Genomic DNA, 72,089 nt, shown 5'->3' on the forward strand with positions numbered 1-72,089 from the left:
TTTTCCGTTGGGGGTTCCTGGAGGAGCAGCGTGGCATTCGGGAGAGTTTCCAGGGAGCGTGTGTGGAGTGTGCTGGTGGAGTTCAGAAATACAGTTTGTTCCTGCTTCAGTCGCTTGTGATTTGTGCTCAGCCAGACTGCGGCAATAATTTACCCTTATAATAACTTAATGTATAACCCTATTAGCTTAGTGGCTCACACCAGTGGGGTTTCAATAAATAATCACTTCACTAATTGGTCATTTAATAATCACAACCATATTGGGTTGATTAGTTTTCTTACATGGTCTTTTATGCCTCCTGACACTTGTTGGCTATTACCTTTCCTAGGAATGCTTTGGCTCAATTTCTTGTCTTTTTACTTTACTGATCCATTCTATTCCACGAGTATCATTTTTGATGTGTTTACATCTTGAAATACTATCCTGACCATCCTCTTCAGATCTTTGCTTTGTGTTACTCTATTAAGCTTTCATAACACCCTTTTGATTTTACTGTTTATAACTCTAAGTCTACATCCTCCTTCAAGTCTCTCAATATATCTTTGGTTCTGTGAAGGATAAAGGTAAGTGTCTATTTATCCACCTGCAAAACTTTCAAAATATCAATATCCTTTGGCTCAAAGGAATTTGAGGCAAGAGTTCAGAATTAAATGATACACACACACACACACACACACACACACACACACGGGACTGAACTCGGGGGCACTCAACCACTGAGCCACATCTCTAGACCTTTTTTTGTATTTTATTTAGAGACAGGGTGTCCCTGAATTGCTTAGCGCTTCACTGTTGCTAAGGCTGGCTTTGAACTCACGATCTGTCTTGCCTCAGTTTCCCAAGCCACTGGGATTCCAGGCATATGCCACCACACCTGGCTAAGTGTAAAATATTTCTAACACTGCTTTTTTGTGTAAGCAGAGCTACTAAAGTTTACAAATAGCATTTATTTACAAAATGTGACCACAATGTAAGAGAAAAATCATAAATATCCCCTACACATAGGAGAATAAAATCTTGTGGAGGGATATTAAAATGAAATATGTTTTCATTTTCTGAGAAACACATTTTCAAATTCTTTCTCATTCCTCATTTTAAATGAAAGTAAATATACCATGTGCCTCCTCTAAGAGTTCTCCCTGGGATTGTCCTCAGAGTGTAAATGAGATGAAGGTAGAAAAAAATTCCCTTGTTTCTGTTACTCTTTTCCTACTATGTATTTAATTTAATTTATTTATGTTATTTTATACATTTATTCTTTAATTCTATATTTATTGGGTGTCAGACTTTGTGTGGTATGTCCTAGAGACTCTTTTTTTTTTTTTAAAGAGAGCGTGAGAGAGGAGAGAGAGAGAGAGAGAATTTTTTAATATTTATTTTTTAGTTATCGGCGGACACAACATCTTTGTTTGTACGTGGTGCTGAGAATCGAACCCGGGCCGCACGCATGCCAGGCGAGCGCGCTACCACTTGAGCCACATCCCCAGCCCCTAGAGATTCTTGTTAGCCAGTAAGCAAGAACTTTATGGATCATAGCTACATATTTAGTAAATAGATTTCATGTCTGATATTCAAGTATTTTATTTGATTAATAACTCTACAGAACCCTTCTGAAGATCACAAGGAAATTTACAAAAATTGTCGAATTTATGTTACTGAACATACAAATATTAAGTATTCTATGTGTATTCAAGCTCTAAAATCCTACAAACCACAGTCTACTGAAAACATATGAACATCAGTTATGCTGTGTAAATTAATATTAGGTATTAAAGAAAATTGTTAGCTTATTAGTTGTAATCACTTAATATATGCAATGTACCTAGCACAGTTTTGCCTGAGAGACTGCAACTAGGGTGATCTTTTTCTCATCATAATCTGGAAGTATATCATGGAGTTAAGAGTGTGGTCTGGAAAATCAGCAACATTCTGGTTATTGGAGCATCAATATATCTACATTGATAGCTTCATCATTTTGCCAGTATCATCACAGGTAAATGGAGATAATAACAGTTGTCTTAGTCAGCTTCAACATTGCTATGAGCAAAATACCTGACAATAACAACCAAGAGGGAGAAAAGTTTATACTGAGGACTCATGGTTTCAGAAGTCTCAGTCAATAGATACCTGACTTTATTGTTCTGTGCCCAAGGCAGCACATCAGGTAGGAACAGCCCATGGGAGGAAAGCTCAGCTAACAGCAGGGTGGGAAGGAGATAGGGAGTAGACGGACTGCAGGGAAAATATACCTTTCCAGGGCACAATATCAGTGACCTCCAGCTGCTCCTCCTGTGTCCAATTTCCACCTGGTCAGTCCATTCAAACTAGGATACACTGATCAGTTCACAGCTTTCATGGTCTAATCATTTACCTCTGATATTTCTATATTAACAGATGCTTTGGGGACATACCTTAAATCCAAACCATGACAGCAGTGTATATATCTTACAAGTATTATAGAGATTATTGCCCAATACCAACATTTGTAATCATTTGTTTTTTATTTTCATTAGAAGTATAGCCTATGAATACATATACATGCATACAGCTAGAAATACAAAGCCCCGAGTAAGAAAAATTTTACAAATATGAGAGAGTTGTCCTGACTTAGGTTTTCTCCACTATTTTGCACCTATGTATGGCTGCCTCAATGAAGAATTTCTGAGTGACAGTACTTTTTTTGTATCATTTATGTATTCTTGCTGAGATTATTCAATATGTCTTTTGATCCTTTCTTCAGTTAAATTAATATTGGACCTGAGGCACATTCATTTGTCACTTGAAATGGCTTTGCTGCTAAACAATTTCCTAATGGTATTTTTCATCTGAGCATTTCTCAAGGTATAGATTAAGGGATTTAACATAGGAGTAATCATAGTGTAGAATACAGCAACTGCTTTATCAATGGGTAAAGTAGCTGCAGGTCTCATGTACACAAATATGCAAGGAACAAAGAACAGGATTACCACTGTGATGTGTGAGACACAGGTGGACAGGGCTTTGCGCCTACCCTCCAAGCTGTGGGTCCTCAGGGAGTGCAGGATGACCACATAGGAGATGAGCAGCAGGAGGAAGTTTAACAGGCAGATGAACCCACTGTTGGCAGCAACAAAGAGCCCCAGAGTGTGGGTATCAGTGCAGGCCAGTTTGAGCAAAGGGTTCAGGTCACACATAAAGTGATCAATGACATTAGGGCCACAGAAGGGTAGTGGTAAGATGAAGAGGATCTGGATGGTTGCATGGAGAAAACCTCCCACCCATGACACTCCCACTAGTAGGCGACATACTTTCCGGTTCATGATGGTTGTATAATGCAAGGGCTTGCAGATGGCTACATAGCGGTCATAGGCCATCACAGTCAGCAGAATGACCTCTGCACCTCCAAAGAAATGTTCCCCAAAGATTTGCATTATGCACGCATAGAACAAGATGGTTTTCTTTTTTTGGAGTGAATCTACCATTGGCTTAATGGTATTGACAGAGGCATAGCAGGCATCGATAAAGGAGAGATAGACCAGAAAAAAGTACATGGGGGACCCCAACAATGAACTGGTGGTGATGGTGATTACAATGAGCATATTTCCTACCATACAGATGATATATATGAGCAAGAACATAACAAAAACAATTTTCTGCAACTTTGGATTCTCGGTAAGCCCCAGAAGAACAAACTCTGTCACATTATTCCTATTCTCCATGTATTTCAAGTGAAAGTGAATCGAATTACCTGAAAAAAACAAATACAACCTTGAATTAAACTTCTCCATTCTCATAAATAAATAATGTGTGGATTCTATTGAGTCGAGAAAACTGTTGTGGAGATTTTTGCATTTATATTGTTGAGTGAGGTGGAAAAAAAGTGTTCTGAGTAATGATGATTACTTTCCCTTCTAGTAAAGATTCTGCAAAGACTATATATGTGAGAAAATTTTGTGAACACACAAGGCAAGAGGCTGAGTATCTCTAATTTTCTGAAATGACTCAGAGCTTAGATTGAATTAATAGGTTTCACTCATAGTGTCATTTAAACCCCCAAAGCAAGGTAGGAACAGAATGTGACTGCCATCAAGGTATAACTGAAGAATGTTGCCCTTTTTTTCCTTATGAAATGGAGAAACATGAGAGCTAATTGAGAATAGGAATCAAGGATGGTGAGAAACTTAAGGAAGGGAATATTAGATGTTACTCTTGTAACCATCCTTTTGTGTCCTGGATGAAGCATAGTGGGTTAAATAAGGGGTGGAAGCCAGAGATCAGAACCCCATGTAGCAGAGTAATGATAACAATTGATAAAAGGAGATGAGGGTAACACTTATGGAAATGTAATCAGTGTACAAAAAAGCAGCTATAAAATAATTCATAAAACTTGTTGAATAAATCTAATAACTTTGCAATGCCTAATTATGAAACAATTGATATTTATTTCATGCATGGCATAGTACCAATGCTTTACCTGAATAATTCCTCTTCATACTTGAGGTAATATGTATGACTGGTGTTGTTGCATCCTTCTTACTGTTAAAGAAATCATCTGAGAAACTATAGTGTAAGGGCTTGCAGATGGCTCACAATAATCTTGATCATTTTTACTGATAGTAACTGAACTCTACATGGGTTCTAAGTGTTTTGCAGACATGTATTGATCTATTTCTCACAACAAAGTGAATGGCTAATGTTGTCATCTTTTTATCCATCTTTACTCTTATTTATATATGCACAGAGGAGTTTAGAATCTTCTTCCAGAAAAATTAACTAATAAGTAGCAGAGTCAAGAAGAGAATAAATAGATCATTAGATATTTTTTTAAAGATGAAGTTTTATGATGTTGCTCAGGCTGACGTTAAAATTGTGATTCTCCTGCATCAGTATCCAAGTAGGTGGAATTATAGGAATGCTTTGTTAGTCCAATTTTTATTCATTTTTTTGTCCTTCAGTTCTTTAACATATATTGTTCTCCTCTTTCTCTTAACCTATAAATTCCATACTATGTTATTTAAATTAAGTTGAACTACTTCAGAGAGAAAGTTTATGCAAAGCAATTTCATCAGCAGACACAAAGACATAATTTTTCATTTGAACTCTCAAATGTTAAAAAAATGAGTGTTTCTTCATTCTCAGAAGGGCTCCTTTACTTGGCCTGTCCCTCACACCCCATTCTGCCTTCTCTAACACCATTATAAAATATGGACCCCATAGTCAGCTGGAAAATGTTGTACACAACCCTCATGCAGTTAAGTGTACTGATTGAGTGTCAGTAAGACAAGATTTGAATCTTGTTTTTTCTGCTTGCAACTTCTTTTACCTGGATACATTTCCTGGCCCTGCACCCATCTGCATTATCATCTACAAAGTGAGAGTGAGAATGTCACCTCATAGGTTTTATGAGAATTGATTGTTACATGAGCACATTCATCACAGATCTGGGGACACTTATAGGTAGGGCTTTCATTTATTTTTATAACTGTGTTTGCACTCAGCAAAGCTAAATTGACAGTTTGAGTAAAAATATAAAGACATTTTCAAATCTCCTGTCAGCTCAGGAAGAGTCTTCTGCATAACTGCTTTTAAAGAACACATTTTTAACTCCAGCGGTTGACCCCAGAAAGACTTCTTGTTTGTACTAGGGCTCTACAGCTGATGATTTATGTCATTTAATATTTATATCTATGTCTCATGTGTGTGAAAGGTGTACTTAAATTTTGTTTTTATCTTCAGAGTCTTGGTTATTAAATGAGGTGTCTCATGGCAAACTAAATTTTCTTGTTGTTAGAGGTCTAGATTTTATATAAAGCTTCATCACTATGTGTCTCAAATTGTCTAATGTTAAATTTGCTCAATGATATTTGCCAACCATCTTTTGAAAAAGGGGGATGAGGATTAATTATCCTATAACAAATGACACTCAACAAATGACACTCTATGACTGCATTTGATAAATATTGAAAAGTAATGATCTCTGCATATGAAAAATTACAGAATTAATGAATATCCACACTATTGAAAATCTTACCTTAGTACTTTTAGATGATTTTAATTATGCTTTGAGTGTTCAGAATCAATTTCATCTTCAAAAGACCTCCTCTTAAAATAATAATTTTAATATGAAGTGACAACAAATTTCCAAGGAGAATATTCAGGTAACCCAACATCTAATCGAATGTCATTAAGGATGTTTCCTTTAAAGTCTAAATCATTCTTTTCAACTTAAAGCCTAAAATATTTTAATAGAAAATCTGTGATTTGGATTTAGAATGGATTCACTTGATATGTTTTGGAGAAATGAAATCATTGTTTCTCTTGTTCAGTAGGACAGAAGGCAGGAGGTTGGGAGAAAAAGAATTCAAATGAGTCATTCCTGATGAATCTTTCTCTGGATGAATCAATTACAACAAAAAATATTGCCATCTTACAAGACCAGGAAATTTTATGAGTTTTTCAGAAGAATGTAGGGACATAGCTTATAGCTGTGCTTTCTCTCCCAGGAATTAATTATATCTTTTGATGGAAATATATTACCTTGGAAGCAGGTATGCTGGAAAGATATATTTGAAAATTACCAGCCTCTGAATGGAGACTTGTATTCCCTAAAGTTTGAATGTAATTTCTTTTTTTTATCTGAATTTGGGTTGTTAGGAAAGATGAACTCCATGTAAATAGGATTGCAGCATTAATCCAGTGTGAGTACCAGTGATGTAGTTTCCCTGAAAATGTGTCACAGAGGGGCTTCTTTCTTATCGGTATTAAATCCTTTCTGAAAACCCACTGTGAATTGCTTGAGAGCTAAAGAAGTGAAGGCATATTAATGACAGATATTTTAAATGACAGCTATTTTTAACTGCATGTGCTGCTTTTCCTGATTTCCAGTGTTTGGGAAGTAGCCAGAAACCAAAGAAAGGTCTATATAATAATGTTCTCTGGGTCACAGCATGGAATGATCGGCAGCATTACAGATTTGGAGAGACATTTAAAACACAGTGAGAGAGTTCAAGTCATTCCATATTTTGTCAATTGGACAAAACTTCATTGTTACTTATTTGCCACTTAGTCATTTTAGGAAGTCTGTACATTATTTTTTTTTAAAAAACATTCATTTGAAGTAATTAACATACAAAATGCAGTACATATATAACATGTAATCTATGCCATGAAATTATTATTCACCTATCTGACCATCTTCAAATGTGTCCATCCAACTTCTTGTTTATTATTAGTATAATGATGAGGAGGAGGATGATGATGATGATGATGACATGCAGCACATAATCTGCCCTTTGAACAGTATTTTAAGCATCCTGGACAATATTGATCAGTATAAGCTCAATGGTGTATAAATCTCTAGAACTTATTAATATTGTGAAACCAAAACATCATACCCTTTGATTGACGTTTTCTTCCTCTTCATTCCCCAGCTCATGACAACCACAGTCCCATTCTATAACTCTGAGTTAGACTATTTTAGATTTATCCTGTAAGTGATGTCATGTTGTGTTTGCCCTTTTGTGCCTGGCTTATTTTTTTTAATATTAATGTTTTCTGGGTTATTCAAAATGAAACAAATGGCAGGATTTTCTTCTTTTTCCTGTTTATTAATGCTTCATATTTATATATAACATCAAGACTCATTTTGACATAATTATACAAGCATGGAGTATAACTTGTTCCATTTCAGTGCCCAGTTTTCCTGTATACTGAATATTGCGTGTATACATTTATTTATCTTTATACACCCATCTGTTGACAGCCACCTGAGCTTGTTCTATAGCTTGGCTGTTATGGGTTGTGGTCCTATAAACATTCATGTGCCTGTATCATTATAGTATGCTGACTGGACTTCTTTTGAATAAACATCAAGGAGTGAGATAGCTGGGTGAATTTGTGGTTCCATTCCTGGTGGTTTAAGGAAGCTCTATACTGCTTTCCAAAGTTTTTATACTAATTTGCAGTCCTACTGAAAATGAAGGAAAATACCTTTTCTCACTGTGGATCAAACACACCTAAAAATTACACAAGAAACCTTTCAAGTTCTAGAAGACAGGCTCTGCACTCAAACATATTGGCACAGATATCCACTTCCTTAACAAGACTTCTAAAGCTCAAGAAATAAAACCCAAAAATCAATAAATGAGATGGCATGGCATGAAATTAAAAATCTTCTGCACATCAAAGGAAACATTAGCATGAAGAGAGAGCCTACAGAGTGGGAGAAGATCTTTTTAAGCTCTTCCTCCAACAGAATCCAGAATACTTAAAAGCTTGACATCAAAAAAAAAAAAATAGCAATGAGCCCCCCCCCCAAAAAAAAAAACAACAACCAACAAACAACAACAAAATGCCAAATAATCCAATAAATAAATGGTGAAAAGAAAAACACATTACATAAAAGAAGAAATACAAATGGCCAACAAATATATTTAAAAAATGTTCAACATCCCTAGTAATCAGAGAGGCAAATTAAAACTGTGATGAGATTTCATTTCACTGAGGTTGAAGGGAAATCATCAAGAGTACAAATAATGATTTTCTTCTTTATAAAGGCTGATATTTTTGTTTTTGAAACTATTTTAGGAGGACTGGGGATGTGGCTCAAGTGGTAGCGTGCTCGCCTGGCCTGCGTGAGGCCAGAGTTTGATACTCACACCACATACAAACAAAGATTTGTGTCTGCCGAAAACTAAAAAAATAAATATTAAAATTCTCTCTCTCTCTCTCTCTCTCTTAAAAAAAAGGAACTATTTTAGGAAACTCCATACTCTTTTCTGTAAAGGCTGAAAAAATTTATATTAACAAAAACAGTGGGAAAGCATTTCCTTTTTCTCACATTCTTAACAACATTTATTATCTTTTTGTTTTTGTTTGTTTGATTTTTATAATTTCAATCCTATAAAATTAAGTTGATATCTTGTTGTGATTTGATTTTCATTTTTCTTGATGTTTATATTGACATCAAGCACCTTTTAGTTTATCTTATGTCCACTGGTATGTCTTCTTCCTAGAAATGTCTGTTCAAGGTACAGCACATTTTACCGGTATTAATTATTATTTTAAAAAATCTTTTTACTTGTCCTAATTAGTTACAAATGACAGTAGAATACATTAATGCACTTTGCTATATCATACATAAGTGGAGTATAATTTATCTTTTTTTCTGATTGTACATGGTAGAATCACACTGGTCATTCAGTCATATATGTATATAATGTCTGTTTCATTACACTATCCTTTTTACCCCCGTACCCCCTTCCCTTCCTTCTCTTCTCTAAAGTAACTCTATTCTTCCCTAGACCTCTCCCCCACTGTGAATTAGCAACTGCATATCAGAGAAAACATTCTGCCTTTGGTTGTTAGGGATTGGCTTATTTTCATTTAGCATGATATTCTCCAGCACCATCTATTTACTGGTAAATGCCATAATTTCATTCTTGCTTTAGGATGAAGATTAATTCTTTTTAAACTAAGGTTTAAAAATATAAAAAGCTATACATATTAATGAGGTGCCACTTGATACATGTACACATTGCATAATGTTTAAATCATGTTAATTATGTTTATCTCCTCAAACATTTATTATTTCTTTAGAAATGTACATTGTATTATGGTCACCCCCGTGTGCTACAGCACCCTGAGCTTCTTATTCATAACAGCAGCTCACTACCCAGAGATCAGTATTTCCCCATCATCTACCTCCTGCTCTCCCCAGCCACAGCTAATCACCACTCTATTTTTAATTTCTATGAGATCAGCCTTTTCAGTTTCCACTGTGGCTGAGGTCATGCAGTCCTGTCTTTATGTGCCAGGTTTACTTCCTTTAACATAAGGACCTTCACCCTATTGTTGCAAATGACAGAATTTCATTCCTATTTATGCTGAATTCTCTATATTTTAAAAACCATTCATCTATTGATAGACACTGATATATACCCAGGAGTAGCATAACTGGATCATATAGCATCTCTTTTTCAGTTTTATGAGGAAACTCCACACAGATTTTCATAGTGGGTAGTAGAGTTAAACCTGACTGGCAACTCTGCTCTTTTTGTACCTGGGATATCCACATTTACTTAGGTTTGGAAAACGTTTTTTTCTGATTCATTTGAGCAGCTTTTCCACAATTTGGCATTTTCAAGTCCCTCTTGAATCCCCAGAACTCATCTATTTTAACATTTAATTCTACCTTAAAATCCCTATAAGTCTTGGTTCATTTCTTTTTATTCTTATTTTCTTTTTATTACTCAGACTGTGTATTCTCAAAGAACAGTCTTCAATCGTATTAATTTTCTCTTCTTTTTGATCTATTTTTGCTATTGATGCCCTCTGATTAAATAAACAGTACATCTTGAGCTGGAGGAACTTTTTGATTTTTAATTTCTTTTCATCTCCATTGGAGTGTTGAATGATTTTTTTCTGTGTTTTTTTTGAAACTTATTGAGTTTTTCTCTCCATGAAGGGTTGCTTGGGTCAGGGAGAGAGAATTATGAATTAGGGCTAAAACATCACTTCTTTTTTTTTTAGGAGAAAGAATGTGCATTACTGGATTTTTTTGGATGAAACCAAATTACTTTTGATGGTCCTTTATTGAAAGGTACGGAGAAGGCTTTGCCAGATATTAGCTACACATGAGACACCAGGGGATGTTTTAATTTGCTCAAATAATGAAACCACATTTGGTACAGAAGCTGAAATTGGAGTTTCCATCTGATCAAGCTAATAGAATTTCACTATAATTTTTCCATAACCATCTGTCTTTGCACAGGACAAGTAGTTCAGTTGAAAGTGGTGAGAATCACACCTGGATAGTGAGATCTACCAGCTTCTGCTTAGCCTTTTCCACCACGATATTCTTTGTTCCATGGGTTCAGTAGTCACAGCAATGCCTGATTATTTCTTTTCTTCTAATGCACAGATAACCTGAAAAAGGCCTTGGGGTATCTTGAAGACAGATCAACATAAATTTGAGGCAGTGCTCCCGGCTTCTACCTCAAGCATATCCAGCTTCTTTTTAATTTCAGGATTTCTGGATCTGCAGAGTGGCTCAAGTCTGGATATTGATTGAGGAAGCGTGACTTTCTGACTTGATAATTCAGTTTTTTATTTCATTCACTTGAACTTTTCTGTTTCACTATATCAAAGTAAGAACTCATTAGGATTTCTATGTATTTCAATAATAGGAAGTCTGAAATCGACCAGCCAAGGTCATAGGTCTTTTCAGGTCAGCTGGCTTCTTCTTTAACTCTGCTGTTCACTTGTTACCATCCAGGGTTCATTGACTCTGCTCATCAAAGAATTGCAGGACAAAACACAAAGCAGCAGGTTTATCACAAAAGTGAAACAGACACATCGCTCCAAAGAGAAGCCAGGAATCTGTTGGGGTTGTCCTTTTTATGGTTTCTGGAATTTCCTCCTCTCCTTATCTCCTCCCCTGTCCACATTTTCTTCAGTATTAATGGTTGGAGTCTCCTCTGACCACACATCTGTGTTAGTTTTTCTACTGGATCCCTGGCTTAGGGAAAGGAATACAGACTTGTCTATCTGATTGGAATCTCTGCTGTGTCCAGGAGCACTTTCATCAAGCAGAGCCCCCTTCTCTCTGCTCCTTTTTCCTGGCCCTGTCCCCTACCCCCACCTCCTTACTTACCATCTTGCCATCTTGCCCTGGCTGCCTGAGCCCTTCTGTATCTCTCTCACACTTTGGTAACCACATCACTAAAACTTTGGATATCAAGAGCTGCCACTTGACCCCTGCTATCCCTGGATCCAGTTATTCACCTTTGAGTTAGAGTTTCCGGGCCAGGGACCACAGTTTCCACTGGGGGGTTCTAACAGGAAAGAGCAATCACAGAAGTCTTCAAGGATGTCAGGACTCCTCTCACACACTTACTACTCATAGTTATGATGAAAGTTATGTCTTCTGGACTCTCCTAGGGTGGGCAAGTAGGTCTTAAATGACAAATCACACTGTATTCTGATTTCTCTATGCCTTTGAATTCCTTTTAGCCATTAACTCCTAAAACATTCTAATTTACTCACTGAGAGCCTCATTTGGTCCTTGTTGTTGCAGTTGAATAACCAGAGTCCTTTCAACTCCCGAGCTGCAGTGCTAAAGAAAGCATCTGATTAATGAAGTCTGTATCAGTAAATTTGATCTGATCCAAATTTATATTTATTTCATCATTCTTGCATATTCTTTGCATATATTCGCGCATATATTCCTACATTTCTGTCTGCATAAAGTAGAAAAATCATGAAGTCTTTGGAGCATATTTCACCTTTTCATGGGTCACACATTGTGGCTCTTTTAGGTCCCTGTTGGGACTTGAGCCTAGGACTCCTAGCCTAGGTCTAGGAGTCAAGAAGGGGAAGGGGGGTTAGGAGTCAGTCCCAAACAGAGTCAGCATTGTCTTGCAGGGAAACTTCCTCAGGGGAGACCATTGTGGTTCCTTCAGGCAAAGTTGGAGCATTACTTAGACAGGCTGGGAGACCCCCTGCTGTAGTTGCAGGCACCTCTGCTGGAGATGGATCTCACCCATAACTCCTCTTTCTAATCTTCCTCATCAATTGATTCTCTATAACTTCTAAATATATGGGGAACTATTTCTCTATTTCAGTTTGTGATAATGATCCTGTTGTGGGTATTTCTACAAATTTGTCATTTGGAAGCAGGGACTGAATAAGTCTGATGAGAGAAGGAGAAAAGTGTGTGGTCTCCAGTGAAGTCAGGCTTTAGCCTGGGACCTGGGCAGCTCTGGAATGTTCCTTGTGTGATTTAAAGCTTGGTCCCATCCCTGATGACCATCCAATAAGGAAGACAAGGTTTGGAGAAAAAAAAGGATAAAAGAAGTTTCATTGCTTTTCTAGCAAAAGAGAAACACAGGGGACTCCTGTCCCTCAGCATCTGCAATTCTCTCCATCAGGGGCAAAAGAGAGATTTTAAAGAGGTGTTCAAAAGGAATCCCATTTTCCCCTGAGATTGGAGGAGGGATTATGGAGAAGAGATTAGAGAGGGAAAGAAGGAAAAGAGAAAAAACATGTCTGTTTTAGAGCAGCAAGGTCTATATTCAAAGCATGAAATGGACCATTGTCATAATTATAGTACATAATTTGTTCTGCAGGGGGCAAAGGGATACAACCTTTTGACACTCTTGTGATAGTCTTACATTTTTCCACTTGAGAGTCATAAAAGAGTGGAAATAATCCCTGGATAGAATTTTCTATTTTCTTTGGGGTATTTGTCCAAAGATGGTTAGGGCTGTGAACTCTTAGCAGCCCAGTCACAACACCTGGGTCTTGTGCACAGTGGCCTGGTGGAGGGATTCAAGCATGATTCCAGTGTCCACCACTCTGTCTGTTCACCAGCAGGACCAGAGTTCAATCTCAGGCTTTTGCCCTCAGATCATTATACTAGGCTTCTGCTTCCCTCCTGCCCTTCATATTTCTTTATTCTTTATCATACTGGAAACCAAGTTATTATAAACTAAAATATAATTGTATCACTTGCCATCTTAAAAATACTTCCTATGTTTTGCCCATGGTTTTTGCCATTAAGCTTTAATAAGATTTTGAGATCTTTTTTGATCTCGCTTGTTTCTGTCTTCCCATTCTCAGGATTGCAATTTACCTTTACACTACCTTAGTGTAAAGCTTGTTGAATAACAATATAAATTAATAACCACAGTCATGCTGAGTGATTTAGGTTTCCTGCATGTTTTGTTTTTAACTTACCTGTCATAGGAATGCTTTGATCCAACATCTTGCCTCTTCACTCTTCTTGCCCAATTTTATCTCATGAGGGCCATTTTTATGTCTTTCTTTCTGGGAATCCTTTTCTGTCAGCACCCTCTCTCCAGGTCTTTGTTTATTGACCATCCAACATGTCCTCTTAGTGTCCTGTCCATCTTAACATGTTTGTATAACACTCACCAGTGTTTTCCCACTCCCCTCTGGTGTCTGGTGTCTGTCAAATAAACACCATGAAAGAAGAACCTAGGTGTGTTTTGTTCACCTCAGAAGTCACCCAAAATATTAATATTTTTGGAATCAAATATTTGGGTTTATTAAAGAGTGAAAGAAACATTGATCAACAACAAAAATTATCCTGAAATTTCTTTTGTATAGACAGATGTATACCTTTTTCAAAATAGTTTTTACTAATGAATGTGACCACCACGTAACAGAAAAATCATAAACAGCCCCTATGCAGAGGATAATGAAATCTTGCTGAGAGAATATCATGATATAACATTTGCTCATATGCTCAGAAACTCAGTTCTCAATTCTTTCTCATCCCTCAGTAACTGTGGTTTCCCTCAGAGGTCAGCCTGAATCACATGACAGTGAGAAACAATCTGTAGTCTTCAGGACTCATTTTTTACTCTATACTTTATTTTAATTATTTATGTTACTTTAACATTCATTCTTCATTCACTATTTATCAGGGACAAATGTTGTACTACAATGGAGAAACTATTGTTTGCTAGCAAGGCAAGTACTTAATGTAGTCTCCTGTGCATTATTCAACTAGGAGTTCCTGCCTGACCTTCAGGCATTCTTTCATTTGACTCACCCCTCTTTATCATGGGTTATCAGAGTACAGAAACCTGAGTATATACAGCCTTTCTGAAGCCTACAAGTGATTGGCATCACTTGCCAATCAAAGGTTAATATTGTTTCAGTTTTGTAGCCCTGAAGTCCTTAGTTACCACAATATTCCTCAAAACATATTACCATCAATTGTGATATGTATATTTACAAGAAATTTTTATAAAAACCATTGGATATTTAGGTATGGAAATTCAACTCTGCAGTGTGTTCAATACTGTCTTTTCCCCATAAATGATAGTTAGTACAATAATATGGTCTATTTATTATAATTACTTGTTTTTGTAACATAGAAATTAACAGAATAATCTGGTAAGTCAGTTTTGATTACAGGATCATTGCTAGATGTGTTCTAATAACTTCTTTTTGTCATTTTCCTGATAAATAAAATGAATGAAGATAGCAAAATCAAGCCCTAATTTGGTAAAGGTTTGAAAAGATTCAGAGTTGTCCTAAAGTAGTTTTCCCTTTCGCTAAATCAATTTTTTTTTTCTTCCTTGAAAGCAGAAGGTGTTTTGCTTGCTTGTTTTTTATTTTAATTATTAGTGTTTTACATTTATGGATAATATTGGTATTCATGATGCAAATTCACACACAAAAATCATAATTTCTTAAATCTCATGAGATTTATCAAAAGAATTTTGAATGATTTTTTTTTTTAATTGCTTAAGTACTACTTGCTAAGATCATTCAAATGGTCCTTTCCTTGATTACATCAATGTTGGTCTTCAGGCACATTTCCTAGTAAATAATTTCCTAATGGTGTTTTTCATCTGGGCATTTCTCAAGGTGTAGATCAAAGGATTTAACATAGGAGCTATCATAGCATAGAAAACTGCAACTGCCTTATCGATAGGTAAAGTAACTGCAGGTCTTAGGTATACAAATAAGGTGGGAAAAAAGAATAAAAGGATCACTGTGATGTGGGAGACACAGGTGGACAGGGCTTTGCGCCTACCCTCTAGGCTCTGTGTCCTCAGGGAGCATAGAATGACCACATAGGAGACCAGCAAGAGGAGGAAGATTAGCAGGCAGATAAACCCACTGTTGGCAACAACAATGAACCCCAGAATGCGAGTATCAGTGCAGGCCAGGTTTAGCAAAGGGCTCAGATCACACATAAAGTGATCAATGACATTAGGACCACAGAAGGGTAGTTGGAAGATGAAGAGGATCTGGATGGTTGCATGGAGAAAACCTCCCATCCAGGACACGCCCACCAGCAGGGCACACAGTCTCCAGTTCATGATGGTTGCATAGTGCAAGGGCTTGCAGATGGCCACATAGCGGTCATAGGCCATCACCGTAAGCAGAATGACCTCTGCACCTGAGAAGAAATGTTCTCCAAAGACCTGGGCCATGCATCCATTGAACAGGATGGTCTTCTTTTCATGCAGTGAATCCACGATGAATTTAGGCATACTGACAGAGGCATAGCAGGCATCAATAAAGGAGAGATAGGCCAGAAAAAAGTACATGGGGGAGCCCAACAGTGGGCTGGAAATGATGGTAATCACGGTGAACAAATTTGCTAACACAGAGATGATGTAGATGAGCAAAAACACAGCAAATATAATTTTCTGCATCTTTGGGTTTTGTGTAAGTCCCAGTAGAACAAATTCTGTCACATTTCTCTTCTCCATGTACTTCCTGTGCAAATTTATTATAGTACCTGGGGTGAGTGGGTAAAACTTTGAAATTATTAAACTTCTGTATTGTAATAAAATTAAAAGCCTAGATTCTATTGTGCATTGAAATTTGATGAGTGTTTTTCCTTATTTATAAATATTTTTTTTCTTTTTTCTTTTACTTTTAAGGAAAACATTCTGTGTTTTTACAGATGACTCAAATGCCTCCTGAATGTTGATTCTTTCAGAATCTACTGCATGAGAAACTTACAGACACACAAGCAGGAGCCCACCTGAGTACACTGTGAATTTTCAGATGATGAGACTAAACATAAGTAACAGATTGCCCATATTGTTGCAATTAAGCCCATAAGGGAGGCAGAAGATGGATGCAACAGCCATCATTGTATAGTTAACAATCTTTATTCTTAGGAAAAGGAAAACTGTAATACATAACTGAGAAAATTAGTGCAAGTGTGATAAGGAACTTGAGGAAGGGTGAATCTGGGGCATTACTCTTCTAATTGCCACTGTGTGTCCTGGAAGACACTGATCAAGGTTCAGTGAATAGAGGAAGCCAGATCTGGGAACCCCAGGTAGCAGACTAGTGGGGAGAGTTGATGGAAAGAATAGAAGTGTAACAGAGATGGAAATGTAAGTATAAAAAGCTCTTGTGAAATAATTTATAATACTTAATGACTAAACCCAAGAACTTCATAATAGTCAATGACAAATTATTTTGCAGTGTTTGTCCTGTGTATTTCTTGGTACCAAGTGCTTTGCACACATGATTTTTTTTTAATACTTAGAATAACCTGTGTGGTACATTCTACTTCATTGCATAGATAAGGAAACAATCTCAGAGACAAATTTTTGCAGTGGTTTAGCAATGGCAATGCTTACCAAAACTCACTGAACTCCTTAGGTGTTCTAAATGCTTTTTCAGATGCCTGCTGATTTAATCCTCACTTCAAGACTAGCAATTGCTGAATATCATCATCTTAGAGGTATAATTATACTTATTTTTCTTGTTATAAAAACAGAGAGAAATTAAGAATCCTGCTCTAAAAAAAGCAGCTAATACATGGCAGAGCTAAGAACATGACTCAGATTTTTCTTATTGTATTTATTTTTGTCCTCCAAGTTGTCAAAATGTATTATCCTTGAAATTCTCAGCTTTAATTTATATCCCATATATTACCATGGTATAGAAATGTTGTACTAGTAATCTTCTTTTGACATGAGCATAATTATTATAATTATTAAATGCTATGTGAGATACAACTTTGTAGAAATAATTCCATCAACAAACATAGACAGTGATCCATTTGAACTGTCAAATACTAAGAAAATAAATGTTTCTGCATTCTTGGAGAGAGTACATTTGTCCTTATCTGTCTTTCACAACCAATTCTCGCTTTTCCAATACCATTTCAAAGTGGATTACAGACCCTAATGGAAAATTCCATTTTGTCACATAGCTAGCATCTTGGCATGAGTATCAGGGAAAATCTGATTAGAATCCTGGTTCTTCCACTTGAAATTCTTCTTTTCTTGGATAGGTTTCCTGGCAAAACATACAACTACTTCATCTATCTATGAAATGAAAATTAAGAATATCATCTCATGGATTGTTCTAATAATTGTTGCATGAACATACCTACCACTGTTCTGAGGGCACATATAGGATTTTCCTTTATTTTTAACTGTATGCACTCAGCATATGTGCAGAATTCCCACTGAAAAATAAAGGAATTCTCTTTAATATTACTTGTAAAGAAGTCACAGAGACCTATATTATCCATAGCCATTGATCCTAAAAAGATTTCTCCATGTTTTACTTTACTCAGTATCTCATGTCTTAGGCCATCTAGTATTTATATTTAGGTCTCATGTGTGGGAGGTACATTTAAACTTTGTTTCCACTTCTGTAAATTATCTTAGTTAACAAAAGAGTATCACATGGTAAAATATTGGTTCTGTTTGCTAGAGAACTCCTGTTTCATCTTTATGACTCTTGAATTGAATTGTTCATTGTTAAATCAGGTTAATGAGAATTTTTATTTCTTGAAAAATTAGAGTGTTGATGAAATTCCCCATGACTGAACTTAAGTATTCTGAAAAATAATAATTATAGTACATGAGAAGTACCAATAGTTAATAAGATCAGTTCTGTTGAAGAACTTACCTTATAATCTTAGAGAGTTTTAATGATGCTTATAGATATTCAGAAGCAATCCCATCTTCAAAGTGACCTCCACTTAGAATAAGAACCTTTCAATATTAAAATATACGACACAATTGAAAGAGACTATGCAGATAATTCTATATCAAATCAACAGATACACTTCTAAGGAAGTGTCCTTAGAAGTCCAAATCTTTCCTTCCTACACAAAACCTTGAATGCCTCACAGAAAACCCAGGGTTAGAATTCAGAATGGATCTACTTGATTCACTATGGAAGTATGATCTGGGCTTCAGTGCAGGAGGTACACAGTTTGAAGGAAAACATTCAAGTAGTTCTTTCTAGTCATGAAGAATCTTGCTCTTGAACTGACTACAACAGAAAGTATTTTTTCCTACACTATCTGGGTATTTAAAGAGGTTTCTACAAAGACACCTGGACCTTGCTGGTAGCTGTGCTTTCTCTCCGGGGATTAATTATTTCCTTTGATGGGAAGGTTTTGTCTTCGGAGCAGGCATCCTGGAAAGAGACTCTTTCGCTCTTGAGTGGGGAATTGTATTTCCTGCACTGAGGACCTATGCTTTCTTGCAAAACTTTAGTTAAAGGACATAAGGCATGTAAAACACTGAGCACAATGCCCACACAGAGTATGGGCTCAGTAAAGATTAGATCTTCCTGAATCTGTTTCTTTTTCTCTGGGTTGATTAATAAAATGCAACATTTCCTATCCAAACATCTAAATCCTTTGCAGCTTGCTTTGCACTAACTAGTGCATACATCAATGCAGTGTTTGAGAGTGTTTCATGAGCAATTGAATCAATAACAATATTATGAGAGATTAAGGCAAAAGCATAGAAGGAGTAATAGAATAAGAAGATGTTTATATTTCAAAAGGCAAGATCCAATAAAGTGATTTAAAACCTTCTATGACATAAAACTAAAGCAACACAAATCTCTTTGGAATAAAAATCCCAAAGCCAATGAAACATTTGGCATTCAGCATTTACACAAGCACTGACACTTGGAGCCAACACTTATATTATCTCTGGAGGTTACAGTCTAGAGCCTTATAGAAATAAGTTCTAACTCCAGTAAAAGCATTCTGCAATTTTATATAACTGCATGGAATCCGATTAACTCTTGGAATGCAATATGAACCAAACTGCATTAATAGTAGCTTAATAATTTGGGTGAACCAGAGTTTCGTGAGAAGGTGTAATGGTTTGGACCCAAAAAGTTGACCAAAATATCATGGTTGAGTGGACTACAGGGAAATGGGACCTAGGAGGAAGTAAGTCATTGAGGATGTTCACTGGAAGGGTTCTTCTTCTTCAGGGCCCTTCTCTCTCTCTCTCTTCCTCTCTTGGCTTTCCAGCTGCCAGGAGCTGACAGATTTCCTCCATCATGCCCTTCTGCCATGGTATCTACCTCATCTCAGGCCCAAGGCAATGGGATCAACTCAACATGGAATCAAACCTCTGAAACCATGAGTCAAAATACAGCTTTCTTCTTTTCAAGTTGTTCATCTCAAGTATTTCAGTAAAAGCAATGAAAAGTTGACTATCACAGAGAGTTCTTCCATCTCCGAATTCCATCTTGAAATCTCTGAAAACTCCACAGATTTGAACTTATGTTTAAAAAGTGCTTTGCAGTGATCTCCAAAAGTAATTTCTAATGGTAGCTTCAGTTTTAGATGGGGAAACTGAGAAGAGAGAAGTGGGATGATTTTTGTAAGAGAAAGTGACTTATGAATGTGAGACTAAGCATTCCAGACTCTGGGATTCTGGTTGTGCCCAGGATTTAGCATGTGGCATCAGCACCTGGGAAGACATTCCAACTTTTCTCAGTGGAAGAAAACCCATTTGAGATTTTATGGACATAGGTAAACAGGGAGAAAAGATCAGAAAAAAAGGGAAAAGGGAATGACAAAGGGATGGAAAGAAAGGAAGAAATCACCTTACCGTCATACCCTCTTGAGAACTCTGCCCTACCCCACTTTGCCCTCTCAAGCACCTAGCACACACCAACACCTAGGCTTTCAGACAAGGCTCCCAGACCAAGGCATCCTAGGTACCAATCTGGGGTCTGCTGTTTTATATCTGTGTGAGGTGGGCCTGATCTATAAACCTCTGTAAGCCTATGTTCTTCATGATGATGTGGGAAATAAAACAGCCTCTTCTTTCTGTGGTTGCTTTGAGGTATTATGTCACTACAGGTCAACTGTTTAGTTTCAGGTGCTCAAAAGTTGTTAATTACTATTGACACCAGCATTACTATTATACACTTATGCATACATGGGGAAATCTATCTTGGGAAACCAGCTAATGAGAGTAACCAAATAAAACCCTAATTCACAGGGTTTCAGACGGTCTTTGAATTGTATAGAAAATGCACTATTTTTCCTTTCATGCCTGAGGTTCTCAAACATGGAGTTCAGCATTAGATATATCAATTACCAAACTGAAAACAAAGAATTCCAAAGCAGAGGCTTCTTGTAGAATTCAAAAACACAAATCTGACATATCCTTGGTTGCCTTTAATGTCAACACCCAAGGTCCTCCTAAGTGAGCGTGTCTGATTGATGTTGCTCTCCTGTTGCATCCCCACGAGGTTCCAAGCCCTCACCACTGCCCGATTACCTGTCTTCCTCCATGGTGAGCTGTGTCTCATCTACAACACAGGCTGCCTTCATTCTTGTACTAAAGTTACTTTTTAAATGTTCAGGCTCAAATCCCTCAAAGTTGTCAATGGACCCAATATCTTTACTTATTTATTTTTATGTGATTCTGAGGATCAAACCCAGTCTCTCACACGTGAGAGGCAGGCACTCTACCACTGAGCTGCAGCCCCAGCCCCCAAATCTATTTCTGACATCTAGGCAGCAGGGTGGAGGTAAACAAGCCCAGTCCATGAAATCAAATAAACCTGGATTTAACCTCCTTCAGCAAGACACTTGCCTTACGGCAGCTTAGTTGCCCTGCTCTTCTTCAGGTTGGAGTGGAGGTTAAGTGTTAAGGTAAATATAAAACCAGGTGCACAGCACCTGACACATCACCCTCTGCCCACATTTGCCCTCCTCCACTCTTCCTCAGCAGCTAGTTCTACAAAGAATTATCTCACCAGGTGCGTTCCCTCAAAAGCCTAAGTTTGCATTTTTATTATCTACCTGTGTAGCCCACAGGACACTGGCCACAAGGGATTAAGCAACATGCCTTGGCTGACTATTTCCTGAGGGTAATATAAAGAAATTTTCATTTTGTCCGTCTTTTTTTTTTCTCATAAGGAGCTGTTCATAAGTCAGACTTACACCTGGAAGTAATTCTGCTCATGGAAAAAACTTTTAAAATGCCTTTCTCAACTTTGATACATTGTTTATGAGAACATAAATTAATACAGCCATTATGGAAAACATTATGAAGGCACCTCAAAAAATTAAAAAGAGAACTACTGGGCTGAGGATATAGCTCAGTTGGTAGAGTTCTTGCCTTCTAAGCACAAGGCCCTGGGTTTAATCCCCAACACCACAAAAAAAAAAAAAAAAAAAAAAAAAAAAAAAATGAGCTTCTGTGTGATGCAGCAATTCCACCACTGGGAATATATCCAGAGGAAATGCAATCTGTGTGTCAAAGAGATAGCTGCCCTTCCATGTTTACTGCTGAACTATTCACAATAACCAAGATATGGAATCAACTTTGGTGTCCATGAACTGAGGAATGAGGGATGAGAATATGGTACAGGTACATCATGGACTACTACTATGCCATAAGAAAAAATGAAAGCCTGTTATTTGCAACAGCCTGGAGAGACATGGGAGTCATTATGCTAAATGAAATAGGTCAGGCATAGACAGACAGATGCCACACTATTTCACTCCTATGTGAAGGCTAGACAAAGTTGATCTCATAGAACTTAGGAACATAATAATGATTACTGGAGGCTGGAGAGAGCAGGTGGGAGGAAGGGTAGGGGACTGGTCAGCAAGGACAATGGTACAGTGAGACAGTGGAATATATTATGGTGTTTCATTGCACAGTAGGGCGGGTGGATGGAGTTGACAAGAATTCATTGTGTATCTAAAAATAGCTAAAAGAGAATTTCAAATTTACTCACCATAAAAATATGGTAAAAGATTAAGGTAATAGACATGCTAACTGCCATGATTTGATGATTACACAATGTATGCTTAAATCAAAGTATCCACAAATATGTACAATCATTATGTGTCAATGAAAAGATTAAAACAATTTAAAGGTTTCTCCCTCTTATTCACAGTGGGCAAAGAACATAGAATCTTATTAGTGTAGTATAATTCCAGCAAAGAAAGGAGAGGCACAGAAATTCCCAGGTGGGAGAGACCAAAAGAATAGCATCTCAGCCCTGGTCAGTGTTTGCAGAGGACACACAGTAGAAGCATAATCTTCCCTGGAAATCATTAGGTATCACTTGAGCCTTGTGAACTATATTATTTCCTTGTGTAAAATTAAGAAGTACAAATTAGGAAAAGAAAGTGAAGGTCAGAAAAATACTTTCAATTTGAAATAGTCCTATGCAACAGAAGCATCACTGAACAAGATCCAAAATGGAAACTTAATATCAAAACCACATTGATTAAATTCTATCCCATTTTTTTTGTTTGTTTGTTTGTTTGGTCATAGTATGTGTGTGTGTGTTTGTGTGCATGTGCACATGTGTTAAAAAGAATGTGAGATTTTTTAATCTGTTAGTGGAACTTGTAACTTTTATCTATAGTATTACATGTAAATTTATTGAGTTTTTAAATATTGAATCCAGAAATTTTCATGAAATATTTTCATTTCTTTTTGTAAAGCTCTCATTTAAAAAAAAAGATTTTTGATATCGCATTCATCCATTCACTCAAAAACCGTCCATTGAAATCATACCATGTTATCAAGCACTGCCCTAAGCACTTATCATATAATGTTGATCAGAGGAGATCATGTCCCTAATTCTATGCAACATATCTTTTTTGTTGAGGGAATATATACAAGATACAAATAAAAGTACAAAATTCAGATGATAATAAGTATTATGAGGGAAATCTAAGTACTGTTGAGTAGTAAAGAAGTATTGTAGGAGGGTTATGACTTTGTCAGGAAAGGCCTGATAAATTGACCTTAGAGAGGAAACATGAAGGCAGGCCGGCAGCAGGCCAGACAGATACTTGGGTAGTGAGTGTTTCAGAGAAAGGGAAAGGTGCTTATTGCAATGTCCTTAACTCAGGCTCATAGCCAGCATGTGCAGAATTGCAAGAAGACCAAGTGGGTCAAGGGCTAAGTCACAGGAGATGACATCAAAAAAACTCATGGATCATCAGTTCTACCTGTGTCTTTCAAACATTTAAGAACTTCAAGTTTTTGCTCTGAATGCTATGAGTAGCCATTGGGAGGTTCTGTGCTGGAGAATGACCCAATGTCACTTAGGTTTTAGCAGAATTTCTCTGGCTGCTATGTCGAGATGCATTAGGGGTGGCACAGACCATGATGGAATTAGATAGACCAATTAGAAAGCTATTATGATGATTCAAATGAGAAATTGATACTTAGCTTGGTCAGTATGATAGAAACAGAGGTGTGAGATATCAAGGCCCCTTCCAATAGCCCATGTTATATAAAGACACATAGACCAGGTCGATTACATAGTAAAGACATTTGCCTAGAGTAGGGGGAGCATCATGTATTTTGCCTTTTTCTAGTAAAATTAGGACTTAGTATTTTTCAGAAAACAGTGTGAAAATAAGGACTGTTTTCATTTCATGGAATTCTTTTTTCCATGCATAATTTGGGTGAACTCCCACTTGGCCTTCTTTGCTTAAATGCTGCTGAGCTGGAAAGCATGTTTACCCTGATGGCCATCTCCCGTCTCAGCCTCCAGACTAGGTGAGACGTTTTTTGTTGCTTAGGATAGCCATAACAGATTCCCACAGGTTTGGCAAATTAAAATAACACAAAGATTAATTATCTCAGAGTCTTAAGTCCAGGTGTTGGCTGGATTGATTCCTGTTGGAGGCTCAGAGGGAGAATCTGGCCACAACTCCCTCCTGTCACTGGTGGCTGCAAAATGCCTGGCACTTCTTGGCTTGGGTCTTCATATCTCCAGTCTTGCCTCCATCTCCAGATAGACTTCCCTAGGTGTTATAAGGACTTCCCCCAGGAATCTCCAGCACATTTTTCTTACAATAACACCCGTGATTTGATTTAGGACTGGCCTAAATCCAGAATGATATTGCCTCAAAAATTTTAACTTAACTACATCTGCAATGACCCTACTTCAAAATAAGGTGACATTCACAAGTACTGGGGCTTAGGACTTGAAATTATCACTTTGTGTTTACTATTCCATCTCTCACAGGGCCCTCCCTTACTCCTCCTGAGAACCTTGGCACACTTCAAATATCACTTATTATACTGTCCTGTAATTGTTCTCTGACTGGCCAGTTTGACTGAAGAGATCTGAGTTTCTGAAGCATACAGACCATGTCTTCTGTCTCTCAATCTCCAGTTCCAAATGTAATTTCTGCTTGTAATGCATAATATCCACCCCTTATTGGATTAATTTATTACAAATCACAGAATAGATTTATATAATATTGCAAGATGGAGCTGAATCTCAGCAGCAGTTTAAACTTCCTGTTATCATCAGAAGAGACACATGTTTTCACCAAATGCCAACTAATGTTGGTGTTTTACAAATGCTTTGGCTCTGAGGGCACATAGAGCTTCTGCAGCAGTGCATTCATGGCACACTGGAGCCAGTGCTGTAAGCCCAACTCTAGGCCTGGGGTTTATGAGAATAACTGCTGAACCTAGCAAGGTACAACCACAGAAGCAGAGGGCGACCCCTTTGGCAAAGGAGCTCTAGGCTTCATGAAAGACATGAAGCATGAGGGTGATCCAACTCACAAGGCCTGTGTGAAACAAGAAAGTGACAGAGCCACAATGGCTATGTGACTCACAAGAGCAATGGTGGGATCCAGGGCAGCAGCAACCAGGGCAGAGGAGCCAGGGAACATGTACCTTGCAGGTTCCTGCACCTAAGACCACAAATCCATTTTACCACATCCCACCTTGGCAGCTGCAGGAATTGGAAAGTGTTTTCCTAGAAACTCCATACCTAATGTACTCACAAGTATTTCCATGGGGATCCCAGGACCACCAGGCCTCCACTAACCTGCCCCAGCCTGACCTTAGCACATTGGCTACATCAGCAATGTTTGCATGAATAGATGGAGGAGCTCAGGGAGCAGCACAGAAGCTGCAGCCTAGTTCTGCCTCAGAGTCCACAAGCCAGACACCAGTCATAAACATCAGCATGCCACCAACCTTCCCTCTGTACCCAGGTGCCCAGGTAAGTGCTTAAGTTCCAAAGGAGTCCCCTGGAGCATCGTGTTTTGTCCTTCACCACTTTGAATACATCAACCCACTGCCTTCTGGATCCCAGGGTATCTGATGAGGACCTTATAGGGAATTCATACTGAAAGCATCCTTCCTCTCAGCCCCACATATGATTATAACATCCCTACAGTGTCTTAGAGAATGAAGCGCCTATCATGATGTGGGTTGCTACCACCCTTTTGACACCAGTCATTCCAAGAAAGAAAAGGGAGTTGAATACCTTGAGTGTAGGTGTGATAAAGTCTTTACAAGCCAAAAGTTATTTATAGACTCTTGAACTCAAAATAAAGAAAGGCCATTGAAGCATCCTATAGATTTTAATTTCTACACAAGTAAATATCAGTCTCCATAACCCACTAAAGCAAAAAGCTTCTCAAGCCTTTCTTTACTCTTATTATGAAAGTGGAAAAGGTCGAGGAGGCCAGAAAGAGAGACAGCCTCTGTGGGTTATGGGTCGTTTACTGAACTGATCTCACAAAGGGATATTGTGGGGGAATTTCAAACACCAGTTATGCTTCAGGCCTTGGCTGTGACAGTTCTTTTTTTGGGGTGATGTGTGGGCATAGCCTCATTTGGTGGTTTTGGATTTAAGGATTTTTGATTTCTTCTCTTTTTTTTCTTTCTTTCTTTTTTTTTTCTGGGAGGGGGGTGATTTTAAAAATTTTGCTTTCTTTTTTCTTTCCTTACTTTTCATCTAAAATTGTTTTGTTGTTTCTTACAAAGTGTAGTGACAGAAGAGAGTTTAATGAAGGGTAAGAGTGGCAGGTCCTCTCAGTCAGCTTCTTCTTTAAGGATATTCTCATGAACCATTTTAGTGGCCTGAGGGACACCTTGCAGGGCAGTATTGCTCAGGTGAAAGTGGTTCATCATCTCCTAATTGAGACAGAGGTTGCCGTGGAAGTCCTGGTAAAGGTAGAGCAGAAGACCATGGACCAACTAAACACGATCAAGTTGTTTCAAGGTATTGACACATTGGAAACATCTAGGTTGTGCTGGAGCATCCATGTGGGGACAGTTACTGCAGCACATCCTGGAGGCATGAGGTATGCAAAAGGAGGAGGCCCAGGGAAGGTTCAGGCAGATCACATGCTCTGTGTGCTACTCCACAAGAAGAGTACCACACACAGAGATCTGAAGCCAGCGAACATCCTGGTAGACACTGGAGGAAACATCAACTTCTTTGACTTTACTTGAGTTGCAGGTCACAGCTGGGCAGGAGCTGGACACATTCTGCAGCGCTCCTCTGTACTGTGCCCCAGAACTCTACCAGCAAGAAGATAACAAGCTTGTGGTGCCTGGAGCCTAGGTGTAGTTCTATTCTTCATGTTCACTGAGGAACCTCCAATTTAACGTGACCACTTTTGTGCAGCTGAAGGAGAAGGTCCTAAATGCATGGTATGACATTCCCCTTCACGTTTCTGCTAAAGGACTTCATGTCAATAGTCAATTACTGACCATCAACCACATACATAAGCTCACATTAGACCAAATTTTGAGGAACCCATGGCTGAGCCAGGATGAGAAATATTCACCAACTCATTCTAGTGAGCTACTCACCAACAGCTCAATCCCACAATAATGACAATCATGCTTGACATGACTCATATCCCACATCACATTTGGGAATCTTTGGTAAACACAAAATCTGACCATGCTATGGCTACATATCTGATGCTTCGGCACCAGGCAATCCAGGGAGCAATAGGCATGTTTGCAATTAAGCATGCACATCCAGAGGTGGGGCCCTGCTGGCACACTGTAGATTCTGCCACCTTCTGTGTCTCTCAAAAAAAGGAGTGCCATTGAACTGGTCCTTTGCACCTTCCCCTTCTTGCTCAGCTGGCTGAGAAAAGCCAGTATTCAGGGCAGCTGGACAACAGAAGAGCAATTCTGCATTTCATTCCTGTCTGCATCCTGCAGGTGAGCAACTCCACTCCCCAAATACTCCCCAACATGACCCTACATACCAGCTCCATCCAGCCCTGGATGACCATCAGAGGATGGGAAGCAGAAAACAAGTCCTCTGATGGCACATCAGAAGAATAAAACCCCCTCTTCACTGGGAAGCCCCATGGTGAAACTGCAGCCTATACCCATGACAAAATCAAGGGCTGGAAGGGGATGGCTCCAAGGTTTGCCACCTGTATTCTAAGAATACATTGCTGCATGCTGTGTTGCCCTGATGGCCTGGATTTAGAAACAAAGTGACTCCTATGAAAGTAGATAGCTGAGCTAGAGACAAAGCCACTGGATAGCCAGAAGATCTTGAGCTCCACTGATCCTGACATTATTGCATGGGAATCAGCCAGACATGGATTTAAACGAACATGGATTTAAAAATACAGGAGGGAAGGGAGCAAACATCCTTGGGCTTCCACGTACAGATTCCATTCACAAGAGTATCTGGAGCTACCTGGGCATGAGTGAGTCCCTCTGCCACCAATGGGAGAGATAACAGAGACTGCTTTTCCTAGGACACTTCCCCTGTCCTGATTTTCCCTGTCCTTTAGCCCATATTTCTGGAATAGCAGAGATGATTTTTAATAAATTTCTTTTACTCCTAAATCTTATAATATAATTGATGCTGCAAAGATTCAAGAACTGTTTTGACTTCTATGTTCTTCTTCTGTAGAATGGAATATACATCATCAATCAAATTATATAATTGTGCATCAGGCAATTGAGGAAAAATATCTTAACCATAAGTACGAAGGCTTTTTCAATATTAGTGGTTTTCGGATAATTATTTTTGTCTAGTAGTTAGATCATTCTCTTCTTTCTTTAGCTTCATGGTACTGTCATTTTCCATTTGCTGTTTTCCAAAATTGGGTTCAGAAAACTTCAACATTCAGATGATATACTTAATAGTTATCTCAAATTAGGAAAAGGCTATTAATGACCACTGGCCATAAAATCCAAAAACCTGAGAAATAGAAGTAATGTAAGGGAAGGAGGAGAGGTAGATATCTGCCTACAGCAAGAGTGTTGTCCAAGACCAAGCAGGGAGTGGAAGATTTATGGCATTTCTAAATATGAAGATGAGATGAGAAAATGGAGAGAGGGTATGTGCTTCTCCATCTAGGAGTTTTCTGAGCTCATAAAAACAGCTTATATGCATGTCTTCTGAGACATGTCACTATCTATCAGATTTATAGAATCTGCTGGCTCTTCTGGGACAGAGAGTGAAAAGAATAAGTCTTACTTATTTTAAGAGCTGATTAGCAAATGATAATGATTTTAGTAGATTGTGACATATTTAGTAAAAGGCCAAATCAATTTGTGTTCATTCTCTTAGCTTCATAGGGTATTATTGTGATCAGATACAGCTGTACTGAGGAAAAACTCCCAATGTAGGACTGCAGACTGATGTTCACCACATCAAAACACTGAACTACACAACAACACAGTTTTACAGTTATTACAGGTTTGTACTGTAATCACTACTGCATCATTTACAAGAGAAGCAAGCATGGAAAGTTTCCTTTGTCATGCAAGAGAACTTAATATGCACATTCCAAAACTCAAATGGTCAAAATCAGTCTCTACCTCTGGCTCACTGCTAAAAAAATGAAGGAGAATATTTTACTAGTCAACTAGGCAGATATTAGACTAAATTCTATGTTTAATTTTCCAATGGAAGATGTATATCAGGGGAAAACAAAACATTGTGGATTTTAAAAGCCAACCACCCAAACAAACAAAAACAATAACCAGAATACCATAAAACTTCAAAAAACTTCTAAAAACTGAGGTTTCTAGAAAATTCTTTTCTGAATGCCCTGTGATCTTAGTGCTTTACATGCTGATAAAATGAAGGTTGCCACTACTGATTTTGTCCAAATAGACTCAGGCAGGTGCTCATGAATTACATTTCCCTCCAGCTACACATACTCCAATAGGTTAACTATTGTTATATGTGTTAGTGCTGCCAGCTCCGGCAAAATACTACTACAGATGAGTGGTAAATTTACAAATACACCAGCTGCTTTCAAAACTAAAGAATTGTTCCTCTCACTGTGTTGTCTTTCCATTCCTCTAAGAGTTGTAGACATAATACACAATATTTTTTTCATCATTCTACCTAGGTACAAGGTAACCAAAAGTCCTCTGTGCACCCTATCTTGTTGCTGCCTATTTAGACACATATAATTTCCAAATGCCATAGTCCTCTGATTAAAGATCTGTGACACCTCTTCATTATTATCTACAGATGCGTTCTGTGGCATGATACACAAAATCATTCATAGACGGACTTCATCCTAACCTTAAGGTTTCTCTCAAGATGGCTTATCAAATTAGACTGCAAACAAAATTCTTCTCTAGAAAACTGAATTTCATGATTCTCTATCCTCTAATTCTCTTCTCCACCTATCAACTCATCCTTCAAATCCTAGTTTTTCTGCAAAGGTTTTTTCAGATCTCAGTAAAATCAGACATTTACTTTTCCTTACTGCCTCAACTCTTGCTGTTATCATTGGTCTTAAAAAAAAAAAGAGAGAAAAAAAGAAAAGAAAAGAAAAGAAAAAGAAAGCATTGAACATGTATTGTGTGACAGATAGTTCATAGCCCTTTTTAAATACCATTTATTTCTTTTTAATCCCACCCAAAATGCTATAAAATAAGAATTTTTCAAACTGTATAAATAAGGAAACATAGGTTTAAGGAAAACCAGTACTTCTAAATTTACACAAACTTGAATGTTGAATCAGCTGTCATATCACATGTTGCTAAAATTACTGGTTTACATGAAATGTATTTCCATCTGCACTCACTGAAGAGTAAGAGCCCTGAGATCCTTATGTATGTGTCTCTCCTAGCTCCCAGAATAGAGCCTGGGGCATATTAGGTACGTGAATGGCTTGCATTGAATGACTGATTAAATGAAAGGAGAATACATACAAAGAACATATTTAGCTCTAAAGCATTTTTCATTTTAGATCAAAGTCTTCTCCTCCTGAGGATATAGAACAAACATTTGGGAAATAGCTTGATTATAGTTCTACTCTCTAAAGTAATCTTAATGATTCCACAATATAGAAAACAAAGTTCTCCAGGAGACATATCAACCTATGTAGCACAACTTCTGCTTGCCTCAGAACTCTCAGGCAGAGCAGGTCATCATGACATCATAACAGGTCATTAAGAAAGGACAGCAGATAATTATAACAACACAGCAGGTGATATGACACCACAGCAGGTCATTATGACAACACAGCTGATTGTTATTACATCATGACAAGTCATTTTGACACCACAGCAGGTTACTATGACATTATATCAGATCATTATGACACCATAGAACTTCATTATGATATCATGAGAGATCATTATGACATCATAGCAGACATTATGGTATAATGTGATGGCATCATGACACCACAGTAGGTCATTGTGACACCACAGCTGGTCATTTTTATCATCATGGAAGATCATTATGACTCAATAGAAGCTCATTATGACACCACAGCTGGTCATTATGACATCATAGCAAGTCACTTTTAACACCATGGAAGCTCATTAGGACATTTCAGAAGGTCATTATGACATCATGGATATCATTATTCAGCCACAGCAGGTCATTATGACACCATAGCAGATCATGTCATAGGGCTGGTTCATTGTCTCCTGAAGTAGGAGAAAGAATCTTTGTTGTATTCTGAACCACAGCTTATTCAGGGCTATGTCTCCCAGCTATGAGGGAGATTAAGAAAAGGCAGACACAAAAGTAGAGAAAAAAGCCAGGCATGGTGGTTCAGCCTACCTCTGGAGGCTGAGAGTAAAAGGCAGTCCTATTAGGATTTATCAGCTTGAACCCATGATTCTCTACTCTGGCAGCAGGTGTTTGAACCCAAGGTATGAACTGATAAAATTCATTGGCTACCAGGGAACTTCCCTTTGGACGGGGCATGGCCAAACAACTAGGTGGTCTCCATGGTGCCTTCACATTGAGAGTTCTCCAGAGGGGCGTGGCCTCTGTCTCTGGGCAGTTCAAAGACCATCATTCATTCCTGGGTCTGATAAATGTTCATTGCTAGTATTTCTAGATGAAACCACAGTGCATCTGATGGTTTCTTATTGAAAAGCATGGAGAAGCCTTTGCCAGATCACTAGCTGTATATCAGATGCCACAGGGATATGTTAATTTGTTCAAGCAAGGAAATCACATCTTTTTCAGCATGTACACTTGAAGTCTCTTTCTGATTAAACTTATGGACTTCCATTCTACATTTCCTATAACCATCAGTATCCTGAACAGGACAAATCTTTCAGTTGAATGTGATGGGAATCAACCCTGGTGTATCTTTCAAGACTTTCCTGGTGGTAATAAGCTCTGAAATGCCTCCAGGAATGAAATTTATATTTGTAATGTAATACTATGCCATGTAAAATACAATTTTATTTTTGTTTTACTATTTTCCTAGGTAGAAGTAATTCTACTGGCTTCCACTTGGCCTTTCCCACCATAATTATTTTCTCTCTATGGGTCAGGAGATCAGTGTGGAGATTCTACCTCTCCTGAGTTTCTCTTTCCTAATTTTAATTTCAGAACATCATGAATGACCACCAAACGAGTCTCGGGACACTCAACACTGAGACAAAGACCTGAATTAAAATTTCATTGATCACCTAATCCCCATGAGACCATACTAATATTTGGGTGTTCTTTAATTATTGTCAATTGATATTTGGGGTCCAGTAGTTGCATAGGTACCTGATTGTTTCCATTTACCTAATGCACTGTGCCCCCCAAAAGGCTTTACTGTACCTTGAAGAAGAGTAGGAGAAAGTTTCACATAAGTTTTAGACAGAGTTACAGGGTGCTACCTCAAGCCACCCAAATTCTCTTTATTTTAGTTGCTCTGGATTTGTAGAGTGGCTGAAGTCTGTAAGTTGATTGAGGGAACATGACTTTCTATATTCAAAATTCAGTTTTGTTTAGATTCACTTAAACTAAAATTTTTCTGCTAAACTATATCAAGTAAGAACTCATTAGGATTTCTATAATATTTCACTTTTACGAAGCCTAAAATCAACCAGCCAAGGTCATAGATCTTTTCTGGTCTGATTATTCTGATTTCTTCTTTAATTTGTTATTTACTCTACCACTGATACTGTGGAGATGGAGTGATGTCACTTGACTCCTGCCATCCACCATCCACAGATCCAATTATTTAGTTTGCAGTTAGAGTTTCCAGTCCAGCATCAAAGTTCCCACTGTGGAGTCCCACCAACAGGGAAGAGCAATTACAGAAGTTTTCAAGGATGCCAGGGCTCCTCGCACAACTTATTACTCATAATTGTGATAAAAGTTATGCATTGAACTCATCCAGGGAGTGTGAGTCATAAATGACAAATCACAGTGCATTCCAATTTCTCTAAGCTTTTTAATCCCTTTCTAACCCGTAACCCTTGGAAGTTCAGCATTTCTATCTCTCTCATGAGCACTACATTTTGGTCCTTGTTGCAGCTAAATAATCGAACAGAGCTCTTCCTAACTCCATGATATATGATTCTAAGAATATTTGTTTTAGTGAATTTGCATCTGTAAATATGGCCTGATCCAACTTTGTTTGTTTCAACATTATCCCACACTTGTTATTTATTAATAAACATGTTCCTGGATTCCTGTCTACATACATTAGAAAAATCATGTCGTTTTTTGGAGTGCAGTGCTCATAGGGTTACACTTTGCAATTCCTTTAGGGTAACTTTAGACTTGAGTCTAGATATAGGTCTAGAAATAATGAAAGGAGGTGGGAATTAGCTCCAAGCAGAATCAGCATTTTCTTTCAGGGCAACTTCCTCAAGGCAGAGAATCCTCAGGCAATGTAGAGTCATCCTTAGAAGTAAAAAGAGTACCTACTAGTAGCAGAAAGGAACTTCTACAAGACATAGAGCAGCTTTGTTAAACACTTGCAAAGACTCATAGATCTCTCTGATCCATCTCCTCAATTTCCTCATCCATCTTGTGATGCAAGACAGAACCTGAATCTCACCTGTGACTCCTCTCTCTCCATGCCATTTTGTGTTCCACAGATGCAGAACCAGATGTGGGGATTTCTATGAAGGTGACAGACAGAAGCAGGGACTGAGGGAATCTGTGTTATCAAAATAAATTTGGTTTTAGCCTGGGACCTTGGGAGCTATAGAGTATTCACTCTACTCCATAGCTTGTTCTGCCTGGAGGCAAGTGGGTTCCAACCTTCTTACCCTTTTGTGATAGTCTTTTATTGTCAACTTGAGGACCCTAAGATGGTAGAGAAAATCCATGGGACTGAAGCTCCCATTTTCTTTCGTTGTTCAGAGAAGTATAGATCTGTGAGCTGTTAGAAGCCCAGAGTCAAAGTCGCTGGGTCTTGTGCGCCCTGGCCTGATGGAGGTGATCTGGGCGTGGTTCCAGTGTCCACCACACTCTGCCTCTTCTCCAGCAGGACCAGAGTCCAATCTACAGTTTTCACACTCATATCCTTACAGTTGGCTTCTTCTCTTCTGCTGTCACTCTTACTCCCTTCATTCATCTATCAAACTGTGTAAGTCGAGTTATCACTGTAAACCTAAAATCTAATTGCATCACTTGCCATCTTAAAAATACTTTCAATTTTTTCTCCATGATTCTTACTATTAATCTGTAACAGGATTTTGAGAACTGTTTTGATCGTACCCATTTCTGTCTTTCCAGTCTTAGGAGTGACAATTTACTTTTTACACTAGCTGAGTGTGCAGTTTCACACCTGGCATTCAGTGGGGTTTAAGTAAAAACAATTGCTGGATGAATATTCAACCTAATGTCCCCAAACACATTGAATTATTTAGGTTTCCTGCATATTTTGTTTATGCCTCTGGCCTTTATTAAACATCACCTGTCATGGGGAGGCATTGATTCAATTTCTTGCCTTTTCACTTCCTTACCCAATTTTGTCCCAAATGTGCCATTTTTATATCTTTTCTTGTAGCAATCCTTTCCCATTTACACCTCTCCCTCCCTAGATATGTGTTTGTCATCCATCAAACATGCTTTCATAGTCCTCTGTCCATCTTAACTTGTATATATAATTCTCAGGAGTACTTTCCACTCCCTTCTGGGAGTCTCTCAATGAATCTGGGAAAGAAGAAACTGGTGTGTTTTCATTCATCTCAGGGAAATCCCTCAAATCACTGTGTTTTTTAATGAGTGAACAAATCAGTGGATGAAAAAACAAACAAAAATCCTGAAGTTGCTTTTGTGTAGAGAGTTATATACTTTGACAAATATGTTTTAATAATGAAATGTGACCACAAAATTACAGAAAAAAAAGTCATCAATAGCCAACATGCATAGATAATGAGATCTTGCTGAGAGAATATCAAGGTCTAATGCTTTTGTTTATATGAAGAGAATGTCAGTTGCAACCTCTTTCTCATTGCTCAGTTCATGTAGGGCAAAAAAGAAAACAAAATGTGCTTTCTTTTGGGAGGCAAGCTTAAATTCTACCCCCAGACTGAATCAGATTGAAGGTTAAAAAAATTGTAGTCCCTAGTACTCATTTTACAGAATTTATTTATATGTATTTATGCTTTTACTCAATCACTGACTGCTTATCAGAGACCAAACTTGATGCTACTTTAAAGTACTGCTAGCTAGCAGGCAAGTAATTCATGGAGTCAAGCTGTGTATTATCGAACTGGAGTTCCTATGAGACAATAAAGTTTTTTTTACATGATCCATCACTCCTCTAATTGGTTATCAACATAGGGTCACATGAGCTATAAAAATTTTTCTGAAGACTAGAAGGAAATTCAGAAACATGGTCAAATCTACATTATTTACTACTCAAGGTTAAATGTCCCTTATGTTAATAGCCCTAGTTTATAATACCATAATATTATCCAAAATGTATTACCTAAAATGTAATATATATGTTTATAGAAGATATTTATAAAAAAATTAGATTTTGGGGTTTGGAAAATCGATTATCAAACAGAATGTGCTCAGAATAGTATTTTTAAAATTATAATGAACACATTTATGCGATCTATTTGTTATCATTGCATGGCCTTGTAACATGGAAATTAACAGTATGATCTGGAAAACTAGTTATATTCAAATAAAATGGGGAAAATAGTTCTGCTTACTATAAAGATTTCTGCTCAATACCAATGTTTAATTATTTATTTTGTTGTTATTAAAAGATAGCTTATGAATTTATATACATGGATAAAGCAAAGAAAATCAAGTCTTGATTTGGTAAATTTTTTCAACATGTAGCATGGTCCTGAGTTTGTTGTTCCTTTTTATTCACACATTTTTAATTCCCTCAATGCAGAATTTAAAAACATTGTTGCATTATACTTCTACATAAGAAGGGTATGCCCTATTCACACATGCATATAACAAGTTGATTAATCCCATGAATTGACATATGAGATTAAATAAGCACAGTTTTGAGTAAATATGACTTTTATCTTTATCTTTAAAGTGCTGCTTGGTGAGGTCATTCAAAAGGGCCATTTGACACTTTCTTCAGTAAACTCAATGTTGATCTTCAGGCATAGTTATTTGTCCAGCAGAAAGAAACTTCCTAGTAAATAATTTCTTAATGGTACTTTTCATCTGGGCATTTCTCAAGGTGTAGATCAAGGGATTTAACATGGGAGTTATCATAGTGTAGAAAACAGCAACTGCCTTATCAATAGGTAAAGTAACTGCAGGTCTCAGGTACACAAACATGGAAGGGAAAAAGAATAATACCATCACTGTGATGTGGGAGACACAGGTAGACAGGGCTTTGCGCCTTCCCTCTAGGCTCTGTGTCCTCAGGGAGCACAGGATGACCACATAGGAGACCAGCAAGAGGAGGAAGATTAGCAGGCAGATGAACCCACTGTTGGCAACAACAAAGAGCCCCAGAGTGCGGGTATCAGTGCAGGCCAGATTGAGCAAAGGGCTCAGATCACACATAAAGTGATCAATGACATTAGGACCACAGAAGGGTAGTCGGAAGATGAAGAGGATCTGGATGGTTGCATGGAGAAAGCCTCCCATCCAGGACACGCCCACCAGCAGCATACACAGTCTCCAGTTCATGATGGTCGCATAGTGCAAGGGCTTGCAGATGGCCACATAGCGGTCATAGGCCATCACTGTAAGCAGGATGACCTCTGCACCTGAGAAGAAATGTTCCCCAAAGACTTGGGCCATGCATCCATTGAACAGGATGGTCTTCTTTTCATGCAGTGAATCCACAATCAGCTTAGGGGTATTCACAGAGGAGTAGCAGGCATCAATAAAGGAGAGATAGGCCAGGAAAAAATACATGGGGGACCCCAACAATGAGCTGGCAGTGATGGCAACCACAATGAGCAAATTTCCTAACATAGAGATGATGTAGATGAGCAAAAACACAGCAAATATAATTTTCTGCATCTTGGGATTTTCTGTAAGTCCTAGTAGAACAAACTCTGTCACGTTGTTCCTTTTCTCCATGTACTTCCTGTGCAACTTTATTACCTGAAAAACATGAATGCAACTTTGAATTTGTTAAACTTCTCCATGTCACAAAGAAAGAAAGCCTGTGTTGTATTGTGCTGTGAAATCTCATGAGTTCCACTGTTTGTTTCATGGATTTTGTTGATCAGGAAATATTGGTTATTCAGATGCTTCCTGAGTGATGATTGGGCAAGAAGCATATACATGAGAAATTTTTATAGACATAAAAGTCAAGAGGCTGTTGGAATACATGGACTTTTTTGTGAAAACTAGAAAACTAGGAGACTAAATATAAGTAAAAGATTGAATAGATTGTGGCATTAAGTCCCTAAGGGAGGTAGAAGATTGATGTAACAGTCATCATGGTATAGTTAACAATTTTCATCCTTATTCTTAGAGAAATGAAAACTACAAAACATAACTATGAAATGAGTGCAAGTATGACAAGAAATCCGAGGAAGGGTGAATCTGGGGCAGTACTCTTGTAAATGCCACTATGTGTCCTGGAAAAAGGTGGTCAAGGCTCAGTGAATAATGGAAGTCAGATCCAGGAATGCCAGGTGGCTGACTATCCATGAGAGTTGATGTGAAGAATTTCAGTGAACAATGATGGAAATGTAAACATTTAAAATGCTGGATGACTAAACCCAAGAGCTTCATAATAGCCAATGATAAATTACTTTGCAATATTTGTTCAGTGTATTTCATGCTACCAAAGACTTTACACACACTTTATTTATTTATTTATTTATTTTTTGTAGTTAGAGATGGACAGAATGCCTTTATTTTATTTATTTTTATGTGGTGCTGAGGATCGAACCTAGTGCCTCACGCATGCTAAGCAAGCACTCTGCCACTGAGCTACAGCCTCAGCCCTATATGATTCTTTTTAATAATTAGAATAACCTGTGTGGTAGATACTACTTCACTACACAGAAAAGGAAACAATTTGAAAGACAAATGATTGTAGTGGTTTAACAATAGCGATGCTAACCAAAAGTCATTTAACTCTTCAGGTGTTCTAACTGCTTTTGCAGATGCCTGCAGATTTAATAATCACTTTAAGAATAGTGGTTACTAACTAGCATCATCTTATAGGTATATTTAAACTTATTTTGTCTGTAATGAAAGCACAGAGAAATTAAGAATTCTGTTCTAAAGGAAGCAGCTAATAAACATAAGAGCTAAGAACAGAACTCAGGTTTTTCTTATTCTATTGACTTTTGTCCTCCAAACTTTTAGCTTTAACTTATAAAGCCCATATTGCCCTGTTTTAGTAATGTACCAATAATTCTCTTTTGACATGACCATAATTATTATGATCAATTAAATACCACCTGGGAGACATCTTTATATGAACTAATTACTTCAGCAGACTCACAGACATATAATGATTCATTTGAACTCCCAAATATTAAAAAATATAAATGTTTCTGCATTCTTAGAGGGGTTCCTTTGTCCTCTCTGTCCCTCACATCCAATTCTCCCTTTCCCAATACTGCCATAATGTGGTTCCAGGTCCTGCTGGATATGTTGAAAACACTATCACAGCATCTTAGCTTTAAATTAATGAAAACTGATTAGAATCCTGGTTCTTCCACTTGAAACTATTTTTTCCTGGCAAAGTACCCATCTATTTCGTAAGAATATCACCTCATAAGTTGATCTAATATGAACATACCCACAACTGTTCTGAGGATACAGAGAGGACTTTTCTTTATGTTTGACTGTGTGCACTCAGTAGATGTGCAGAATTAACACACTGAACAGTGAAGGAATTCTCTCCAGTATTACTTGTAAAGAATCCACAGAGAACTCTATTATCCATAGCCACTGATCCAGGAAGATTTCCCATGTTTTATTTTACTCAATATCTGATGTCTTAGGCCATCTAGTATTCACATTAAATCTTTTGTGTGAGAAGTTCATTTAATTTTTTTTTTTTTTGCCTCTGTTAATTATCTTAGTTAACAAAAGAGTGTCTCATGGTAAAATAGGCTTCAGTTGCTAAAGGATTTTTGCTTCATCTTTGTGACTCTTGAATTGTCTACTGTTAAATCAGGCTGATTGAATTTACCATCTCTTGAAAAATTAAGGTGAGGGTGAAACACCCTATAATCGTACTTAAAAATGTTGAAAAGTAAAATTCAGTACATGAAAACTAACAATTTAGTGAACATTAACCCTGTTGAAACTTACCTTAGTAATCTTAGAGGATTTTAATGATGCTTGTGGGTGTTCAGAAGCACTCCCATCTTCAGAGTGACGTCCACTTGGAGTACGAATCTTTCAATATTAAAATATAAGACACAATTGAAAGAGAGTATTCAAATAATACAATATCAAATCAACAGATACCAAGGAGTCTTTCTAAGTCCAAATCTTTCCTTCCCACATCAAACCTTTGTTGTCTCACAGAAAACCCAGGGATAGAGTTTGAAATGGATTCACTTGTTTCATTATGGAAAAATGATCTTCATTACCCAGGTCTGGTCTTCAGGGCAGGAGGTAGAAATTTTGAAGGAAAAAAATTCAAGTGGGTGCTGTCATGATGAGTCTCGTTTGATGAAGTGACTACTATAGATGGTTTTTACTCTGACATTATCTGGGTATTTATGGTTTCCATAAAGTTTCTTGGACCTTGCTGGTAGCTGTGCTTTCTCTCCCAGGAATTAATTACCTTTGATGGAAAGGTTTTGTCTTAGTCTCATCCTGGAAAGAGATTTTGAGAATCTCCCCCTCTGGAGTGGGGAACTGTTATGGCCTGCACTTTGGACCTTAAGCCCTTGAGAGTCCCTATTCCCTCTATGAACTTGGTTTGTTTGGAAAGCTGAATGCCAAGCAGACAGCATGGCAACAGGAGTCTTGTGCGGAGACCAGTGGTGCAGTTTCCCTGATGATGCATGTCGCAGAGGGAACTTCCTGCTTCTGACTGATGTTGAACCATTTCTGAAACCTATCGTTGATTGCCTCAGAGCAAAGCTGCGGAGGCATAAAATTAATAGTAGTATGTTACAGTACTTTCCTCCAAAAGCTGCTCTTCTTATTTCTGAGTGTTTGGAAGTAGCCTTAACCATGGAATGTTCTGTATTACGATCCTCTTTGGGTCTTATGGGCTGTCCTGGGTTAAGAGGCAATACTACAAATTTGAAGATGTACTTGAAACAGAAAAGTTAAGTCATTTGGTCACTTGATATTTTTACTTATGTCCAATTTATTTTTTCTAGGAGGTACATAATGGTAAATTATTATAGCTTTAATTCAAATTTTACTAATTATTTATGTTAAACTTTCATAATCTTATTGGTCATTAGTATATCATCTCTTGTGAGGTTTTCATCTACAGCCTTACCAGATAAAACAGAAGTTTTGGCTTCTTCTTTTGTAGTTTTAAGTGATTTCAACAGGTGTCTGTCACATAAAAATATGTATATATATATATATATATATATATATAATATATATATATATATATTATATATATATATATATTTATATAACCATACACAATTCAGTCCAAATCTGTGAATATTCTTTTTTATTTAAAATTTCATTTTTGAATAAGTAATATTTTATTGGTTCTTTTTAGTTATACATGACAATAGGATTCATTTTGAAATAATTATAAAAGCATAGAATATTTGAAAAAAAAATTTTGAAGTACATTAGCATAAAAACGTCCTACATATATAATATATATAATTTGGTGAGTTTCAAGTTATATATTCCTATATAAATCTGTCACCACACTCTATGCTATAAAACTATCCAGTCTCCTATACAATCTCCTGCAAAAATGTCCTCTCATCTTTTCATTTATTATTGTTGTTGTGATAAAAAATCCCAACACAAGATCTATCTTCTTAGCAGAATTTGGGGTGCTGGAACTCACCTGAACATCTTCTACCCCTCTACTCATTACCCTTTGCTCAATAGTTCTCTGTCCCCTACTCTTTTAGCCACTGGTACCTCCATTCCATTCTCAATTTCGATGAGATCAACTTTGTTAGATTCCACCTGAGTGAGACCATATACTTGTCTTTGTGCCTTACATATTTTACTTAACATAATATTCTATAGTTCTACTCACACTGTTGCAAAAATCAGGATTTTATTCTTTTTATGGCTGAATTGTCTTCCATTGTGTATATATGCCACAATTTATTTTCCATTCATCAACCGATTTACCCTGCGATTGTTTTCCATTTTGTTTATTACAATTTGTTCTATATTGAACATGGGAGTGCAGATGTCTCTGACATACTGATTTCATTTCCTTTGGGAATGTACCAAGTAGTAGGATGGCTGGGTTATAAAGCACTTCTAATTTTAAGTTTTGAATAATCTCCACATTGATTTCCATAATGACTTACTAATTTACATTTCCATTGACATGGTGCTAGAGTTCCCTTTCCTCCATATTCTTGCTCACAGGTTCACACGTATTATCTTTATTCTATTTGACAGTAATCCTTTTAACTACCTTGAGATGACATCTCATTTTGGTTTTGCTGTGCATTTTTCTCTTTTCACCTACCTTTTGGCTATTTTAGCATATCTTTTTTTTTTTTTTTTGGAAAAATCTCACCGAGGTATTATTTGCACTTTTTAAATCAAATTGATTTTTCGTTTGTTTTCATTATTTATTTGTAAGAATTCCTCATATAGTTTGGATCTTAACTGTTACCAGATAAGTTTCATGAGTATCCTTTCCCATTTATTAGGATGCCTTTTCATTTTGGTGTTTTCTATGTGATGCATTTGAAACTATTATTTTTTTAGTTTGTTATAGTTCCACTTTATTTTTTCATTTTTTCCTTCACTGTTGATATCATACCTAAAAAAAAATCACTGCCAAGAAAAATGTCAAGGAAATTTACCCCTACATTTTCTGCTATGAGTGTTAGTGTTTCAGGTCTTATATAGAAGTCTTGAATCAATTTCAAGTTAATTTTTATAAATGGTACCAGATAATGATCCAGTTTCATGTTTATGTGTGGGAATCAACTTTCACCAATAATTAACAAGAGAATATCCCTTCGGTATCATACATTCTGGATCAACGATTAGTTGACTGTATGTGCATGGCTATGTCTGGTCTCACTAATTTGTTTCATTGGGCTCTGTGCATATTTTAATGACAGTGTCATAATATTTGAGTAGTATAGATTTGTAGCATATTGCAAAATCAGGCAATGCTATACCTCAGGTTTGTTCTTGGTTCTCAAGATTGCTTTGGCTTTTTGGCTTCATTTGTAGTTCAGTATGAATTTCAGTGTTTATTTTTTCTATTTCTGCAACAAACATAATTGGAATTTTGATAATGATTTCATTGGATTGGTAGATTGGCTTTGGGTAATGTGGACATTTCAACATATTAATCTTCCAATTCATGAGCATAGGGTTTCTTTTAATTGATTTATATCTTCTTTATTTTCTCTCTGAAATATCTTATATTCCCTAAAGCAGAGGTTTTTTATCCCCAGGGTAATTTATTCACATGATTTTAGTCTTTTTGCTGCTATAGTACATGGTAGTTTTGCACAGAGATACAGTCCATTGTTTCATGATGATTTTGTATCTTGCATCTTCACAGAATTCATTTGTTAGTTCTAACAGACTTTTATAAAGTCTTAGGAGTTTCCTAGCTATATAAGATTATATCATTTTTTTGCCTATTTTCTAGGATTCTGTTTTATAGAATTGATGGGAGATGGCCTGCTCCTTGGTCCTGTACTTACAAAAAAGGCACTTAGCTTTTTACCATTTAAGATAGTATAACTGTGGGCTTGGTATAGATGGATTTATTATACGGAATGTTGAGAAATATTACCTCTATACCTAAATAGTTGAGTGATTTATCATGGTTAATATTAATACTCTTATAATAGTTTCTTAGCTCATTAATATAATTATGTAATAAACAGTTTAGAATTCATTAAATATATATTACGTAATATCAGTAAGTTTGGACTTTAAGGAAATTATTCTGGTTTGAGAGGGGGAAATTATCACATTATCAATGCTATAATATTACAGAATCACTCATGTCAAGATCCTAAAAAGAAATAAAAGAAAACCTTAAAGTTGTCTGTATGACCACTTTAATGTTACTGGCTTTCTTTTTGCAAATATAACTATACAGGCTTTTTGTTGTAAAAAAAAAATGCCTATGGTAATTTTTACCTATGATCCATATTAAGTCTTTTAATTCAAAGTATTCCTAGTAATGCAGACCTAAATTTTTTTTGTGCATTGAAAATCCAGCTGCTGTCTATATCAATTTGCTGTTTAATATTACAGAGAAAGATAACAAGAATCAGCCTGAAGAACAACCTTGACATTGCAGAGAAATAGATAAAATATGAGACAAGATTAACATAAATATTTTTCTTAAACTTGGAAAGTCTTTGAAGTTTTAGACATCTATTTACATAAAATTTGATGTTAGTAAATATTAATTTTTAATTTTAAGTTCTTCTGGAATATTTTAATGGCAGTTCTTTTTAAGGACAGACATTTAGGATGGTAATTTGAGGACAAATTCATTTGAGGGGAAAGTTATTAAGCCTTTGAATTTGTAATATGAGAAGTATTGTAAAAATATGAGTTTTTGAAACATACAAGTAAGGATTAGATATAGACTTTTCCATTTAAACTTGATTGTAATATTCCTATTTGCAAACAGGGGAAACAATACAATAATGTGTATCTCATTGGCCAAGGTAAAAATAAAATAGATAAATAAATGAAAAACTTTTAATACCATGCCCAGAATATATTAATACTTGTGGTACATAAACATTTTAGATCAAATAATATCTTCCAATTTCACAATTTTTCATTGTTAATGATATAACAAATAGTTAAATAGAAAAACATAAAATTATTCCTGATGGAGTTTCATACTATCATCCACATGTTCTCTGGACCTTAGTCATGCATTTATTTATCAAGAATGATAATTCAATGGGTTTCTCTTTTTTTCCTGGCAAATGGAAGTTGACATATATTTGCAAACGATTTTGCCAAAAAATCATTCTCAAAAAATTTACATGGTAAAGGAGAGACTTTTGGCAAATTCACTTAAAGTGAAGGGTATGGGATCTTCACTTATACTTCCTTGTGTTTCTATGAGAGAGAGAGAGAGAGAGAGAGAGAGAGAGAGAGAGAGAGAGAGAGAGACTGACTGATTAGAAAGACAGAGGCAGAGACATAGACCTTGGAACCATTCAGCATTATTAGAACAGAAGGGTTTTACAAACGTTCTCATGGAACACTGGATATTGCAACATGAGATGGCTTATTCCAAAGGCTCCTAGAACTGCTTTGGGGACCGCTTTGAAGCATCTTTGTCCACATAGTTCTGTAATATCCTAACTGATATCCCCTCATTGTAACTAAGACAGTCCTGGATCAATGTTAAAGAGTACTGGTTCCTTTGTCAATATCAGGGAAGTACTTCGAAGCAGGATTTACACTTCCTACAATTTTAATTTGGGTTTCACAATGAAAATAAATGTTGTCAATCTACATTTTTAATGAACATCAATATTTTCAACATACAATTTCAAAATATAATAAAATCAATAAATTTACTATGCTCTGTATAAAACTATAGTCGAACTATAGTCAACTATAGTCGATTTTATAAGTTACTCAATTTTTTTGCTTTGTTTTATATAATCTGCTTCTTGATTTTGGCTTATTTTTAAAATGTATTTTCTCTTCTGAATTGAATTATTCCTTTTTGCCTCTTTTAAAAATCTTCTTCGTGGCCTATCTAGAGATTTAAATTATGCAATTATGCTTTAAAATAATGTATTCTCAATAACTCCTTCTCAAAGATCACACCATTGTTTTTATCTTTTAATTTTCACTAAACTATAAAAAAGGTATATATATACAACCCTGAATATATGCAAGATTTAAAGTTATAAATAAATATTATCACAAAAATAAAAATCCAAAGAATAAAAATAAGGGAAAAATCTGTATAGTGCTTTTGGAAGTATGGTCATTTTGATAATATAATATTAATTCTGCTTATCCAAAAGCAAGGTAGATCTTTTCATCTTCTAAGGTTTTCTTTGATTTCTTTCTTTAGGGTTCTGTAATTTTCATTATATAGGTCTTTCAACACTTTTGTTAAGTTGATTCCCAATTATTTTATGTTTTTTGAGGCTATTTTAATTGGGGTAGTCTTCCTCGTTTCCCTTTAGGATTTGTCACTGACATACATAAATGTCTTTGATTTCTGGGTGTTGATTTTATATCCTGCTACTTTGCTGAATTCATTTATTAGCTCTAAAAGTTTTCTCCTGTGCTGGGAGCCATTAGCCAAGTAGGTATGACAATTTCCTTGCCAGCGTACCCCCATGTTGCTTAGTGGAAGGTGACCTTGCTCAAGGACTAGGGCGGATCCGTGTTTAGGGTGTTCCTGGTTTAGGATAATCCGAGTTTAGGGCGTTCCCGGTTTAGGAAGATTATTCCTGCCGGGAATAGGGCGTATCCTGCTGCCTGAGTTCCTCTTGAGTTCTTAGGGATTCAGACAGTATTTTTTTGGGAGACAGAAGCCCAGTGGAGGTGTGGATTTGGGCAGAGAACGTGGATTTCCCCAGAACGTGTTTGTAGACGGCCGGTGTGAGATCGGGAATAAAGAATTGCTGTTTGAATCTACAAAGCTGTGAGTGGCTCGGGATTTGTGCCCAGCCAGACTGCGGCACTCGTGGAAAGTTTAGTGTCCTCTAGGTATAGAATCATATCAGCAGTAAATAGTGCCAATGTGAGTTCTTTTTTTCCTATTTGTATCCCTTTAATTTATTTCGTCTAACTGCTCTGGCCAGTGTTTCACTAACTATGTTAAATAGAAGTGGTGAAAGAGGGCATCCCTGTCTTTTCCCAGTTTTATAAGGAGTGCCTTCAATTTTTCTCCATTTAAAATGATGTTGGTCTGGGGCTTAGCATAGATAGGCTTTATGATTTTGAGATGTGTTCCTGTTATTTCTAATTTTTCTAGAGTTTTGAACATAAAGGGGTGCTGTATTTTGTCAAATGCTTTTTCTGTGTCTATTCAAATGATCAAATGATTCTTTTCTTTAAGTCTATTGATGTGATGAATTGCATTTATTGATTTCCATATGTTGAACCAACCATGCATCCCTGGGATGAATACCTTTTGATTGTAGTGCACAATCTTTTTGATATTTTTTTTGTATTCAATTCCCCAGAATTTTATTGAGAATTTTTGCGTCTATGTTCATTAGACATACGGGTCTAAAGTTTTCTTTTTTCTATGTGTCTTTGCCTGGTTTTGGAATCAGGGTGATATTGGCCTCATAGAATGAGTTGGAAGTGCTGCCTCTTTTTCTATTTTTTGAAGTAAATTGAAGAGTATTGGTATTAGATCTTCTTTAAAGGTCGTGTAGAACTCGGCTGTGTATCCATCCCATCCTGGGCTTTTCTTGGTTGGTAGACTTTTGATGGTGTGTGCTATGTCATCACTTGAAATTGATCAGTTTAAATTGTGTGTAGCATCCTGATTCAATCTGGGCAAATTATATGACTCTAGAAATTTGTCGGTGCCTTTGATATCTTCTATTTTATTGGAGTATAAGTTTTCAAAATAATTTCTAATTATCTTCTATAGTGTCTTCTGTAGTGTCTATTGTAATATTTCCTTTTTCATCATGTATGTTAGTGATTTGAGTTTTCTCTCTCCTTCTCTTTGTTAGCATGGCTAAGAGTTTATTAATTTTATTTATTTATTGTTCAGTCAACTTTTTCAATTGTTTCAATTTCATTGATTTCAGCTCTGATTTTAATTATTTCCTATCCTTTGCTGCTTTTGGTGTTGATTTCTTTTTTTTCCTATAGATTTGAAATGTAGTGTAAGTTTATTTATTTGTTGACTTTTTCTTCTTTTAAGGAATGTACTCCATGCAATGAATTTTCCTCTTAAAGCTGCTTTCACAGTGTCCCAGAGATTTTGATATGTTGTATCTGTGTTCTCATTCACCCCTAAAATTTTTAAAAATCTCCTTGATGTCTTCTGTAACCCATTGTTCATTCAGTGGTGGCATATTATTTAGTCTCCAGGTGTTGGAGTGGGTTTTATTTCTCACTTTATCATTTATTTATAATTTAATTCCATTATGATCTGTTAGAATGCAGGGTAGATCTCTACTTTTTTTATATTTGCTTAGAGTTGTTTTGTGACATAGTATATGGTCTATTTTAGAGAAGGAGCTATGAGAAGGAAGTGTATTCTCTCGTTGAAGGATGAAATATTTTATATATGTCAGTTAAGTCTAAGTTATTGATTGTATTATTGAATTGTATAGTTTCTTTGTTCAGCTTTTGTTTGGAAGATCAATCTAGTGATAAAAGAGTGTTAAAGTCACCCAAAATTATTGTATGGTGGTCTATATGACTCTTGAAATTGAGAAGAATTTGTTTGATGAACATAGCTACAACATTGTTTGGAACATATATATTTATAATTGTTAAGTCTTGTTGGTTTTTGGTTCCCTTGAGCAGCATGTAGTGTCCCTCTTTATCCTTTTCCAAAGACTTTAATTTGAAGGCTGCTTTATTTGATATGAGAATGGAAACAATGCTTGCTTCCAGTCCATGTGAGTGGTATGATTTTCCCCAACACTTTGCCATCAGTCTGTGGATGACTTTTCCTATGAGATGAGTCTCTTGGATACAGCATGTTGTTGGGTCTTTTTTTAAAAATCCAATCTGCTAGTCTATTTCTTTTGATTGGTGAGTTTAGGCCACTAACATTCAGGGTTATTATTGATACATGATTTGTATTCCCAGCCATTTTTGCTTATTTTTGGTATTTAACATGACTTGGTTTCTCCTCTGATTAGATTTTCCTTTATTGTAATACCTCCCTCTGCTAATTTTCATCATTTTTTTTCATATTTTTATATTTTGCTTAGGATGTTCTGTAGTGCAGCCTTCTAATTGTAAGTTCTTTTAACTTTTTTTAAGAGAGAGAGAGAGAGAGAGAGAGAGAGAATTTTTTAATCTTTATCATCCAGCCTTCAATGGACACAACATCTTCACCTTATTTTTATGTGGTGGACACAACATCTTCACATTATTTTTATGATCGAACCCAGCGCCCCGCACATACCAGGAGAGCGCGCCACCGCCTGAGCCACATCCCCAGCCCTTAACTTTTGTTTATCATGGAATATTTTTATTTCATCATCAAATCTAAAGCTAGTTTTGCTGGATATAAGATTCTTGGTTGGCATCCATTTTCTTTCAGAGCTTGGTATATGTTGTTCCATGATATCCTGGCTTTGTGAGTCTGGGTTAAAAAATCTGCTGAGACACAAATTTGTCTCCCCTTATATGTGATCTGATTCCTCTCTCTTGCAGCTTTTAAGATTTTATCCTTATTCTATATGCTAGCCATTTTCATTATAATGTGCCTTGTTGTAGATCTGTTGTAATTTTTTATATTTGGTGTCCTGTAAGCCTCTTGTATTTGGTTTTCCAATTCGTTCTTCATGCTTTGGAAATTTTCTGATATTATCTCATTGAAGAGATTGTGCATTCCTTTGATTTGGAACTCTGTGCCTTCGCTCTATCCCAATAACTCTTAGACTTGGTCTTTTGATGCTGTCCCACAATTCTTGGATGTTCTCTTTATGGTTTCTAACTAGCTTCAAAATGTGATCAATTTTTGTATTCCAAAATGTATACTTTGTCTTCATCATCTGACATTCTTTCTTCCAAGTGATCTATTCTGTTGGTTATGGTTTCTATTGAGTTTTTTATTTAATTTATTTTATCTGTCATTTCAAGAATTTCTGACTTTTTTTTCAGAGTCTCTCTCTCTTGAAATAATCTTTTGCTATCTGTATTTGCTCTCTTATCTCATTGTTGGAGTGATAAATTTTTGCCTGTATTTGCTCATTTAGGTGATTATTTTATTCACACATCATTTTAATTATGAACCTTCTGAACTCCTTCTGACATTTCATGAACTTTGAGGTCCATGGGTTCTGTTATTATAGTGTCCTGGTTTGTTTGGGGCTCTTTCCTCCCTTGCTCTTTCATGTTGTCTATGTGTCTTCCTTTCTTGCAGTGTAGATCTGAGATATTACAGTCGGCTTCCTATATTCTTGGAGTACCCATGCAGATCATCTGGACCTCACCTGATTTTGGGCTTCCAGACCCTGCTGGTGTCCCTCAGTGAATGCTACTGCATCCTGGATCTGGGTCCTGAGCAATTAATAGTGATTGGATCTGGGCTGCTGGGCTTGACTTCCCTTGAGAGTCTGCTAGTCAGAAGGGGTGGTCTTGTGCCAGAGGTCAGGCTCTGACAGGTTTCTGCCCCATGGCAGAGGGGTCAACTGTGCCTCCTGTAAGCCTGGGTCCTGCACAGGCTGGTGTGAGTGGTTCTTAATTACAGGATTTTTGACTATACTGTTGACCAACATTTTAAGGAGTATTTGGTGAACTTAAAATGAAGGGACATCCTATGAGTTTTTAATTTTCTAGAAAACTCACATTAGACAGGAATACTTGAAGCATACACATTCACACACACTTCTTCCCCAGAGAACATGAAAAAATTGGTGAGAATCATTTCTTAACATGGGGACCAGAACTACAGTTTTCTCCTCAGGTTACAGAGATAGGAAAAAGAAACTCAAATTGCATAAACAGCACTTCTCAGTCATCAAAAACTCAGTGATGAACGGGATTTCAGCTATATGCTGCAGAAATGTATTTTTTTTTGCAATGTACTTATAACTAGTTGTAGAGTTGCTCTGATAACTTTGATGTAAAAGGATGCTAACTGGTGAATTGATCACTTTGGTATGCATAAAGATTTCACTTTCTGTAAAGAAGCAAAGCTCTGGGAGGAAATAAAAAGTGTACCTCTAGAATATAATGGTCATCTAAAATGTACCTTTGGAATACAATGGACATTTTATTTACATTTGAGCCTGAAAATACTGAGAACTAATTTGGCTCTCTAGAGACCATGACTAACCAACATGGTTTTCAAAAAACAAGTACACCTGCTTCAAACTTTTATTTTTCCTTGTGGGGTGACCTCCTGTCAATTATTATTTGATTCAGTGATGTGACAGGTGACCATAGTTACAAACTGATATGCATTTTGTATTTTATCACATGCTATGTGAGCACTCTACCTCTGAGCCTCAACCCCAGCCCAAGGCTCAATTTCATTTAAGAGCCTGTTTATGTTTGATAGGGACTAGATTTTAAATCATTTATATAATTTGGTTTATTAAAATAAAAATTATTATGTTTATTAAATATTTTATATTTATTTTATTAAAATAAAAAAAGCATACAAATCCCTTTTAGGAATAGTTCAAATCAGGTAATATGTCCAACATTTTTTTTTCTTCAAATAAAAAATTATTATAGTTCAGTTTTGGAGAAGATCAAAACCAACTTTTCAAAAATGTGCCATTTATCTAATTCTGTTTTGGAAAATTTTATATGGAAATGAATATGTTTGTTTGAAAATTCAACCTCTATTACTAGTAAATTATTCACTGTGTTGGTAACAATATTTACTTAGTACCATGGAGAATTGTGAAGAAATTTTAAGTAGTTTGATTAAGAAATTAAGTTTAATATTGGGGTAGAAAATATACATTACAAAAAGACAGGTGTTTTAAGATCATCTGGTCAGAATTAATTGTAAACATTTTTATTTTAAATAGTAGTGACAAAAATTGATGGAACACGGTGATGCAGATGATCATGATTCTGTGTCATTTTTTAGCAACACCCATGATGTTGCTTAGCACTGGGTCTTACCACCTACTACAATAGTCTGAGCCCATGGGATCAAATCCTTTTGCTTTGAAATAACTTTCACTGATGGTGATGATAAGCATACTACTCAAATATTTACATTGATTTGGAATTGAAATTTCCCACTTGTGAAAAAAGGAAAATTGAGAGTTTGATTGAGTGACATTAGACTCAAAATGTTTTAATCTTAAATATTATTGTATTTGCTCAAAGTTTATCTAATACTCCCAGTGCTTCAATAATAATGTCTATACAAATATTACCATAAATTACAAAGCAGCTTCACATTCCATTACTATTTGAATGTCACAAATATATGTATTGTACAAGGCACAAATAATAGGGGATTCCCTATTATTTGTACTCAAACAGATGAAAGAGTTGACTTTCAAGGTAAAGGCATATTATATTATGGTGCTAAAAATAGAGCTTGCCTTGAAATTGGTCTCTGTATGGATTTGTCACTGTCTGAGAGTTTGTGGTACTAGACAAAATAATTGCATTGCATGAATTTTTTTTTAAATGCATACCCCCAATCACAAGGTTCAAAGGACTTCCAAAATATAATATTCTGCATAGAGTGCAAACTTTAGTATAACATTCCCCAAAGCACAGTCTTTCTGGGACTTATTCTTAGGTTTATTTGGTGGTTTGATTTGGTTGTTTTCCTTGAATTAATTAGCAGATTAAGCTATTCTGTGTTTTAAAGTGTCAGCACATAATTTTCAGTAAATCACTGAGAAAACCAATAACAAGGAACCAAATAACACAAAAATATTTCAAAAGGCTTGATTCAGCTTCTTAAAGAGAGAGCATTGCATCTTAAAATATTTTCTTGTAAATTTGTTTAGTTTTTAGGCTAATTAACTCTAACACGGTCTTGAGATAATGTATATTTCACTAAAAAAACAAAAAAACAACAGTTAAATTAGTTGGTACATAATGAAAAAACATGTTAGCTGTGTAACTCATACTTGTTTCCTTAATGAATTTTGAGTCCCAAAAATTCAGAGAAGCATTCTTTACAGGGAGCAATTGCATATTTCATTAAAATTTAGGAGTAGATATGATCAAAAGTAAAATATTAATATCATTGTTTGAACAAAGTATTTTTTCCTCAATTACTTCGCGTTCTCTGACCTTTGCTCCACATCCACAGTGACCCCTAAGTTAATGACTGACTGACTGACTGAACAGAAGATCATTTCCTATAATAACTGCATGGCTCAGCTGTTTACTACCCATTTATTTAGAGGCATGGAGATCTTCACCCTCACGGGAATGGCCTATGACTGCTATGTGGCCATCTGCAAGCCCCTGCATTATGCTGCCATCATGAGCAGACAGAGGTGCAACACGATCATCCTGGCGTGCTGTGCTGGGGGATTTGCACACTCTGCCAGTCAGTTTCTTCTTACCATGTTCTTACCCTTCTGTGGCCCCAATGAGATAGATCATTACTTCTGTGATGTGTATTCTTTGCTGAAATTTGCCTGTTCTAATATACACACAATAGGTCTCTTAGACATTGCTAACTCAGGGTTAATTGCTCTGGTGACTTTTGGTGTCTTATTTTTTTATATTGTACATCCTAAGGGGATGCTCCAGAGATGACCACAGCAAAGCTCTTTCCACTTGCAGTGAACACATCACTGTCGTGGTCCTGTTTTTTGTACCCACATTATTCATCTACATCGGGCCAGCCAGGACATTCCCAGAAGACAAAGTGTTTGCTCTTTTCTACACCATCATTGTTCCCATGTTCAACCCTCTGATCTACACACTGAGAAACACGGAGATGAAGGATGCTCTGAGGAAAGTTTGGTGTCATCAAACACTTCTGGAAAGAAAGTAAACATGTGGATTATTTCTGCTTTTCATGGCATGGTACTTAACAGCATGTGTAATTTCTCATTATATGAATTTAAAATGATTAATTTTTCCATTATCTTATTGGTAGAATTTGTGTAGTTTCCCCTTTAGGGAAATTATATATAGTGCTGCTTTGAACATTTTGGAACATGTCTTGTTAATAATGTGTCTGCTATTGGTTTTCCTTTATGCTTTGTATTGTAATTATCACTTAACATTTTAAGAAAGGTATTGTGCATTCATTTCAATGCTCTACCATAATATGTTACTGATATAAAGTGAAATATATTAAACTCAAAAAGAAAATATTTATTATTCATGGAAAACTACTGGCATGAGTTTAATTAAAAGATTAGAAATACTTGAAGCCCCTAGCCTTTGTAGGATCTATGTAATGCGCTATGGGGTATGCTAATTAGCACAACCTGCCTATCAATTATTGAGAAAAAGAAGAAAGCTCTGAAAATAGTAGTTTATCCAATGAGGTAAAAAAAAAAAAATAAAGTAAAACTCTCAGGGATGCCTCATTTAGTTATGCTAGCAATATTAACATATAGTAAATCACTGTTGGGAAATTTTATGAAAAAACATCTTCTCTGTAGCAAATGGAGTAGCTTGATATATTAAATAAAGGTGAGTAAATTGTGTATTTATTTTCTCAGAAAATATCTACTTCATGGAGTCACAGTAAGGGAAGAAAGCCACGTGTTCCTGCCAACAGATTCCCTCTGTACATCAAACTCGCCCACATGCATATGCAAAAAATCATATGTAAAATAAGAACTGTCCAGGGGCTTCTATTTCTAGTATAATTTGAATAAATCTGTTCATATAAAAAACCAAAAATGAAGAAGAGAATATATTTAATTTTTGTTCACAACCATGCAAGACAGGAGGACATGTGGTTGGAAGAGTTATAACAGAGTACAGAATACAAAGAGTGCATTTTTTTTTGCAGTTAGACATATAATTTAATATGAAAATGTTATTTTATTTTATAACAATTTAAGATTGCTTTAATAGCATGACATAGTAATATGAAACATCAAATATTAAAGGCCATTATAAGTCAAATACAATGACTTTAAGAAATAAGAAATAAAGAACATTTTTATTAGAAATGTAAGGGATAAAACATAGCAGCTGTATCTTAAGATTTATTAGAGGGCTAGGCATGTGGCTCAAGCGCGCGCTCGCCTGGCATGCGTGCGGTGCTGGGTTTCATCCTCAGCACCACATACAAATAAAGATGTTGTGTCTGCCAAAAATTTAAAAATAAATATTAAAAAATTCTCTCTCTCTCTCTCTCTTAAAAAAGATTTTATTAGAAATGTAAGGGATAAAACATAACAGCTATATCTTAAGAAGTAATCAATGAGATGAAGTTATATGTTAATAAATTACCCAGAAGAGGAAATAGAGCAAAAACTAAATGAAAAGAATTAGATAATATTAAGATACATTAAACTACTTGTGCAAAAACCTCCAGCCCAGGACATGACCAGCAGCTCAGCGCACAACCAGGGTGTCCTGAAAACCAGATGAAGCAAGGGTTTACAGATGGCCACGTAGCAGTCATAGGCCAACAACAGCAGAAGAAGATCTCAAAGGAGAAGAAAGAAGAACTCACCAAAAGTGTGCTCTGTAAATAAAATCAATAGAAATTTTAAAAATGACTTAGATAAGATTGTAATGATATGGCATTTTCTTAGAAGAACAAATCTGAAATCAATTTTTGGGAAAAGATGGGAATAGATCTTTAAACAATAAAAAAGTAAAAAGACCAGTGGGCCCAGGATCTTCCTGACAGTTTTAGTGAGGACAGGAGGTTGCACACCACGGATGAATTGTAAAAGAACAAGAACACAAAGTACCTTCTGCTCCTTTGGATTCTGTGTGAGACCCAAGAGTACACATTATACTATTCTTTTCTTCTATCTATTTTTTCATAGACTTTTCAGATATTAGGAACTATCAACCTATAGAAGAAGAGGACAAACTTTCAATTTATTACATTAAACATTTTATTTATTTATTTAGTAAAAAATGAATCTGTTTTGTGTTAAACTACCTACCGTAGACTTTGAGATTATCAAATTCAATAGGACTTCATTCCCTACCTGTGTTGATTTCCTAACATGTTCATGAGATCACAAAATTACAACCCAATTTAGTAGAGACAATTATAAATTTGTTCATGATATGCTAAGAGTTCATGGAACATGTTAATTAAACTGGGATCAGAGAGGACTTCTCAGAGCAAACATTCCCTGACTGAACTTTAAAGTGGATGAAGTGAGAATTGGTCAGAGTATGAAAAGATGGAAAGATGCATTTCATATAAATTCATATGAGTGTAATACTTGTGGAACCACTTAGGATAATTTGCACATTCACAATGAACAGAAAATTCATAAATGGATCCTATTCATGTGATTACCTAATTCACATCTCTAACTGGATTTCAGTTTAATATTTATAAAACTCTCCTTCATTTCCCACAAAATCTTTTTTTTCCCTAGGTGTCCTCCATCTCACCAAACCATACTGCCTACAATGTTATCATTCATGCTAAAAATCATACAATAGCTTCACTACTCTATTCCTTACATCTTATTTAGCAATATATTTAAAGAATTGCACCTTCAAAATATGCCTGATTTCATTATTGTCATTACTGCTTTGGCACCCACTTCACATACTACTCCAGCTTCCAAAAAATTCTCTGTGCTTTCTATTTGGTTCCAACAAACTATTCTTATAATGTAGTCCAAATGGCCCTATTGAAATCATGTTTGGATCAAATCTCACCTCTGAAGAGCACCTTTGCACTGGATTTTTATCCAAGACTTAATAAAACTCAATCTTCCTACTTTGGCCTCCTAGACACTAGATGACATGGTCCAGGCGATATCTCCAAGATCATTTGTACATGTCTTCAAATGCAACCTTCTTTGGTTTTGTTGTTGTTTGTTTTGTTTTCCTTCAAGTATTCAAAGTATTTTCCCTTCTTCTTAGTTTTGTCTATATTTTTTTGTATTGCTATTTCAAATGTCAAAAGCAGTTTATCTCTAAATAAATATAGTGTAAATATAGTGTAAAGCTATTTTCTTTCTTTTTAAAAATATTTCTTTTCTAGTTGTAGTTGGACACAATACTTTTGTTTTATTTATTTTTATGTGGTGGCAAGGATTGAACCCAGGGCCTCACACGTGGTAGGCGTGCGCTCTACCGCTGAGCCACAACCCCAGCCTCAGTGTAAAGCTATCTTCACCATTTATTTGTTAGTTGAATAAATAATGCTTATAGAACATTTGCATGAGGCTCAGGGTGCACATAGAGGGCAGGTCATCAGAGGACAGAAAGGGAGCAATGATAGACCAGCCACCTTTCCACCATCAGTCTTCTGCTTTGTCAGAGACTTTGCTTTACATTTTCTCAAATCTTTTCTTGATAAGCATCATATAAATTCTGACTTGTAACATTCTAAATTTTCTTCTTCTTTTCTAAGACATGAAACCTCCCTTGAGGAAGTCTCTGTTTAGCTAGTTGACTATTACTCATATTTCTCATCTAATTCAAGAACCCAGTTTATATATCAAGAAAACCAAAAAGACTTATTTACTCAGGTTTTAAATAGGAATATAATTAATATACATGCAGAAACAAGTGAGGTTTATGGATAGGAATATAGTAATGACTAGGAAGGGTTATAAGACAGGTTTCCGGTATCTGATGTGTTAGGGTTAACTTTATTTAATCAATTGAGAGGTACCTTGATGTTTATGCAACTATGTTTGTGATGCACTCGACAATATGCTTTATTATAATCGTTTCTGTCATTCCACTATCCTTTACCATAAAATTGTCTTTTACTGTCTAAGTGATTATTGTTTTCTGTCATCATTTACTTGCTCATATTTTCATGTGTAAGATATAAAATTTGATGTAGACATTAATATTCCATTATTTTTCATAGTATTTAGCATTTTATCCAAACACATATTTTCAAACATCTCCAAGATATCAAAGCACAGTTTTTCAAAGTGGGCAAAAAAGATAGCACATTGCCTTTCCCTACCACCCAAGTAACTGTGGTAAGCAGAATGCGGTCTCCCAAAGAAGTCAGACCTAATCCATGGAACTTATGAACAGGTTTTAAGTCCATTATAAAGAGAGATCTTGATTATAGATGTAACTAAATTTATTAATCAATTGACTTTAAAACAAGAATATTATCCTGAGTTAACCAGGTAGGCCCAATTTATTCACAAACTTTCTTGGTGGAAGAAAGAGACTGAGAGAGATTTGAAGAAGCTACACCACTGGTTTTTAAGATGGGGAAAAGGGCCCCAAAGGAAGAAGACAGTCTCCAGAAGTTGGAAGAATTAAGGGAGTTAATGTTTACCTAGAGTGTATGTATAATGCAGTTCCCTGTGCTTTTATTTTAGTCCAATGAGGCCAAATTTAGATTTCCAAGCTCTAGAATTCTAAGGCATTGAATTTGTGTTGCTTTTAGTCACTAAATTTGCAGTACTTTGTCGCAGCAACCATAGGAGTAATACAGTTACTTAATCATGTTCTGCATTTCTACAAACCTGGGCACATTTCCCCTTCACTTTATGCTCTTGATGTTTTAAACATTTCTCTGCTAAGTCTGTAGATAGAGGGGGCCTGAACAAGATCTCTTTACATTTTGCACATTGCATAAATAAGGAAGAGGGATACTGAGGACAGAGTAGGAAGGAGAAAATAAAAAGCATAAGTAAGAAGGAAAACAAAGAATAGGAAAGGGAAAAGCAAGACAGTTGTTGATCACAAATCAACCATAATGGCTTGTAGTCAAAAGTAAATTCAGAGGCTGAGGCAAGAGGTATGCAAGTTCAGGGCAGCCTTAGCAACTTAGCGAGACCCTCAGCAACTTAGGGAGACCCTGTCAGAAAACAAAAAGGGATGTGAATGTGGCTTAGGGGTTTTGTATCTGGATTCAATCCCTGATACAAAAACAAAAACAAAACAAAAGAAACCTGGGTAATAAAGGTGATGGAATTATGCTATGTGTTGAATATATTATAATGTATTCCAATTTTATATATTAGTATAATGCACCACTAAAAAATAAATAAGTGGAAGGAATACCAATAGAGTAGAAGAAGGATATGAGGGGGAGAGAGGAGGGGAGGGGAGGGGAAATTAGTGGGAAATGAAATGGAAATAACTATACTGTATGCATTTGTGTATTTGTCAAAATAAACCCCACTACTATGTATAACTACAAGGTACTAAAAAAAGCAAATAAATTAAAGGTAAAACCACTATTTATCTCAAATATAGGCCAGAAATGAACCTCATACTTTTTGCAAAAAATCATCAGAAGGAAATCAGAGGAGGAACCCAGTGATATAAATGAATCTATGCTTTTCTATTCAAAGAGTGATTTCAAAAGAGTAGAACAATTAATGTTCCATTAATAACATATATATTTTAAGATGGCATATTACATGTGTACTATTTAATACACATATTAAACTACATGGACTCAATGAAGAAAATATACAATCATAAAAATTGTTTGCTAAATTGCTTTGATTTAGTATTATGATCTGGTAATTGACTGACTTCTAAATTTGTTTTATTTATTTGTATTTTAATTGAAGAAACTTGGAAATTAAAGTTCATTATTAGTTCTGTAATTTGGTTTTGACTATAAAGGAAAACATTGGGGAAAAGCTTTCCCCAAGGTCATTATCATTTTACTGCATTCTCTTTAAGGAGAACCTCTAAGAAGTAGAAGAGAATTTATTGTCAAAGGTACTGTGAAACTGCAGATTCAAGTAGGTAAGAGAACCAGGAAGAATAAAGACTGACTTCTACCAGCTTTTGAATTTAAGATATCTGGAATTCTCTAGTGCTAGCCATTCACAAATCAATTTCTCGGGTATCACTCTTTCTTTAATTTGATCTGCTGCACCCCATTATCTAAGGAGGAGATAGAAAAATAAAGCAAATTCAAGCACTGGAAAATACAGGTGAGATTTTCTTTTTCTATTAAAATGAACACTGAATCTATGTTGGAAAGAAGAATTCATTTAAGCTACTAGATTTTGCACATTTGTAATAAAAATGCAATACCCTGCTTTCTGAAGTAAATGGAGAATGAAATTATTAAGATTATGCTAAGTTAAGGCGTTTTCTATACTTGACTGTGAGATGGATGTCCTGAGTGCCACAAATAGAAAAATGCCAATCATTTCAAAAGCTACTGTGGTGTCAGGTTTCAAATGCTCAGCAAGTGGAGAAAGGCATCTTTGAGATGTGGGTTAAGGAGAGATAAGATTTCCTGTAGGACCTTGTGTTTTGGATAGTAGAGGGATCGTCCCCAGCTTGTGTGTATGTGCTTGGTTTGTTCTAGAGAACCAAGCAACGTAAGTGATATTTGCCAAAACTGCTATGCTGTGCATTCAATTTAGGGGCTCTCTCACTGGAGAACAAGCTGTTTTTAAAATCAGTAGAAAAACCAAAGGAGTATGAACATATGAAAGTAAGGAACATGCTTAATCCTAAATCTCAATTTCAGTGTTGCTGTTATTACTATCATCATTTTGTAATGCTCCAGAGAAGGCAGCACTGTAATGACTACTGAATCCACTCCACAGACTTGATGGAACACTGACCTGCAATTTCCCCAAAGCTGTAAGTACCAAGCACAACAGAGGTAATGGGTGGGCTCAGAGCAATCAGTAGTCGTGAACACCTAACTCAGCAGATCTGAAGGACTGTGTTCTCAGTAGCACAGTCTGGAATAAGAGGAACAGTTTATGTCCTTGGCTTGATTTGAGGAAGAACCTAGAAAAACCCTTTAAAATTATTCCTTATACATATCTCCACTAAAACATAGCAGTAATCTCTAATAAAGTGCCTGGAACTCCATTACTGAGTGTTCATCTATTTAAATAATACTTTCTCCTCTTCTTAAATTAATTTTAATTATCATTCAATGGTAATCTCTTCCTGAAATTTTGAACTCTCCCAAACTGGGAGATCTAATGCAACTACCATAACACTGGAAATATCAGAAGAATACACACAAAAAAATGTGGACATTAAAGGACTGAATGCTGACTTTTCTTCCTTTTACTTTGATCCAATTTAGAGATAAATCGTGTTTTGGTTAATCCATTTTACAGAGACAATTTAATTTCATGGTAGAAATAAGTGCTATTGTGATAAGTGATAGATTGAAACTCTGTCATTTCACAAATGAGATAATGGAAGCTCCAGGAAATTAAAATATATACTTGTGGCTACAACAACATCACATCAAAGCCTAATTTGTATAATTTTGTTTCTATGACTTCACACCACATCTGGAGCTTGGGGTCAAATAAGGGGCTATGAAGTCACTTAGATGAGATCCAGATTCATAAGAAGGAGAACCTGCGGAAGTCTCTAGGCTCAAGTATTTGAGGACTTATATAAAATAAAAGCTATTATTTTTATTAAATTACATTTTTATGTAAATACAAATATACTGCATTGGACACCACGATTCAGTATAAGTAATATGCATCAATAATAAATTAAAGAAAACTGAAAAGTCAATTTAGAAATAAACTCTAATACACAGTGAAGGAGGAAAGATATCTGGTAACAAGTGAGACTCAGGGGATTTATGTTACCTCTCTGGACATTGTTTCTACATCTGAAGTGAAAAAAAAATGATATTATATAGAAGTAAGGTAATTGAAAAATATGCAATTTATTTTCAAGTGAGTATACTAATCAGGAGTATCTACCCATTTTTCTGTTTTCAACTATAAGAACTATTCATTTGTTCTAAATTAGAAATAAATGATGATGGTACTTTCCATGTGTCCTTCAGGTAATTTGTCTCTGGGGAACATGGCCTCATGGACTCATCCCATGGAAAAAATAAACAATGTAACTGAATTCATCTTCTTGGGCCTTTCCCAGAACCCAGAAGTTGAGGAAGTCTGCTTAGTGCTGTTCTCATTCTTCTATGCAGTCATTCTTCTGGGAAACCTCACCATCATGCTGACAGTTTGCATGGGCAACCTGCTCAAGTCTCCTATGTATTTCTTTCTCAACTTCTTGTCTTTTGTAGACATTTGTTATTCTTCGGTCACTGCACCCAAGACAATTGTTGACATGTTAGCAAAGAACAAAACTATCTCTTATGCAGGGTGCATGCTGCAAATCTTTGGAGGGCATTTTTTTGGTTGTACTGAGATCTTCATCCTTACTGTAATGGCCTATGATCGTTATGTGGCCATTTGCAAACCCCTGCACTATATGACCATCATGGACCGGGAGACATGCAGTAAAATGTTGTTGGGGTCTTGGGTAGGTGCGTTCATACACTCCATTATCCAAGTGGCTCTGGTAGTCCAGTTACCCTTTTGTGGACCCAATGAGATTGATCACTACTTCTGTGATGTCCACCCTGTGCTCAAACTTGCCTGCACAGACACCTATATTGTTGGTATTGTTATGACAGCCAATAGTGGTACCATTAGTCTAGGGAGCTTTGTGATCTTGCTCTTCTCCTACAGTGTCATTCTGGTGACTCTGAGGAAGCAGTCGGCAGAAGGAAGACGCAAAGCTCTGTCCACATGTGGCTCCCACATCGCAGTGGTCATCATCTTTTTTGGTCCCTGTACTTTTATATACATGAGGCCTGACACTACCTTCTCAGAGGATAAGATGGTGGCTGTATTTTACACCATTATCACTCCCATGTTGAATCCTCTGATTTACACACTGAGAAATACAGAAGTAAAAAATGCTATGAAGAAACTGTGGGACAAGAAGGTGTTTTGGACTAGTGGGAAATAGTTGCAAGTAATAATTTAAACTGAATGATTTTTTGAATTATCTTAAATTTTCTCCACTGTGTTTAACCTCTCTGTACAATAAAGACAACCAGGACAAATTTACAGGATTTGAGGAAAGAACAAATGAAAGAATAACATATTTTACAAAGAAAATGTATGATCATTATTATCCTAATTATTTCAAAATCTGGTAATATCCTGAAATCTATGCTAGGTATTCCTGTAACTAACAAACTTAAAATTATCATATTCAGTATCATTATTTTCTTCTCCATTTTATATTTTGTGATACTTTAAAATGAGAATGTTCTAAGAAGTATTACTTAAAGCCATTTCTGTGGTTTTGAACTATGACTGGTGCATTTTAAGCTCTCATATGCGTATATTGTATGGATTTTAGAATACATAAAAAGCAACACATCAAAGCTAATGTTCTCCTATATAAATTCTTCAAAAGATAGGAAAAACTAAGCCAATAAGCCTGGACTGAGAACAGAAGTGTTTGCAGAATGTCAAACAGATAACTCCAAAGCTGAAAAGACAAAAGATTAGTTTTCATCATTTGGTCTTGGGAAAAATCTTTCCATATTGTGGTGCTCACTGTACCCAAACAGTAAGAAGATTGTATTGATTAAGCTGTGAGAGTCCCCTTTTCAATTGCAACAATCTCAGTAGTATTCTCATTCTGGACAATTATTTTTTTTCTTTTTTGAATTGATATTTTCTCTAGTGACCCAGTTTTCCTTTCTTTTCCATGAGCCAAAGCCTGAAATTTATTTACTTTTTTAGTAAATATGCATAGCACCAATGGCCTCTGCTATTATTTCATTGTGTCTTTTCCTGACATTGATTATCCATGCTACTGCCTGTTCTTGGGTTTGTGTCTGTGGCTGGGTGAGAAGTATAAGCATTATTCATGAAAAGGACCATAATGCTTAATAAATGTCTGGTGATCTTTATGTATCCACAGAATTAAAAGCAAAAAATATAAAAAAAATCCACAAGATGTTTGAATTTGAAATTAAAACCATATTTAGGCATTTTGCTTGAATAATACAAATTTGTGTTTATTTTCCTACTGTAAATATTCATTTGATGGGTCTCTAAATTTTGAAAGGAGTTGGTCAATGCTTTACAAACTCATCATTATAATTGCCTTTTATTTTTCATGCACAAATGGAAATTAAAAAAAAATTCTATTAGGCCAGGTTAAAGGTCTGTAAGAATCTACATTTTAAACAAGTTTCTCTGTGAATTTCTATGCAGGCAGTGACATGTCAGGAAACAAATTGGGGACCTGGGAGTTGATGATTCTTTATGTTGTTAGAATATAAGAGTTCTATGAGTTGATGGAATACAAACAGGTCTTTTGAATGTTTCCCCCTGTGTTATGCTGTCCGGTGAACAGAGAGCTAAAATTGAGCTGAGCTTGCAAAACAGCATAATAAATAAATATCACATATTTGATAACTTCTCTCTATAATACTCTTTGTTTTATTCCTTTACCCTGAATAATTATTTGTTTGATGTCCCTGGGAAGGTAGTAGATGGCATTGTTTTTATTCACAGAGACCAGTAACTAAAACATATGAAAGATTATTCAAGTTTTCACCAGCCACTTTATAAGTTATACCTGTTTCTGAAATTTTCTGAGTCAGTCCCTGTGGGAGGAAGCAAGTAGACTTGTAATTCCTGGGAAGGAGATGGAAAAAGAGTCCTGAAAACTCAGACTCACCCCAGTTCTGGGGTGTGTGTGTCTATGTGTGTGTGTGTACCTGGGATTGAACTCAGGGGCATTCAACCACTGAGCCACATCCCTAGTCCTATCTAGTATTTTACTTAGAGTCAGGGTCTCACTGAGTTGCTCAGCATCTGCTTTTTCTGAGGCTGGCTTTGAACTCATGATCCTCTTGCCTCAGCCTTCTGAGCCATGGGGATTACAGGTGGCACTCCTGTGACTGACTTGTCCCAGTTTTTAATCCAGGATCAGAACATCCACATATGGAGCGGATGTGAATTTGAATAGTTTGAAAGCTATAATACTACTGATATTTGCAGATTTTATGCAAACATTAACAAATTGTACCCCAGTAATATCTATTTATTCATTGCATTTTTTTTCTAATTTCAAAGCATTACAGAGGTTGGGAAATTTCCCATGCTGTACATTTACAAACAGTGTTTTTTGAACACTTACAAAGACTTTAAAAATGAGTGTACAACTCCTCAGTATTTATCCTGAAGAATTAGTCATCTTGCTACCATGCTACATACATGCACATGTTGATAGCAGCACAATTCACAACAGCCAAACTATGGAACCAGCCTAGATGTCCATCAGTGGATAAATGGACAAAGAAAATGTGACACACACACACACACACACACACACACACACACTCAGTATTATTCAGCCATAAGGAAAAATGAAATTATGGCATTTTCAGGAAAAAAAAAATGGATAGAACTAGAGACCATCATGTTTGGTGAAATAAGTCAAACTCAGAAAGGAGGTGAAGAGTCTTATGCTTTCTCGCATATGTGGAAGCCAAAGTGGACAAAGGAAAAGAAAGGTGTGTATCAGGGAATCTACTAAAAATCAAAGGGGGATGAATGGAGGAAAGGGACCTGTAAGGTCAGACAGCAGCGACCAAAAGGAGGCAGATTTTAAAAAGGCTGCTGAAGGAGGCTTTATTGAGATTTTGCTGCCAGGTGAGACCCTCAGACCAACAGGGTAGGTCTGAGGAGAAGCTCATGGAGTTTGACTGGACTGGAATTTTTATTGGACTTAGGGCAGGAAGGGAGGGATTGGGACAGGAAAAGGGGATTTTTATATTCCCTTGTCCTACTGGAGTTGGTGGGGGGGCGCTGGCTAAGATCCAGGATTGGCCATGAGACCCTGATGATTGACAGGTGGTTCTGTCAGCGCCTGATTGGTGGTTCTTTTGAGCAGGTTGGTTGGCGCGTTGTTCCTTGACCACTTCCACCAACCTAATAGGTCCAAGGGGTGAGAGCTAGAGCCATGGTAAATGGTGGGGAGTAATATTGGACAATTTATGTTTTTATATCGTGTACATGTATGAATATGTAACAATGAATCACATCATTAAGTACAACTGCAATGCGCCAATGAAAATGTGGAAAAAAATGAGCGTATAAGTACAATCATTGTGATAAATTTGAAAGTTTGAAAAAAAATAGATGTTCATCTTTAAATTTCAAAGTTCTAATTACTGAAATATACCACCTAAAGGGTACTAAGAATTAAATAAAGCAATGTCTAATAGTAATATGCAATTACATTGCATTTTATATTTTAGAAACAGATGTTAACTGAAAGATATGAAATATACAACACACTCATTTTTGAAATTGCTTTCATTTTTCTTTATTGCAATGAAAATCAATGAATGTAAGTAATTAGTACTTATTCCTACAAAGCTGATTCTTCCTTGAAGATATTTTTTTTTCCCTAAAGCAGAACGTAACTGCAATTCATATACTTTGCTGTGATAACAGTGTTATAGTGCCCATATGTGTGGACTCATGAAGAACAGAATACATTGAAGAATGTCAGAGCTAAGAGGGACCAGGAGGTCATCTGATCTACTCTTAGGTAAAATTTCAGAGAAACAAAGCAACAAAAAGAGTGTGGCCAGGGGTCTTCTCTCCTCAGGGTTTGTTACTGTGGGTGACAGCACATCCATCTTTGTGGTGTTGATGACATTGGTTCTGGGTAGGGAACTAGATCAGGCAAAGGGTGCCAAGTCCAGAGGCTTCAATAACCTTCAGCTGTCTTGGCCCCACAATATCTCAGGGCCTTCTGCATGTCTGTATTTCTCAGTGTGTAAATGAGGGGGCTAAGCGAGGGGGAAATAATGGTGTGAACAGAGCAAACACTGTGTCATCGCTGGTGGAATCAACCCTGACATAGTGAAGAACAGGGTCAAGAAAACTAGGAAACCACAGTGATGTCTGAGTCACAGACGAGGAGGATTTGAGGTGGCACTTGGGAAGCAAGTCCTCAAGGTGAACAGGGTGATGGTGTAAAAAATCACAAAGACAACAAATGTCAAAAGAGACATCGTCCCTGTGGTGGTAATGATTGTCATGTGCAGAAGCCTCATGTCAGCTCAGGCTAGCTTCAGCAAGGGGAACACGTCCCAGAAGTAGTAGTGGTGGCCAGTCTCCATGAGCATCTGTTAGGAACTTGGACAGAACTATGGATTATCACAGTTGGTAGGAAGCCACAGGGATTCCCTTGGGGGAAAAATGGTTAGGAGTGTTATTCACCAATAATAGCTTGTTATGCACCATAGCTGGTATCCTGGTATTTAGGGGCAAGGGAATACCCAGACATTTGAGGGCTGTCGGATATTATAAGCAACTTATTACAAATAAAAAGAGACCTAACAAACACAAAATCCTTCAGATGAGGTGAAAACTGGTGAAGACCATATTAGGAATTAATGTTTGGCATAAAACTTCCTCAGAGCGTTCTGTGTGTGTGCAAGTTATTACTGTTTTTATTTCTCCAATTTTAAACATATAAATTGAAGAAATCTTTAAAAAATACTTTTGTTTGTTTAATTACAGGAGCTCCTGCAACATCAGCAAGAGAAAGTCAGAAGATAAGCCAATTTCAGAAATAAAATCAACCACAAGAGATTTGGAGGATTCATACTTTCCATACTGATAATATTCAGTGTATTAAAAAAATGTAAACCTTCATCTCTTCACTTCTCTGAACATGTATACAAAGACCTTGTTCAAATGATCTCTAAATCTCTTCTGGATCTTAAGTTATGGAACATATTTTTTCTTTCTAGACCCCAGACATAACTGACATCATAGAATTTTATAATGGCAATTATAAGGGATCATGGTTTTGTAGTTGTATCCTTCTTTAGGAAATCATTATCTTGACTGAGAATCAGAAATGATACTGCTGGTGATTTGTGATGAGTTCTGCTCCCTCACTTGTTGAAGTTTGAACATGAGAGAAGCAGCCAAGGCAAGCATATAAAGCAGGGTTTATTTTAAAAGGGGTAACATAGGCTTCTCCTGGGAGGGAGAAGGGGGCCATAGCTGGTATCCTGGTATCCCAAGAAGCAAGGGTTCTTTCCTTTTTATATGTCTTAGGCTTCCTTTGTTCTCCTATTTTCTTTCTCTTATCTTTCTCCTTCCGTGTACAGGACTAGGAAATGCTCCTTGGGATGACTGGTGAGAAAAGGTGGGCTAAAGGGGGAAGGGCAGGAGGGCGCAGCCCAGGACACATTAATTAACAACCTTACAGCTCCCTGTAGGGAGGGGCAATTACTGGGACAGGTTACATTAGAACAGGTTGAGCAAGGGCAGGCTCTTCAAAAAAGTAAAGGAAGGGCTCAGAAGGAATTAACATTTGAATCCCTCAGGGAACAGTCTCCAACTTCCTGGGACTCACTGAAAATTGGCCTGACTCATCTGACCTGACTTGATTTACCTATCTATACTGACTGCCTGTCTAATTCTGGCTTCAGAATCAGACCTCATAGAAACAGAGAGGTCCTAAGCACTCACATTTTGAGATTTGTACTGCAGTAAATATAACTAAACAATATGAAAAAAAATGTGCTTACTATATATTTTAATTATTTAATAATAATGCTTTTAAAGTTAAACAATATAATGTCCTTACACCATTTACATTGACCTTATCAAAGTTATTATTTGGTGTCCAGGACATCTCAAATAGATGTCCTATAACACAATGTCGTTATCACATTTAGTCACTATGTTATACAAATGATCTCCTAAACTTTTTCATCAAGTTCACTGAAATTCTGTGTCCCTTGACCTTATACCTGAAGAATGTAAAAAAATCACCTCATTTTTAAGTACAAGAGACACAGAACTGATATTTTCTGTTGCTCTATCGCCTGTATCATTGTCCCCACTAAGAAACTGAATTGAATCTACTCAAAGTATTATTGTCTGTGTGTAGCAAAAACGAAAGTGTTAGGGTAGCAAGGAGTGCATAATCACAATGTCATGGAGATTTCAGTAATAGTATTTCTTCATAAAAAACACCCAGACCTGGCCAGGTGTGGTGGCACTTGCCTATAATCCCAGCATCTCAGGAGGCTGAGGCATGAGAATTCCAAGTTCCAAGAAAGCCTCAGCATCTTAGCAAGAGCTAAGGGCTGAGGATGTAGATTAGTGGTTAAGTTGCCCAAGTATTTGACACTACTCTCCTTAGATCTGCAGACTCAGTGATGCAGTGTAAATGTCCACCCTAACACACATAGTTTCCACAAAAAGCATTTAATTCTCTTTCATGGGCCTCTGGGTAAGCTGGACTTCAGCTGACCCAGACTGGGAATGGCTGGGTTTAATTTAAGACTCATAGTGGGCCCAGTAATATTTCATGTACCTTTTTTCCCTCATGCATACAATAGTAGAGTTATCTTCCTCTGCTGGTCAAATCAAATTCACAGATGATAACCAAATATGAAATAAATACATCAAAGCACTGAAATATTTAAGGCAATCTCATTCAGAAACCACAAAGTACTTTAATTCTAGAAACACCAAAAAAATGTGATAAATGTATTAGTTTCATGGATATGTTTATATGAAAAAATAGATGAAATGTGAAGGAACATGAAATCTATTTATACAATCCATTTAACACTGCTTATAAATGTATTTACACTTATTATGCTATTCCAGGGAAAGAAGTATAACAATTAGCAATTAGAAACGGGGAGAAATATTTTCATGTTTTTCACTACCAAGGAAACTATTTCTCTGGTAAATGAGAATGTTTGACTTTTTTTTTTTCATTTAAAGTTTACAAGAAGTCATAATTTCCCATTTCTTTACAGTAATGGTATAACAACATCAGTCTGGCAGTCAATGCTATGACTGTGTATTAATGGGATAAAAAGCTATTGATCATACTTCTTCAAACTGGGGACAGTCCAAATTTTCTGATTCTAAGAATATCAAAATCATCAAATCCAAGTGCAAGTATTCAAATGTTCCATCAACTGTACAAAAACTACTAGAAACGATTACTCAAAACACAAATATTTGTAAGACCCCTAATCCTAGCTTAATTGGGTCAGAAAAATATGCAAAATGATATTAATCACCAGCCTAGTTTGGTAACTTGATCAAGGAGAAGAGATCTATTGCCTACAATGTCTGATCTTGGACTATAACAATGGATTTGTGTGGTTCTAGAGCATGGTTTATAAATTTATTATAACTTCTAATCCAGATATCTTTGAACTTTTATCTTTGTTTTTAATTTCATGAGTACACCAACATCAGGTATCAGTCTTGTTTCTTAATATTCACTTTTTTTAGTTGTTAATATACCTTTATTTTAATTTATTTATATGAAGTGCTGAGAATTGAACCAGTTCCCACTCATGCTTGGTAAGCACTCTACAGCTGAGCTACAACCCTCAGTTATCCATGAGTGATAGTTCCACCCCTCTCTCAACCACTAATACAAAAGTATGGAGAGGCAGTGCGTACACTGGTGGATATTACAGTGAAGCAGAGAGACAATTGGAGATACACTAATCCACATACACACAAAAAAAGTCTCAGGTCATGGTTCATGTGAAAGAGAAATCTATCATCAGGGCACAAGAATTTAGCATAATAAAAACATATTTGTCAAGTATAAGTCTTTCTAGAACCACAGGTGGAAATAGGGCAAGAAAGTCCAGTCAAAATAAATAAATAAATAGATGGATGAATAGACAGACAAATGGACTCAGTAAAACTATTTGATTCAAACTTTGTAGGAACTAAGTTTTTCAAAACAAGCATTTCAGCAAATTATATTTACCCTGTTAATTGTGTCACAGTTGTCCATTGTCATGCTTGGCTCTGTTTTCATTGTTTCTTTAGTTTTCTTAGGAGTCACTGTACGTTAAGAGATGTTGCTGGTTACAGACTATGAGTAAAGTATAGGTGGTTAGAAGAAGAACATTAATGAAATATTATAATTGATGAAATAACAGCTACATCTATTCAGTGTAGGATGTGAGAAAAGAAAATGAATACTAATGCCAGAGAATATAAACCAATCTTTTGTCTTTAAGCTTATTTTTATTATTTTGGTATGCTGTTCACACCTCTGCAGCCACTCTAATATTACTGGAATGAAATGTGATTGTGTTTTGTAGGACTGCTATCAAAATGCATTAGCTAAATTGTCATGTTTTCCAGATATCTATTGAAAAATTAAGTACTTATTAATTGCTTAATACATACCAGAAAAGTTCTTAACCCTGTAAACAACCTCAAGTATTTCAGGGTAGGTTTTAAAATCAAGTAAAGAAAATAGCAAAGATAAAAATGAGGATAATATAATGATGCTGAGATTCTGTGCTTAGTAAGATTTCTTTAGTCTTGATATTTTAGAAAAGCATTTGATTAAGAAATAACAAAATTAATGTTAAGCAATGATGAGTGATAGTTACTTTTTAACAATATGTTTTTCTGTCATTTGTTTCTCCTGGAAATCTAATCATGTCATTATTTAGTTCATTGTGAACTGTATATAAGCAAGAGAGACAAAGTTTAAGGTCTTTCAGTTTAAATTATTACTCCCAACCATTTGCCATGGTCCAAAACACCTTCTTGCCCCACAGTTTCTTCACAGTATTCTTTACTTCTGCATTTCTGGTTATATAAGTCATAGGATTTAACATGGGAGTGATAATGGTATAAAATACAGCCACCGTCTTATCCTTTGAGAAGGTAACATTAAAGCACATGTATGTGAACACATAGGTACCAAAAAAGATGATGACCACTGCAATGTGGGCTCCACAGGTGGGACAGAGCTTTGCACCTTCCTTCTGTTGACTGCTTTCTCAGAGACACCAGTTTGAAACTATAGGTAATGAGCAAAAATATAAAACTCCCCAGAGTGATGGTACCACTGTGGGCTGTCAAAATGACACCAATAAGATAGGTGTCTGTGCAGGCAAATTTGAGCACAGGGTGGACATCATAAAAGTAGTGATCAATCTCACTGAGTTCACAAAAGGCTAGGTGGACTACCAGAGCCACTTGGATAACAGAATGGAAGAATCCACTTACCCAGGTCCCCAACAATATTTCACTGCACCTCTCCCTGTCCATGATGGTCATATAATGTTACAGATGGCCACATAATGATCACAAACCATTATTATAAGGATGAAGGTTCCAGTGCCACCAAAGAAATATACCCCAAGGACTTGCAGCATGCACCCCACAAAAGAGATAGTTTTGTTCTTTGCTAACATGTCAACAATCATCTTGGTGCTGTGACAGAAGGGGAAACAAATGCCCATCAATGACACGAAGTTGAGGAAAAAATACATGGGTATTTTCAATAGATTCCCCATGAAAATTATCAGCATTTCGAGGAAGATTCCCAGAAGAATGTGTAGAAGAATGAGAACACCCCAAAACAGACTTCTTCAACCTCTGGGTTCTGAAAAAGGCCCTGGAAAATGAGTCCAGTTACACTGTCTAATTTTTCCATGGAATCCATCCAGCAGGTCAACTTCTCAACATAATTATATCATCTGGAAAAAAAAACCAGAAAGACAATCAGCATTTATTTCTAACTGAGAATAAGTGAATGATCGATCACAGTAGTTGTTGAAAATGGAACAATCAGTACTGACTACTGACTGGCATGCATCCCTAGGTTAGTTAAAGTGCATCTATTCTGATCATTTTTCCTCTATAATATATCCAATTTATTCATGTCAAATGAGAAAACAAAGTCAACAGAAATAAATTCCATCTAAGTTTTAGCAAAATCACATATCTTATCAAGAGTGTATCTTGGTTATTTATGTTAATATTATTTGTGGATAAAAATTCACTAAGTTCTCTTTCTGTAAAAATGAAATCAATATTCAGAAGAAAACTGTGGATATGCTGTTAACTGTATATCTGATAAATTGCCCTTACTAGGATCATAAAAGTAAAAACATGTTGTTAGGATGGCCTTAGTCCTGAGCCTAAGCAACTCTACCTTAGAAACTCCAGTGAAACCTGCAGTTTCACCAGGCAACCCACAGAGCCCGCCAGTATGGCCACAAACAAGTTACTTCCCCTAACCCTGATAAACAGAGTGAAGTCCCTGGCAGGCTGTCCTCACCTGATAGAGGAAAAGGTGAGAAGTTCGGGGTGGAGACCACCACACCAGATATTTTTGACCCCATGGTAAATGGTGTCACTGAGAAG

At 36.4% G+C, this 72,089-nt stretch overlaps 4 protein-coding genes and 2 pseudogenes across 4 annotated transcripts; 2 read left to right on the forward strand and 4 right to left on the reverse strand.

Moving 5' to 3' along the window:
- Window positions 1–2,768: 2,768 nt before the first annotated feature.
- LOC143391657 (olfactory receptor 4C46-like) lies at window positions 2,769–3,698 on the reverse strand. Its single transcript, XM_076844415.2, has one exon. It carries the CDS (start codon window positions 3,696–3,698, stop codon window positions 2,769–2,771), a length of 930 nt encoding a protein of 309 aa, XP_076700530.1.
- Window positions 3,699–15,320: 11,622 nt separating this feature from the next.
- LOC143391658 (olfactory receptor 4C46-like) lies at window positions 15,321–16,235 on the reverse strand. The gene has a single exon (XM_076844416.2). It carries the CDS (start codon window positions 16,233–16,235, stop codon window positions 15,321–15,323), a length of 915 nt encoding a protein of 304 aa, XP_076700531.2.
- Window positions 16,236–36,327: 20,092 nt separating this feature from the next.
- LOC143390243 (olfactory receptor 4C46-like) lies at window positions 36,328–37,281 on the reverse strand. Its single transcript, XM_076842748.2, has one exon. The coding sequence runs from the start codon at window positions 37,279–37,281 to the stop codon at window positions 36,328–36,330; it is 954 nt and encodes a 317-aa protein (XP_076698863.2).
- A 2,853-nt stretch (window positions 37,282–40,134) lies between these two features.
- On the forward strand, window positions 40,135–52,966 carry LOC143390253 (olfactory receptor 4P4-like; annotated as a pseudogene).
- A 7,919-nt stretch (window positions 52,967–60,885) lies between these two features.
- LOC143391659 (olfactory receptor 4S2-like) lies at window positions 60,886–61,839 on the forward strand. Its single transcript, XM_076844418.2, has one exon. It carries the CDS (start codon window positions 60,886–60,888, stop codon window positions 61,837–61,839), a length of 954 nt encoding a protein of 317 aa, XP_076700533.2.
- Window positions 61,840–70,444: 8,605 nt separating this feature from the next.
- Window positions 70,445–71,376, reverse strand: LOC143390264 (olfactory receptor 4S2-like; annotated as a pseudogene).
- Between the last annotated feature and the right edge of the window lie 713 nt (window positions 71,377–72,089).

Source organism: Callospermophilus lateralis, chromosome 2, assembly GCF_048772815.1.
Source record: "Callospermophilus lateralis isolate mCalLat2 chromosome 2, mCalLat2.hap1, whole genome shotgun sequence".
In the NCBI taxonomy this organism is placed as follows: Eukaryota; Metazoa; Chordata; class Mammalia; order Rodentia; family Sciuridae; genus Callospermophilus; species Callospermophilus lateralis.

What these genes read in the sequence shown, in the direction of transcription:
- LOC143391658 (XM_076844416.2), bottom strand. Translation starts at nt 16,235, where the DNA reads ATGGAGAAGAGAAATGTGACAGAATTTGTTCTACTGGGACTTACACAA.
- LOC143391657 (XM_076844415.2), bottom strand. Translation starts at nt 3,698, where the DNA reads ATGGAGAATAGGAATAATGTGACAGAGTTTGTTCTTCTGGGGCTTACC.
- LOC143390243 (XM_076842748.2), bottom strand. Translation starts at nt 37,281, where the DNA reads ATGGAGAAAAGGAACAACGTGACAGAGTTTGTTCTACTAGGACTTACA.
- LOC143391659 (XM_076844418.2), top strand. Translation starts at nt 60,886, where the DNA reads ATGGCCTCATGGACTCATCCCATGGAAAAAATAAACAATGTAACTGAA.